This window comes from Plasmodium vivax, genomic scaffold (genome assembly GCF_000002415.2).
Source record: "Plasmodium vivax scf_7167 genomic scaffold, whole genome shotgun sequence".
In the NCBI taxonomy this organism is placed as follows: domain Eukaryota; phylum Apicomplexa; class Aconoidasida; order Haemosporida; family Plasmodiidae; genus Plasmodium; species Plasmodium vivax.
Genome location: NW_001849948.1, coordinates 38,914 through 101,928, shown reverse-complemented (window position 1 = coordinate 101,928; position 63,015 = coordinate 38,914). Strand labels below are relative to the sequence as shown.

The 63,015-nt window shown below is 25.8% G+C and overlaps 11 protein-coding genes across 11 annotated transcripts, besides 6 other annotated features; 8 read left to right on the top strand and 3 right to left on the bottom strand.

Moving 5' to 3' along the window:
* Positions 1 to 2,972: 2,972 nt before the first annotated feature.
* Positions 2,973 to 4,706, bottom strand: PVX_112720 (variable surface protein Vir12-related; the record flags this gene model as incomplete). The annotated part of the gene is made up of 2 exons (XM_001612608.1): positions 2,973 to 4,472; positions 4,689 to 4,706. 2 exons carry the CDS (start codon positions 4,704 to 4,706, stop codon positions 2,973 to 2,975), a joined length of 1,518 nt encoding a protein of 505 aa, XP_001612658.1.
* Positions 4,707 to 6,844: 2,138 nt separating this feature from the next.
* PVX_112715 (Pv-fam-c protein) lies at positions 6,845 to 8,122 on the bottom strand (the record flags this gene model as incomplete). The annotated part of the gene is made up of 3 exons (XM_001612607.1): positions 6,845 to 7,018; positions 7,146 to 7,975; positions 8,098 to 8,122. 3 exons carry the CDS (start codon positions 8,120 to 8,122, stop codon positions 6,845 to 6,847), a joined length of 1,029 nt encoding a protein of 342 aa, XP_001612657.1.
* A 4,674-nt stretch (positions 8,123 to 12,796) lies between these two features.
* PVX_112710 (Pv-fam-d protein) lies at positions 12,797 to 14,027 on the top strand (the record flags this gene model as incomplete). The annotated part of the gene is made up of 2 exons (XM_001612606.1): positions 12,797 to 12,880; positions 13,074 to 14,027. 2 exons carry the CDS (start codon positions 12,797 to 12,799, stop codon positions 14,025 to 14,027), a joined length of 1,038 nt encoding a protein of 345 aa, XP_001612656.1.
* A 7,910-nt stretch (positions 14,028 to 21,937) lies between these two features.
* On the top strand, positions 21,938 to 22,822 carry PVX_112705 (tryptophan-rich antigen (Pv-fam-a); the record flags this gene model as incomplete). Its single annotated transcript, XM_001612605.1, has 1 exon — positions 21,938 to 22,822. One exon carries the CDS (start codon positions 21,938 to 21,940, stop codon positions 22,820 to 22,822), a length of 885 nt encoding a protein of 294 aa, XP_001612655.1.
* A 4,033-nt stretch (positions 22,823 to 26,855) lies between these two features.
* On the bottom strand, positions 26,856 to 28,067 carry PVX_112700 (PST-A protein; the record flags this gene model as incomplete). The annotated part of the gene is made up of 1 exon (XM_001612604.1): positions 26,856 to 28,067. The coding sequence occupies one exon, from the start codon at positions 28,065 to 28,067 to the stop codon at positions 26,856 to 26,858; it is 1,212 nt and encodes a 403-aa protein (XP_001612654.1).
* Positions 28,068 to 33,008: 4,941 nt separating this feature from the next.
* PVX_112695 (Pv-fam-d protein) lies at positions 33,009 to 34,148 on the top strand (the record flags this gene model as incomplete). Its single annotated transcript, XM_001612603.1, has 1 exon — positions 33,009 to 34,148. The coding sequence occupies one exon, from the start codon at positions 33,009 to 33,011 to the stop codon at positions 34,146 to 34,148; it is 1,140 nt and encodes a 379-aa protein (XP_001612653.1).
* Positions 34,149 to 38,876: 4,728 nt separating this feature from the next.
* PVX_112690 (tryptophan-rich antigen (Pv-fam-a)) lies at positions 38,877 to 40,942 on the top strand. Its single transcript, XM_001612602.1, has 3 exons — positions 38,877 to 39,089; positions 39,224 to 39,429; positions 39,593 to 40,942. The coding sequence occupies exons 2-3, from the start codon at positions 39,343 to 39,345 to the stop codon at positions 40,445 to 40,447; spliced, it is 942 nt and encodes a 313-aa protein (XP_001612652.1). The 5' UTR covers positions 38,877 to 39,089; positions 39,224 to 39,342; the 3' UTR covers positions 40,448 to 40,942.
* Positions 40,943 to 41,595: 653 nt separating this feature from the next.
* Positions 41,596 to 41,648: a microsatellite.
* A 505-nt stretch (positions 41,649 to 42,153) lies between these two features.
* Positions 42,154 to 42,196: a microsatellite.
* A 2,062-nt stretch (positions 42,197 to 44,258) lies between these two features.
* PVX_112685 (tryptophan-rich antigen (Pv-fam-a)) lies at positions 44,259 to 45,818 on the top strand (the record flags this gene model as incomplete). The annotated part of the gene is made up of 2 exons (XM_001612601.1): positions 44,259 to 44,833; positions 44,997 to 45,818. The coding sequence occupies exons 1-2, from the start codon at positions 44,747 to 44,749 to the stop codon at positions 45,816 to 45,818; spliced, it is 909 nt and encodes a 302-aa protein (XP_001612651.1). The 5' UTR covers positions 44,259 to 44,746.
* A 699-nt stretch (positions 45,819 to 46,517) lies between these two features.
* Positions 46,518 to 46,543: a microsatellite.
* A 3,137-nt stretch (positions 46,544 to 49,680) lies between these two features.
* Positions 49,681 to 51,947, top strand: PVX_112680 (tryptophan/threonine-rich antigen). Its single transcript, XM_001612600.1, has 2 exons — positions 49,681 to 50,292; positions 50,450 to 51,947. The coding sequence occupies exons 1-2, from the start codon at positions 50,206 to 50,208 to the stop codon at positions 51,302 to 51,304; spliced, it is 942 nt and encodes a 313-aa protein (XP_001612650.1). The 5' UTR covers positions 49,681 to 50,205; the 3' UTR covers positions 51,305 to 51,947.
* Positions 51,948 to 54,913: 2,966 nt separating this feature from the next.
* Positions 54,914 to 56,344, top strand: PVX_112675 (tryptophan-rich antigen (Pv-fam-a); the record flags this gene model as incomplete). The annotated part of the gene is made up of 2 exons (XM_001612599.1): positions 54,914 to 55,000; positions 55,143 to 56,344. The coding sequence occupies 2 exons, from the start codon at positions 54,914 to 54,916 to the stop codon at positions 55,992 to 55,994; spliced, it is 939 nt and encodes a 312-aa protein (XP_001612649.1). The 3' UTR covers positions 55,995 to 56,344.
* Positions 56,345 to 60,385: 4,041 nt separating this feature from the next.
* Positions 60,386 to 62,566, top strand: PVX_112670 (tryptophan-rich antigen (Pv-fam-a)). Its single transcript, XM_001612598.1, has 2 exons — positions 60,386 to 60,862; positions 61,072 to 62,566. The coding sequence occupies exons 1-2, from the start codon at positions 60,773 to 60,775 to the stop codon at positions 61,987 to 61,989; spliced, it is 1,008 nt and encodes a 335-aa protein (XP_001612648.1). The 5' UTR covers positions 60,386 to 60,772; the 3' UTR covers positions 61,990 to 62,566.
* Positions 60,585 to 60,634: a microsatellite.
* Positions 61,327 to 61,380: a microsatellite.
* Positions 62,068 to 62,093: a microsatellite.
* Positions 62,567 to 63,015: the final 449 nt, after the last annotated feature.

The window sequence follows — 63,015 nt, the reverse complement described above, 5'->3', positions numbered from 1 at the left end:
GGAAATTACTTCCTCATAAATAAACATATATTTACCCTAAAATTATACATTCTTTAGTGTTAATATATACAATTAAATTTTATACTATCAATTTTTTAATTATAATAACAAACAATACATCTTATACTGTTAGTTAAAGGTGCTTTTGAAAAAAAACTAAATTAAATATGTTAAAGAAGAACTATAATTTAAAAATATACATCAGGACGCCAAATAAATTCCTTTTCTTTATAAGTATAATATTTTTTCATAATAAAATCATAAAAGGCACTTTATTTACTTACATAAATGTCTTATTACAAAATTGAATTTTTATTATAATAATATTTTCTATAAATTGGCAAATCCATCTAGTGGATATCGAATCCTTTTCTCTATTTATTTCAATTTAAATAGAATAAAAAAGTATAAATACATCGCTTAAAATATATATATAATAAAATACAAATTCAAATGTAACTGCTACTTTATATGTGATTCTAAATAATTAAGTAAGTCTAAAATAATATAAATATAATAACACGGGTTCCCTTTAATTTGGAAAAATGTTTTTATATATTCTATTTTGTTATCGTTTTTTGGTGACAAATTATAAAAAATAATAATTTATTATGGATAAATTTGTAAATATATTTGAGATTTCATTAATATTATTAAATATTTATTCTATTAATTTTTAAAATAATTCTATTGATGGAGGAATATATATTCTATAAATATATCTATAACTACTAATAACTGCTGGAATTTCATATTATACAGTTTGCGATCAGTCACAAAATCTTTTAAAAATATACCTTACAATGTATATTACTTTTTTTTGGTTTCTTTAACATTTATTTTATTTTATTTTATTTTACAATTATTGTATTTTTTTTTTTTATAGGATTTTATAATATGTTCGTTATGCAATGATTGCTTTACGTTTATATGACTTTTATGTGCAATATAAATAGTATTAAAAATAATAATAATAACTGAAACAATTAAATTTATAATAATATATATACTTGGGAAAATGTCAATAAATTCTATCATTAAATATAATTTAATGTATAAATAAATAATATAATTAGGAAAATCTTCAAAACAATTCCATATATCATCACTGAAAATTCACCGTAGTAGTTTTACCAAATGTTTCACGCTTACCCAATACCTACCTCATTTATCTTAAAAATAAAATATTACTTTTAAATGTTATGTTTTTATATTGATGTGAATTCTTTATTTTACGATTCATCAAATCATTAATATATAAAAAGGGAGCCAGAATATGCCTATAGTGTTTGGCAAAGGATAAAAAAATTAAATCATTAACCATTAGTTGAAAATATGTATATATTACAATGAAAAGAACATATTCAATTTTACTGTGTATTTTTAGTACTATAACATATTTCTAATATTAACCCATAAAAAAAAATGTTAAATAATTTTTTACATATAACTAAAATATATTATGAATTTTATTACATATATTTTTCTATTTAAAATTTTATTAAAAATCAAAATTAAAATAATTGTTTGATTATTACAAGCCATGAACTTTTAATAATTCCAAATGGTAAAATTTATAGTAAAATGGTATTGGCAAAACACTTTAAAGAATTGAATAATTCAGTTAAATAAAACTAAATATCCTTAAAATTAATGATGGTTATTTATTTTAGAAAAATACATTTTAATTAAAAAACAAATTACGTAAAAAATGATATTAATATATATACAGTTATGGTAGGACCAAATATCTATTAAATAAAACATATTTATATTATATAGCCACGTTTTATTAACTTCAATTTTTTAAATATAGGGAAATCAAATTTAATGTAAGCACATTTATTGTTTAACGAAAGCCTAATTTTTTATAGTACTATATTTTTTATGTTATTATTAATGTCAAGTTATTCTCTACTTTCATAAATTTTGCATTTAATTTGAACAAAATATTTATAGTTGTTAAATAAGTGGACTACGATGGTTATTTTAATAACACTTAACAACGATTTATTCATGATTGTATAATAACTTATAAAAATAAGATGTATTAAAAATTATACATATGTTCAAAGGGAATTGTCAACATATATGTATATATTCTTGTGAAGAGAAATATTCATAGCAGTATTAATAATGTAAGAAAGAAATCCTTACAAAATTCATCGTAAACAAAATTTTTTTATACCGTAAATTTAATTAATGTTCCCCATATATGGGTGAAAAAGAGTGGACTTAATTATACCATAAAAAAACATAAAAATTAAAAATAATTCAATTTAAAAAAATATATATGTTTAAATAATAGAACAAAACAAAAGTATATGGTGATAAAGAAAAATCTAACTTGCATAGAGAAATATGCAAAGTGCTGGTACCAAAAATACGTATTTGAGTATATATAATTATTGATTTTATGAGCAAAATAAATTTTATTGATAAACAAAAAAAATGTGACAATACTATTAGAAGTAATATACTATGTATTTGGAATCATTGTAAAATATGGGAAATACTTAAAAATAAAAACACTAAAAAATTATACAAATAATGTTATCAATTTTGAAAGGAAAAATATTTTTAAACAAATTAGTTTCATTATCTAATTTATAGAACTGCAGATAACATTTTTCTTAGCCTTTTTATTATGCTTCTTATTCGTTATGCCTTATTAGATGATATTTTTGCTTTATCAATCTCATGAAGTTTGATAAGCAAGACGATATGGCCTGTTTCTTGGACATGTAGAAGTATTTCTATGTTGCTCCTTTGGCATTTGCTTCACGCGGTTGTGCGTATATTCCTGAACTCTTTTTCTTCTTAATAACTTCCTATGTATAATTGATCCAATTGGAGTATACTAACACAAAAATGAGAAATACATAAAATTGATAATACAATTTTTTTAAATTATAAAATTTGTAATCGAAATAAAATATAAATTGAAACATTAATTATTAGAACTTTAAAACTTAATCTTCATTTACCTTATAATAAGCGAAAAAAAGAAAAATTGATCCTAGGGTTAGAAATGCAACTAAACCAATACGTACAAGAATGTTGTAAAATATGTTATTTTCATCTTCTGACATATCTATATTATAGTCATCACTATCAGGAAATATGATACCTTCTGAATCTGTGTTTTCATCAGGATTGCTGTGAATAATGCTTCCATCACCATTTACTTGTGGTATAGTATTAGAAAATTTAGACATAATATCAGCTAATTCATGGCTTCCCTTATATTGTTCCTTTAATTTCCTTTGACTTTCCTTTAGATTTTTTACGTATTTGCAGAGTTCGTATTTATCTTTACTCGCATCATCATCCGTACAATTCAATTCTCCCTTACCAAACATCCATTTTATTGAGGGTTTCGTATTTTCCTCTAAGGGACTTGCATCTTTTTCTTCTATAGGACGATTAAACGTAAATACATACCTATATTTATTTTCTTTAGGTACAATTATAGTGTCACCATTAGATTGTGAAATGGTATAATCTTTACTTGGAAATTTAGGTATCGGTTTTTCTTTACTATCTGTTACAGGGGCTATAAATTCCGGAAGTTTATCAGGTTGTAGATGTATATCTGGAATAGACGTGCATGTTTTATCTTCGCAGTTAGCAATCTGGAAAGGTTTATAAATATTTTTGGGAGATTTAAAATTTATTGGAAGTATATTACATGTCATCATATCCTTAGTTATATTTTTACACCTAGCATAATGAAATTTATTCATAATATTATCTTCGGAATTTTGAGAATTCTTTTGTTCAGGAGGGTTCAATGATTTATCATCTTTTTTTATGTTATCACAGCTTTGAGTACCACGTTTTGTTAAAGAATTTAATAATTTTTTAGGGTTATAATCATCATGACAATTAAAATAGTTTATGCAATTATTCCACCATAAATTTTGACAACATTGTTTTTTATTTTTATATTTTTCATATAGTGCAGAAATATCACGAAGGTAAACCTCATATTTTGCTAGTTCAACCCTATTACAGGTATCATAAGTTTTAATAGACGAATAATTTTGAAAATAATCATACAAACGTTTCTCTTCTTGTTTCTCTTCCAATTCTTCTAAATCTTTAAAATGAAAATTAAAGTGACAACCATATTCTCCATACCATAATATAATATATTTTTGTGCATATATTAATTTATTAATAAAGTCTTGTATATCAGAACTTCCTTTTTTATCTTTTAAGAGATTATGTAATTCATCATAAACCCAATGTCTGTAATGAGTACAACGATATCTATATGCATCTGTAACACCCATTTTAGATAAATTCTCTGCATTTCTTGCAATTTTTTTACACAATTTAAAATTATCATTTTCTGCATTTTCATCAGTTTTGAACTCTTGGCAAAACCTATCGTAATCATTTTTATTTACATCCTGATTTAGTTCATCATAGATCTTTTTTGAAGATGTTCCAACTAAAATATCTTTCTAAAAATGGGAAGAAAGTAATGCGTTATGTTAATGATAAGATATTTATTATGAGGATGTAATTTTTTTTACATTTCAATACAAAAATGTTTGTACACTGTGTTATTAACCATTTTTTTGTTACACATGAATACATACCCAAATATCACTGCTTGATGTTGCCATTTTAATTTGTATTAAGTGGAATAAATAAAAATATCATCCATATAACAATACATATTTTTCTATGTGCATTTTTCAAATTACATAGATATCTAATAGTATGATATATTTTTTAATTATGAATCCATATTTAAATTTTTGCAGCTATAATAATATAGAATAAAAAAACACTTTTTGACCCTCATTACCAAAATGTAATAAAAGCATTACAGTTATTTAAAATGTAATTTCAATTCACAAAATGTTATTGTGCTAATTTTTTATTTTTAAATATAATATATGGTTCTATTAATTATACTTAAAAAATAAAAATTTTAAATATTTTCTTATTTTTGATCCACATCAGATGTTTAAGGGATCAAATAGTAATCATAGTTTTCCTTATAAAATGTGAATTATATTAATTATAACTTATTATGAAAATAAGAAATTTTCGAGCCTATTTATAACAATTTCTTTTTAACTTTTGATTTAACACTTCATATTTTAAATGAATCTAACTATTCCTCAGGTATTATTAACTTTCGTAAATTTTCTTCTATTATTAGCCAAATGAGTGTTATTAATTACATATTTATTTGAATGATTAATAAATACCTGCAGGAATGGTCAAGTTGAATCTTTTATGAAGTGAAATACATTTTCTATTTCATAATTCCTTTAATTATAATAAATGAAAGTGCAATTAAGGCAATACCTATTGATGTTCATATGAACACATAGATATTATTATTGGATTACATTTTTTCTATATAATGGAAAAAGCACATCATTTTATAATATTGCAATTAAAGTAGGTAGTTTTAGCATTTAAAATGTTTTTATTAATTTTATTTAATATATATACCAAAGAAAAGAATGTTATAATTTTTAAAATTAAAAACATGCCAATTTTTGTTATTTTAAAAATTTCACAAAAAAGGGAAGAAAAAATAATTGTCATGTACCAACATAGTAGTAAATTAGATGCAATGATACATGGAACTGTTAAATTAATGTAAGAGTTACATACAATGCATAGCATATTACACTTTTGCAATATATTTTTATTATCGGTAAATATAATAATTCCGGTGTAAAATTGTATGATCATATTTTTATAATTAAATATTTTCTATTATTTTTTATTTATTTAATACAAATGATGGAGATAACAAGTAATACAATACATATGTTATTACAGAGCATAAATACATTTAACTGAATAATGGTATCATCTTCTATACACAAGTTGATATAATTTAATATGCTAATAGGCTATATAAATTTCGTGTACTTTACAATTGTATTACCTTAATATTATTAAGTGGAAAATAAATTGAAACTCATAAAATGATAGAATCACAATGAATTGTTATTAGTTACAGGAAAAAAGCATCTCTTCCATTTATTCATCATGAATAATAAGAAGTTTTATTATTTTTTTTATTTTTTGGGCAAAAGTGAAAATAAGTAAGTGTATCTTTATAAGTGAATATTATTGAACTTCTTTTAGTATATATTTTGTTTGAATATTCATATACATGTTTAGTTTAATTACGATAAATGTTTAATTATAAAAAACTTTGACGAATGAATTCAGCTGCATAGAATCACCGTTTTTATAGCATATATTGGAAATTGCCTAATTCTTTTAACTATAATTGGCTTTAATTTACATTATTTAAGTATTCCATCATTTTTTTAGGTGTATATTATTCTCTTCAAATATTATTATATTATGCATCTATTCTGTACTTGCAACTAATACAGTTTCATATCGAAATACTATATATATTAAAATTTTACCTTATTATAATTCAACATCTCCCTAATTAATAATAATGCTTGATAAATATTTCGTGAGGAATTTTTGTATATCTATATTAGGTTATCTATACGGTTATGAATGTATACTTTTTTTTAATTCTTTTTTTCATATTTTATGAATTCTTAAAAACAGTACATTAATATTAACTTTCTGCACTATCACCGGTTATAATTTATAAAATTTTTAAAACTTTACCACATATTGGATATTTTATGTAGAACTTAGATCGAAAGATCTATATAGAAAAAGTTATTTTCCATTACCCTAATTGTGTAATTAATCTTTATGTTCATTTTAATGTTCTTATCTGTATTTGCTACATAGCTTCTTTTATAACTCGGTATTATTACATCATAAGGGCGTTCTTAAAACTAAGCTACAATTTCTTTACAAGAGCAGTTTAAGAATTCATTTCAGAACCATATGGTATATGATATTCAGAATTTGATAAACGCGCACTTCCAGGTTCAAAATCATTCAATAATGCGTCAAAATCTGTATTACCTGGATAAGAACTTACATATTGATTTCTTCTTGACGATCTTCGTTTAAACATAGAGTTTGCTGATCTAGCCTATTTTATAGAAGGAAAAATAATTATTTAAAAAAATATATAGATGTCATAACTATATATTTTACGAAAATGTATCATGATAATTATAAAGGATATTTATATCTATTTTTGGATGATTGTAATTTACTCTGTAAAAAAGTAAACAAACGAAAAATGTTCCGGCAGCTGAAAGAGCACCATATGTTTTAATGTCTTCTGGTATTTCAAATGCTGATGGTGAGTCTTCCAATACATGTGCATATTCATCCACTTCCTGTTCATCTTCTACTGGAGCCATTACAGCTTTATCAGCTTCGGTCTCTGCAAGATCCCCCGATTCTTGTAATTTTTCTGCTGCAGGAGACTCCTCAATTGTGCAATTGATTGTTTTAAGCATACTTTCTATACTTTCGCGTGTGCATTTTTCACAAAAACCAAAAATATCCTTATCTTGGATACCGTCATCAGCAATTTTTTTAAATATTTCATTTTTTTTATCTGTAATATACTTAAGAATAGAATCACATTTATCCTTTTTTATAAGTTTCGCCTTATTATCATTTAAATAATAAATATCTTCACATAAGTCATCCAGCTTTTTTGTAATATATTTATGGGGATTTTCGATATTATCAAGTTTCCTTATGCAATTAAAATCTTTATCTCTATTTAGTAAGGTAATGGCAGTTTCATTTAGTTTATGTGACAAAAAAAATAGGTCAAGTATACGTAAGTTTTCAGTTTTTTCTGATATAACATCTAACATATTATTTAAATCTCTACAGCGTTTCTCGCGGTTAATTTTGTCCCATACATTTTTTTTTTTTTTTAAATAATCAGATAACTTATTTTCGAAGTTTGACAACCACTTCTTAATAGCGTTTATTCTGCGTTCTTCGATAAGTTTAAGACCATTTCTATAATAGAAACTTGTTGATAAGTCAAAATTATATCTATATGAAAGTAGATCCTCCCTAACTGTAAAATAAATATAAAACAATAATATATATATCAGTATTCATTCCTTAATATGCATTAATAAAATTCGAGTATTAATATAAAATTATACGAGAGACAAATTTACTAATTAAAATATAAACGATTGCCTTTTTTAGAGTTATCCATTGATAGATAAAAATTTTATTCAAATTTAAAAGGGAAAATTACAACAATATATTTGCCAATGTAAAATGTATTAGAGGAAAGAATTATACGATATTATATATAAATAGTCTCTATTATTTTCCTAAAATTATAATAAAAGTACTATTAAAAAATATTTTATGGTCTTTTTTTAGGCAAGACTAACAGTTGTATATTTTTGTCTAATACATATATTATTACACTAATATACGCTTTAATTATATATTATTTTGTTTTTTTCAATTGAAAAATAAAATAAACACAACATAAAGTGCAAAGTTCCTGTTTTGTTTTAGCAAATTTTAAAGGTTAATAGTACATATAAATATCATGGGTTACAATATATTTTATGATTATTCCAAACGTGTATATTTGACATAAGTGGTTATTTACATGCATAAAAACAAATGCGTGTGTGTTATCTGGTTGGAGTATTATGGAATTGTTCTGTTATTTAAATGCTATTAGCAGTATTTATAATTTTTATTTTTATTTATCTTTAATGATACTAAATTAGCACTATAAATATGAGGTTGAATGAATATATTATTCCAAGTATGCACATGTAAATATAAGTTGCGTTAGTCGCTAAATGGTTTATTATATTAACATTGCACATTAGTTTACACTATTTTCTGATTACTTACCCACTGCAGTTTTGGTGTATTTTTTGTTCATCATTAATATACTCTAATTGTGTTGTAATAATAATGCACTTTTATAAATATATAAATGAGAAAAAAAAAAAAAACATGTATATCTTAGTAAAAATGTGAAGAGTAAACATAAATATAAAGATTTACATAGATGCACGTAAAAACTGAATAAATATTTTTAAAATTTTATATACTAATAATATGAATAAATATGTATTCTCCAAAAATTGTTAATGCAAAGAGTATAATACATGTTACTTACAGAAATATCTAAAAATGTCAAATAAATTAGTTATACATTTATTATATACTATAATATTGAAAAATCACACATTTTTGGTAAAGGGAAAATATATTTACATGCATCTAATATAAATATATATTTTTTTCAATTGCTGGAAATTCTTAGAATTGTTCTTGTTTATTTTAGAATTGTCAATAAAATGGTAAGTGCATTATGGAATTGATCTTTATAACAATTTTTTTTGTCGACACATTTTCAAATCATTTTTTTATGTAACTTGGCATGACAAATACTCTAATTTATAAAGTCACAAAATGGATTATTTCGTAACACTTATTGTTCATTATATGATACATAACACGAATTAACAATAATATAATTGTGATGACATTTGGAAAATTTTTTAAAACATTTTAATGATATTAAATAAAAATTTTTTTTGTTATTGTTTCCTTAAATATGATAACTTTTTCAGTTACACCATATTTTTAGACATTTAAATTTTATTATACAAATTTTTATTTTCTGCTTGAAGGGGCTGATTTTTTTTTACATTTTACTCCATCGTTATCAATAAATAATAATTTTTTTTAATTTTGCAATTGTTTAATAAGAATAAAAATAGTTATTTTGCTATTTTTAACATATTGCTAATAATATTTTATTTTTTATAAACATATTTATTATTGCACTTTTTCCTTTTTTTTATTAATGTGCCCAAGCGTTGTGTATCTTTGAATTTAACATTGGAAAATAAAAATACGCTGCTACTTTTTTAGCAGTATCATTGGGTACCCCAAAATATTTACCATGGTTACATAATAGGAGCTATTCATTTTACGTGTAGTGGTTTATATGCTATGTTTTGATGAATTAATAATACTAAAAAAATTGCAAATTAGTGATAAACAAAATGTTCTTTATATTTTTACACAAAATTGATATGTAATTATGCGTAAATAGCTCTGTTTCAGTTTTTTACCTATCAAATAGATTTGTACATTAAGAAAATGATTCCCTTATGGGTTAATGTGCAAGTTGTAAATAACGTTTTATTATATGTTACAAAATAGTTGCAATTGTCATGCATGGCAATAAGCAAACATTTAATCGCCTATCACAAGCATTTGTATTAGCACATCTGGAAAAGTTCCTTGGCCTCTTCTGCTTATGTTATTGATGAACATTCTGTTTAATTTTTTATTCCTTAATATCTCACTACTTTACGAGTTTCCGAACGGCGAATGGTAAATAGTAAAAAAAGTATATAAGACATAGCCAAATATATTTATTTTTTCATTTTTCTTTTCTATCTCTTTTGCTTCGCTATATCTACTTCTGAAATAACGTTACTCTAATTGTACGTAATTTATATTATGTGATAGAAAAGGAGAAATAATGAATAGTCTTACATTTTTTGTTATCAAATGAAATACTTTTTAGAATCATCACTAGGTACATTACTTTTCATACGTTATTACATTAAACGTAACAATAGTTCAAGCGTAGTTTTATAAAAATTACACAAAAATGGAAGGAGCAGTCGATTAATATTAATGCATTTGGGAAATATGTTTCGGTTTTTCAGGAATAATGCTTAAAAGAAATATAATTTTTTTTATTATTCGTTTTGTTCATTTATACTTTTTTTGTTTTAACGTTGCCACAACAATGATATACATAATTTTATTCATTTAAGCTATCAAAAATTAAAATTTTTTGAGTATTTAATTTTTTTAATTGCGTTATACTGTTTGAAATTATCTCCTCTATTTAATGTCAGAATTGAAAATGATATTAGGATGTAAATAATCTCAACAGGTGTTGTATGCACATTTTAAAATGAATAAGTTTTAATATTCTTATGACAGCTATGCATTAATCCGTTTAACTGTTTCAGTAGAATAAATGCAGAACAGTTGTCCTGTAGACACTAGTAGAAAGATAAAGGTTTCCTCTTACACTTTTTGCTTCTTTAGAGGTTGCTACTAACCGTAATATGTAAAATTTTTACAATCCATTTTTGGCTGTTGCAAGAGCGAAATTGTTGACTATATTTATTGAAATTGTTCTAAAGAAACTTTATTTTACAACATATGTAAAATGATTAATTATTTTAAGAATTAACTGAAAAAATATTATATTTTAAATTACTGTAAGAAATGCGATAAATATGTAACACTGTTATATTGGAACAGGAATGATATTATACATGCATCAACATAATTTGCCTTTAAATTGGTAATCATAAAATGTCTTTAAAAAAAAATTCTTCCATAGGATAGTTTTTATTGATGTATAAAAAATATAATTCATAAGAATTGAAATTTACAAAATAATTATTCCGATAAATATAACAAATTAATGATTTATTTGAGCAAACAATGTAAATAATTTATCGCTTTTCAAACATTAAAAAGGATTACTCGATTAAGCAGAACCAAAATTAATAACTTATTTTTGTATATAAAAAATCATGTCTTATATCATATTTACAGTGAATGCGTCAGGTATAATCATTTATCTTCATACGCCTAGTCAAATCAGCAAATTTCTGTATTATTTATATCTATTTGCTTTGATGAATAATGCAATATAAGATAATTCAGAAATTTGAAAATGCGCAAAAGTAAAAATTAAATATTTAAAAGCACCTTTTCCTTACAACTTTGTGAAATATATACATGTATACATGTATGTACGTATGTACAAATTATTTATATTTTCATTCATTTTTGTTCTATATTATTAATTGCATGTTAGCATAAATGTTAAAGATGAATCTTTAAGTTTGCTGAAAAAATGTTTTCTTCTTTCTTGAAGTATTTATATTAGAATTTTTCAGTTTGCAAAAATATTTACAATTCAGAAATACGAAAAAATAAACCGTTGTCTACTACAATTTTTGGAAATATAACACTTTAAAAATATTGATCTATGTAAAAAAACTATAATTAAAAAGTGAAACGTGAGATGAAAAAAATTCTTTACAACCCTTATTTTATTGTTTATTAATTATTTTGTTCTAAAAAAATAAATGCGCGTAGTAAATATAACGTTAAATATTGAAATAAATGTACATTCTTAGCTTGCGAAAAAATATTTCTCGCTTTATTTCTGTAAATGCATTTATTAAAACCGCTGCATATGGTAAAATTGTCAAAATTAATTTATGTAGAATTTTAGTATGAAAAAAATTTGGAAGTCCTTTTAAAATTCTTCACTTTTTAATTTTTGCCGTGAATAAAAATAATACTTATTTTTGCTATAATGTACATGTCAAATGATCAATTATATTTTTTACAATATTGCATACAAATTAAAGGAGTCGTCGATTTATAGTGCATAATATATATTTTTTACATATAAATAAATTTTTTTTTAAATGTTATTTTCAAGCAATGTTGTCTTAGAAATATAACGAACTGATATACGACTTTTTAGATCAAATATGATCACATTTTAGATCTATTATTTTTACATAATTCACGGCATATTAATTAGCGATAATGTTGCATAGAATACTTTATAAAATATTTTCTTTTAACATTTTATCTTTCATTTACTGTAATTTAATAATATACGTTTTGCATAACTTTAACTAAAGTTGAAATATTTTATATTATGAATAAATAAAAAATTAGGACGCAGAATTGTAATATGTCCGAAGAATTATTCTGTATCGCGGAACAATTCTAAAATAGATCAATATAGAATTACTAATCTGCCCTGTTCGTATCTTTAAATTTATCCCAGATGAACGTAAAAATAATTAATTTTTTTTTCACGAAAATTGCTGCGTTTGCCCTTGTATTAAGTGTTCGGAATTGTTCCTACGAGGTACGAAACCAACTGAATTTACGAATTTCGCGTAGTATAATATATATTTATATGTACATTTTAGTTTATACATATATATGTACATTTTAATTTGTATACTTATTATAATGTGCGTTTTTTAAAGAAAAATGCTAATTCTCTCTAAAAATAAGCCTTTTTCACAAATTTCTGAATCATTTATCCTTCATTTTAGGCATCTAGCTTCTGTGAACTACAGAATGGAAGAAACAGCCAAAACGGCACATTATTAGGTGTTAGAACGAGTAGACTGCTCTTTGGAGGAGTTAACGTAGGAGAAGAAACAAAAAATAATTCTTTAAAAGGAAGAATTATTAACGTATTAGAGAAAGATGGTAATGAATTTTCTAAACACTTAAATGCTTTAATGCATGATGAAAGTTTTCGAAACGAATTAAATTTTTTAACAGACGATAGAAATGCACAAAGGACCCTTAATACATTAATACGCGATGATAGTTCTGAAAGTGTATCTAGCCTTTCAAATTTTGAAGAAAATTATAAAAGGCCATTAAATGAATTAAAACGAAATGTCTCTGAAGATAGCATATTTGATGATTTAGGAGTATACGATTCTGAAGAAAGTATCAACTATATGTCGAATGACAGTCTTTACAACAGTGGACTTGATATATTGAAAAATGAAAAATACTCTACAATATCGGATGCTATAAATGAAGAAAAAGAATTCGATAAGTTAATACGAGAGCATAAATACAAAAAAGTTACCGAATTGGGAATATGTGGACTTTTAAAAAGAATTGATAAAACAGTCGAATCAGATATGTTAAATATCATGAAAAGTGATTTCATTCGTGGTTATGGTTATAGTAAAAAGTATAGCGCTAAATACAGAAGTGGATATAAAAAATTGCTTAACGATATAAAACAATATAGAATATTTTTACCTCTTATCATTTTTGGTACAATTGCTGTCGTAATAATGCCACAAATGTTATTTGGTTGTCTTTTTGGTATTACTGCTGCTTGTTCCGCTTCAGTTTTTAAAATGTATATTGTATCATTATTGTTATCTTTTTCTTTGGGCCTCTACTATCAGATTAAGTATGATAAATGCAAGAAAATTATAAAACATTATGTAAAATACAGGAAACGCCCTATATTATAAAAAAAATCGAATCCACATATATTGCTTTTATAGATCTCTAAACTTTTATGTCGCAATTTGAGCATATACTCGGAATAGTATATATTCAAGGGGACCAGTATGTTTATGCGTGTGTCTAATACAGCTATAGCATATATGATATATTTATTTAATTCACTTTATTCAAAAATGAAATTCGTTTGACAGTATTTTTTTTAGTTTCCTAAAGCATGTTTTGGATTATCATTTGAACGTGTTATTTAAATTAATATGCACAATTCATGTGTGAAAAATATGCTATAAAAAACAAATTCCTTTATGCTACTATATATTTGCATGAAACGAACTTAAAGATTCATGTGTTTGTTTTAGTATGTTGTACACCAAGTTTAAATTGTATTAATAATCTTTTTTTTTTTTTCATTAATACTTTAAGAAAACTTTTAAAGAAATAAGTACTATAAATTATACTATTTTGACTATTGCTTTTTTCATGAAGAATTCACGCATATACAAGAGCATTATCAGCATGAATGCCTTTATGGAAATATTTTTTAAATGTCTTTTTAACATAAGATGATTATATATATAAGGTGACTCATATTGGCATCACCATGTGCTATATTTGTAACGAAATTATCACATTTATTTTGTGCACAGAAAATGTGAACAACTTTAATAATGTGTTTACATTATCACTTTTGTTATCTATAGAAAAAAATCTGCACACCAAGATTAAATTATACAATATTACAAAGTGATCATATCCACATGTATAAATGTAACTATCCTATTTAAATCTTAATAATACAAATAAAAGGAAAAAACATCATGCACCATAGCCTCATATTCCCATGTTAATTGTTTTGAGTATTTGTTTAAAGTATTGAAACATGTCCTCGCAGAATAATTAATGATACATGCATTATAGAAAGTGATTGCGTTCCGCGATGTTTTATCCTGACATAATTATTTTTTCCATTTTTCCATTTTCTAAAATTTTTCTTATACGCGATTGTACAAGCAGTAGTATAGATAAAATGGATTATGGTGTTATTATATATTTACTTAGGTGACTACATAACTAGGTATAAGTATTTTAAAAAAATAAACATTATTTTCTATATCATCCTTTTAAGTAGACGAATTAGCATTCCTTTGACAATAATTCTTATGATACGTATATGTAGACAGAGTTGAAACTTTATTTTTAGACTAGTATATTAATAAATATAGAAAAAAAAATGCCAAAGTTTTCTTTTTTTTTTAAACTATTAAATTTCCGTTTCTATATTTTAATTCAAAAGCAATGAAAAAGGTAATTTCGCGTTTTATTTTGCAATACAATCTTTATTCCTTTTTCTTCTATTTTAAATGCGTGAATGAAAGAAAAATTCTATACAAAATAGGAAATAAAATGGAACAAAAAAAAAAAATAATTTAACAAAATTGAGTGTTTTCTAATTGAACAATTTATCATAAGTTATAAAAATAAACAGAAAATTGGACCATTGTGATTATTTAATTCTAACATTTTATTTTTTTTAATCTTTTAAAAAAATAGGAAACCCAAAATATGGTAAAAAAAAAATGTCTTGCGTCTGCAGAGTTATTATTTTTATTAAGATCTATTTATAAATTATATAAGACCGATTTCTTTTTATTTATTTTTAATAAACAAATTAAAAGACATTTTTGGAATATATTTTGATATATATGTAATACTGCTAACGTTTCATTTTCACCGTTTGAGAAATGGTGCAATTTAGCACGAGATAAAATAACTGCTACCAAAAATGGCAATATAGTTATATGGAAAAAAAAAATAAATGGAAACGTATGCAAATTTGCAGAATATTGCACTAAAGCGTTGAATATATTTAATTTATAATAAAAATTAAAATAAAAAGTTACAAAAGAGGAATAGAATTTTCATTATTTGTATTATAAATAAATTATCATAGATATTATTTAAATACTTCTACATATTTCTTAAAATTTTCCATTTCAAAAGTCCATTCTTTAACAACCAAAATAAAAGAAATGTACTAAATATCGCAAGTAAAGTCTACTAACAGATAAATTATAAAACTAAGTATTCTGCATAAATAAATACAATTTCTATGATGACTTTAACATAAATTTTAAGAGAATTATACTAAGGAATGTTCACAATCCTGTGGGACCTATTTTTAAATAACATCCCCACTTAGTTATATGTCAAAGCATGATATCGCATATACTTTATTCAAATGAAAAGACATACTTGTCCTTAATTGAGTACCACAATTAGTATTTTTCCTCTTCTCATTTACAAAAGAATTAGTTTCTCCTTTTTATAAAAATTTAGAAAATAGGGAAACATATCCAGGAGCACAAGACAATTATCCTAAAACACTACAGATTATTTTAAATTTCCGGCGGATTTACTTTTAATTTAAAAAATGAATTAATTTTTAATCTCCTTTCAAAGTAAAGAAAGAGTAAACCACATTAGAACTTATATTACCAAATGTGAAAACAGAATCTGCCTCTTCATGAGTACATTTATATATATATATATATATATATGTATATATATTTGCATGCCATTTTTAGCTTACTATTCTCTTACCACATAACCCATCGTGCATCTTCACGTTGGTAAGTATCACGCCTGCATGCAAGCACATTATGGGGCTTTTTAATTTGCCTTAAAATTTAAAAATGATCAAGCAAACTTTTGTTTTTGTTTCATTTTATTTATTTTTATTTCCTCCTCCCCTGCCTTTTTATATTTAAACGTAGAATTCTGAGTAACACCAAACTTTTAACTCTGTTATAGATATTCTTTTTTGTTCTAAGATACGACGTCCTAAAGGATGAGGGGAATTGAAGATATGAGCGATTTTGATATAGAAAAGTGGGCGAGATTGTTGGAAGACGACTGGAATAGCTTTGTAGAATTCAAGACACAAGAAATGGAAAAATTGGAAAGAGAATACAGACACGAATGGAATATTTGGTTAAGACGATTCGAACCGGAATGGATGGATTTCAAAGGATTTATGGTAAATAAAAAAAGAATATGGATTCAGAAAAAAGAATATGAGTGGAATAAATGGGTAAAGACGATGGAAAACAAATGGAGGGACGAAATAGAAAAAATGAATAAAAATAATTATCCCAATGATAATGGTAATGATAATCACAATGATGTTAATTCACAAATAAAAAATATGATGATAAATGATTTAAAAAAATGGATTAATACAAACGAATCGAATTTATACAGATGGATATTAAGAGATTGGGACATTTGGAAAAAAAACAGATTAGAGGAATGGACCAAGAGTGACTGGAAAGTTAAGGAAAATAAATACTGGACAGAGTGGGAAAAAAAGGACCCCTGGAAAGAGTATTTGTATATCATCAAAATGACCAAATGGTTGAAATGGAGAGAAAGACTCAAGAGAGAAAGAAGACATTGGATAGAATTGACAGAAAAGATTGAAAATATGTATATAATTCAAAACCACATGGATTGGGAAAAATGGAAAAACGATAAAATCACGTGGTTTAAGGAATGGATGCGATACTTTATAGAAGAATGTATGACTGAAGAATCGAGGAATTTATATCTCGATCAGTAGGCATATATTTAGTTTGTTAACTTGCGACGTGTAAAACGTACAAGAGTTTATGTAATATTAGGGACATATTTTCATTATTTTCCTTTTTATTACACTTATCGGGGGTTCTCCTCCGAATTGGTTGTGCAGGGTGACCCAGTAATGCCTACAGAACAGATAACGTTATAAAACATAAATGTTGAAATGATGTACGTTCTCTAGCATTTCAGTGGGCGCTCTACCTCACTTTATGAACAGAGCTGCTAATAAAATGAGAAAGAAAGAAGGAAAGAAAGAAGGGAAGAAATAAAGAAAGAACGAACGAACACCCTTAATAAGTAAAAGGAAGAAAATTCTTTCAAAAAATGAAAATAAAATTCTAAATATAATGTCTAAAGAGACAATCAGTGTTACAAAGTAAAACTGAAGAAATATGTTTTAAAATAGTTTATATTAAGCTATATTTGTTTTTAGTTGTGTAACTTTTTTTTTTGACACACCATAATTTATGATGCTTCTCATTTATTATTAGAGAAAATGAACATTTGAGCATTCTTTGTTTATTTGAATTTAATATGATAATTGTTATATATATATATTTAAATTCAGGATTTGTTTTAATGCTTATTTATTTGTTTTGTGAAAAATCATAATTTTTTTTTGTTTTTTGAAATAATAAATTTGATGTTAAATCATTAGACAAGACATATGGTTTATTAAAAAAAAAAAAAGGGAAAATATCTTACGATAACAATTTTGTATATTCAACTGTATTGTCATACAATGTAGTTGAATGTTAATTTAGTAAGGTGAAGACCAGGCACCACCAGATTGGTTTTATTCATTAATTTGTAGAAACGGCCATAAAATTAGAGTTCATTTGCTCGCAAGGGCGATCTTTTATTTGATATAATTACACATATATGAGAATATAAATTACTTCTCCTTTGCAGTAATAACTGCATAAAAGTGTAGCATATTCCATCTGTCCATATTTAGGAATAAAATGACGTATATTTTTTTAGTGTCCCGTTTTTATTATATTATCATTATTAGGCTTAGGTAAACGATTTCAGCAAATTTTTCGTTTTTTTCCACGAATCACGTCTGAGTAGGACCCTAAATTTTATTATCGAATTTTTGATTATATTACCTTTATTGCGTCAATGTAACAATTTTTCGTGCGCGTAGATTTACCTGAACATGTTAGAAGTTATTTATAATGTATCATTTTGGTACATATATTACTTCAAAAAATTGATTCTTGATTTTTAGTCGCATTAAGTTGTTAAACAGGTTGCACGGATGAGATACGACGCACTCTTCAAATAGTAAACATCTTTTTATTTTCTCATAATTTGGTTAATCACATAATTTTTCATTACCTTTGAGAAATTTATATTATCGGTTCTTTTCATAGTTTAATAAGCCATTCTTTATAAAGCATAGAAAATTTAAAGTTCTACCACAGGTGTGTGATCAATAACAATTTTTGACGTTACATTTTAATGATGCATATTTGATTGGAATTATAAAAATGTTACACAGGAAGGATGTTACATCGTTTGCTTAATTAAATTTTTATTTAGAGGGTTTACCAATAATTGAATTAATTTGTTTTATTTGTTTCCCCCATTTGTTAGAAAATGGTGTAAAAGGTTTTTTAAGGAAAAACGAGAATAGATGATATAGCGCACACTTGAAGTTGTTCCACATATGCAATGACTGCATAAAAAGTTGCAATTTTCAGACCGTATATTCACAATCATTGCAAATTACAGCAGTAAAATAAAATCATTTTTTTATGTAAAAAATACGTTTAACTATCATCTCACACATTCGATTATATTTTATTCCATTATTAATGTTTAATAATTGTGTTATACTGCTCGAAATTTTTATAACATTCAGCTATTGTAATGAGCTATGTTTTAATTCAAATAGGTACATATAAAAAGTGCATGAAGTTTTTTTTGTTAAGCTTTGCGCTGTGAGAAAAGTGTTTGGTAATTTCCTAACTGCAAGACCAATTTGTTTATGATTAAAAAGCGTCGCATCAAAATATGTTTTTATTAAATGCGCAATTTTTAAATGGAGCGCTCTAATTTTGCTTACCTTCCCTTTGTGAGTATTAAAACGCAACATCGTCATACTATGATTAATTCATAAACAAAAAGAGAAAGTGCGTCGTACAAAATTATTTAATTAGTACGTTATACAAATTACGTGTAGTAATTAATTTTTCTATTTAACATATTTTTCTTGCCATTTAGCCAGTCATATATTTTATAATCTGCACAATTTTGCAAACCACTCCTATGTGCTCTTTCTATGAAATTTTTTTCCTGCCGCTTTTCATTCAGAATATTATTTCTTTTGTCTTATTTTTTCCATTTTTTGCAGTTTGATAAGGAGCTATATTATTCATAATAAGTACGCAAAAAGTTACCGTATATATTTTTTTTATCTATCATATTTGAAGAAGAAAATTTTCACATTTCGTACGATCCTTTTAAACAGAACAATTAACATTTCAACAACATTTACATGCAATTTTTTTAACCAATTAATTAATGTATATTGATATTTTGCCCTTTGGGGATTTATTTTTTACCGTTATAGTAATGTTGTACGATTTAAATAAGAACCTTAAAAAAAATCATAATAATTAAATAATTCAAAAAAATTTTAACCTTAGGTAAAATGTGCTAAAAGTTTTAGCCAAAGTTTCAGCAGCTTATTTATACGAAAAATTCATCATTCATTTTTATTTTTTAAACGTAAGAAAATTTCTGAATAAATATATATTATATACATAATGTTGAGCAATTTTTTAAGTTGTGGTTTGTGTTACCTTGTTTTAAATTAATTCTATTTTTTAAAAGAAGCTTGTAAAAAATCATAAATTTAAACTCTTCCCCCACATGATGTTGTTGATGTTAATTTATTTTGTGCACACATTAATATAGCGCAAAAAAAAAATAGGTTAGAAATTTTTTTTGAAGGAATTAAATAAATTATTTATATTTTGAATATAAATATAATATAGTAATTTTTTTTTTTTTACTATTAGCTTTTATAAATTTTTATAATTTGATTTGTTGTTAATTTTTAACTTGTGTATATAATATATAAATTAAAAAGATTTGTACTTTGCGTTTTTATATATGTTCTTATTTGTGTTTTATTATATCTATATATGAGATTTAAGTTTATTATATACATAGCGTGGTTGTGCCGCGATGTAATTGTAATTGCTAAAAGATTATTTTGTACTTATTTGAAATATTCCTTTTATCACTCTCACAACATAAATATATTTTTTTAAAATTTTTAAAAAATAGCAAATAAGCGTAACGCTTGGTTGCTAGGCGATATAACCTAAAGTTTGTACGAATGAACAATGTAGAACTTAAAAATGTATATATTATCATAGGGCTCATTTTTCATTTCTGCAACAACCAATTTAAAAAAAAAAAAAAAAAAAAAATCAAATCCGTGAACCTATGAACATATGAATTAAACATTTGCTGAATTTTGTATAGATGTATAACAGTAATTCATATATAATTAAGTGCTGTTTCTATAAACATTTTTGGTCACGTTCTCCATAGAATCAATTCTAGCAGAACAAAATCGCCACCGAATTTGAATTAAATATTTGTTAATTAATTTCATTTTCACATTAATTACCACGTTTTTGATCAGATAACAACAACAACAATAATAATAGTAAACCTGTTTGTGATTTGTTTTTAATTTTTTGGTATTTTAGTTTTTACTTGTACTATTTTTTTTAGTCCGTGATAATTAATGATTAGTTTTTTCTTATAATATCAATTAAAATATACGTGTAAATATGAAATGTACACAGACTAATGTGCGGTACATGATTAGATACACTCATATTTACAGATAGTTCTTTTTAGTGTAAAATAGTTATTTATTTGTCTTTAAAATATATGCAAGGACACGAACGGAGAAGGCGAATATATATGTATATATAGAAGAATTCGTTTTTTTACTGATAATTTATCATAACAGTTAGAATTAAATTCAAGGTATACGTTATCGAAAATGAAAATTATGTTCCTTCTTTCGTATATACCATGCACCCTGAGTATTTTATCGTCCGCTTCAGAGGTCGTACCTGCTTTGAATGAGGTAAGCTAAAAAATGGCATAAAGATTTGGTACCGTAAAAGTTATCCATTCTGCTTAGATATCAAAATTTGAATGGAAAAAATGTGCATGTATATTTACATATTTGTGTGCTTTTTTTTTCTACCCTTTGTAGTACTTTCAGAAATATAAAACAAAAATGAAAACGAGGGGCTATCAAGAAAGCACCTCTTTACAGAACTCTGAATTCAGGGATAGGCCAGAAAAATGGAAAGAGGATCAGTGGAATGATTTTATGAAGGAAACGGAGAGAGACTGGGAAAAATTCAACACGAGTATGGAAAATCTGACTTCTTCATGGTTTGAAAAAAAAGAACTGGAATGGGAAGGATGGATAAAAGCAATGCAAAATAGATGGGCATATTACAACAAAAATATGGATGATTGTGTACTTAATGTCATAAAAAATTCTTTAAACTGGACAGATTTTCAGTGGCAAAAGTGGATTAGATTAATGAAAAATAAAGCGATGAAACACTTTGAAAGTTCGGGAGATGAATACATACTTGATGTTTTTAGAAGGAATACAAGTTGGACAACTGAGCAATGGAAAGAGTGGATTAAGACACCAATAAGAGAATCTATGGAAAAGGATTGGGAATATTGGATTGCCGAAGATCAATACAAATTAGATAATTGGATGTTGGAAAATTTTGATAAATGGAAAACTAAAAGAATAACTGAATGGAAAGAGAAAAAGTGGAAAGCTGAAGAAGATGAATATTGGGCTAATTGGGAAGCTAAAGGATCAAAGGATAAATCGAAAGTATTGATTGATAGAAAAAATTGGAATCTATGGAAAGAAAGAACATATAGAGAAGAGAGACAATGGGAGATGTATACCGAAAGGAAAAAAAAGGAATTTTTTAGCAAAGATGTTGTGGAATGGATGAAATGGAAATCTGAAAAGACCGAAATGTTTGAAAATTGGAAGGAAAACACACTTAGCACATGGATAAAGGAGAAGCAGTGGAATGTGTGGCTTCATAAGGACAAAGAAGTAGGTAGAAGAAAATTATACTAACAAAAAACGTCTAATCCAAAAAATTGAGGAAATGAAATGGATGAGAAGGGTTATGTTATATTTTAATACGACTACGGAAGCATAATTGGAACAAGTGGTGCAGCACTCAAAAGGAAGAAGCAGGGGAAGATGCATGGGAAGGAGCAAGGGAAGAAGCACGGGAAGGAGCAAGGGAAGAAGCATTGGAAGAAGCATAGAAAAACCGCCTAACAAAATAAAAGTTCTCATGTATTGGGAATTTTTTCAAATAAATATTAGCTTCTGCCATAAATAGAACGAGGATAAACAGAAAAAAGTATAACCGACTGGTCTTTAAAAAATTGGCACAATAATTTATGTGTTAATGTAGATCTAAACTGAAAATGTAATTTCCAAGGTGGTGATCCGTAATTGTCACATAAAATTGAAGTACCGTTTTTTAAAGTTGCTATATGAAACACCAACTCTATTTTTTTTGTTCAAACAAGACGTTTTTTATGCGCCTTTTTTTTTAGGGGATTCTTCCTTATTATGTGGGAAAAAAAAGTATATTTTTTATATAAATATAAAATTTTTTTTGGTTGTTGTGCATAATGTTCATACACGTATATACGAGTACATATGTGTATATGCATTTATACGCCTTGATAAAATTCATATAGCATTTTTTTGTTTGTTCCTTATAAATTTGCTTCTCATTATTTACCCATAATGTTTGTATACGCATCACATTTTGTTGCTTCAGCATTATTACAATCAAAATTAAGTTTTTAAAGCAGTCTTTAAAAGTACATAATTGAACCATTATATCCCATGTGTTTTTCTTATGACAATTTCTTGCATTGTGTTAGTGTCTTTTTACATATTTAATTATGCGTTACTTATATGTAAAAAGCACAAGCATATTAGCACACTAAAAAATTGCGCCTTTTTTTTTGTTAAATTTTTGAAAATAGCCTTAATTTTATCATTACATAATGAGAAATACACATATTTGTTTCGTATATGCTATTTATTTGCTTCATTTAATTCCATACATAATATTTATCACAAAGGAATTATAAATATACGTTAAATGATATAAATTAAATTTCAGTTTTGTTTCATTCAATGTTGAATTAACTGTTCACAAAAAAAAAAATTTTTTTTTTTTTTAATGACGTATTAATTTGATATTATTTTGTTACTAATATAGTTAACTCTTTCTTTTTAATATTATTTGACCTTTTATATCTTATGATCCCCATTTCAGCCCAAAATTTGTCATTCTGCAGTAGTTCATTATTGCGAAAAATAATTGTTTGTAACATGGATTCCCGCTAATATTTTTTTTCTTAGGAACATTCCTACGAACAATGCTGCATTGTTACTTTAAAAAAATTTTTTTAATTTTTTTTTTTTTTTCTGATATTAAATCTTGTAACATATTACAATATAAGAAAATTCTAATGGTGGAGGTTCCTATTTAACTGAAGTGGTACTATTCTGTTGTGGTTATCTTGACATCCATTTTTATAAAAATTACATGAACTATGGGAAACATGTTCAATCATATCTTTTCTTACTACCTTTATTTTTTCTTTTGTTAATATATGTAGGCAAATATTGCACACCTTGTACTCACCATTAATTTTCTTTATTTCTATTATGAGTATAATGCTGGTGATGAGGTAAGTGCTTTATGCCTTTCAAAAAGGTTTGTCTATTCGGCTTTAACATTTTTATTAGAAAAATAGGCACAATTAACGAGTGATAAGTGTATCCCTAAAAAAGGACATTAGTGTCACCAAATTTGTTAACTAGCTGATTGAGTAACCGTTTATGTCTCGTGGGATACATTTACCTCAAAGAGAATTTTACAAATGGTGAAATTCGAATGTATAAAGATTGGTAATAATCAAGCTTCACAATTTTGTGGAAAGTAGCTGTACATAATGTTAAATTGTATTACTATATCATATCTATTTTTTTAAGGTTACAGATATGTATAAATGTGTATATATAATTTTTTGGTCACAATTCGCGTTTTTTTCTTTAATTTCAAGTTTAGGGATTGAGCTGACTTTGGATAGCTTATTTTATATGTACCTAGTAAGTATCGCACGTCCTTTTATTGAGCAGCTTTTAGCCACACATCTGATGCGTTATAATGTGAGAGAATGCTTGACTACTTGAAGTTACAGTTATTTTTCTCACAGTTCTAATTAGGCTATATTTCCTCCAGTTATTTATGTAAAAGGTGTCAATTAATTCTTAGGCTTATTCTAGGGACAGTTGTAACTACTGGATTATGATATGTAATAATAATAATAATAAGATAGATATATGTTTTTAATTACATATAATATATAATGTAAGTTTAATGGTTTCTTACAAATGTGGCTAGGTGGCGTTACGCGTGCTGTCCAAAAAAAATAAATTTTTTTATATTGATAAAGCAGCGGAACACACCTTTTCTTTTCTTAATTTGCTTTACCTTTGTGCATTTTTGTGTATTCATTAAGCATATCTAATTTAAGATGACAAAAAATTAACATACATTTATTAGAGGAAAATATTATAGAGCTTCATTTATAACGCCATTTAACAATGTTTCGAAATGGAAACAGTATTAATTTATTTGTTTTATTTTTGGACAACGTTATTGAGTCATATGATGCACGATTAATGACCGTGTAATATCAAAAAAACGATTCTTTAATTGAAGCATTTGACAGAGATACATGTATATCATCTGACGTTTGCGTAATTAAAAAAATCTACATGAAATATGCGTTAAAAAATTATAATTCTTACTGCATAAAAAAGATTTAGTATTACGAATACTTAATTATTAGAGTTAAAAGACATATTTGAAAAAAAATAACAATCAAAAGAAAAAAAAAACATTATTACAAAATGATAAATGAAAACCAAAAAATTAAAAAATTACAATTCTTGCATATAGCCACCAAATTAGTTTACTGCATATGATACTTCTGACGAATGATCGCATTTTATTACATTTAATTATAAGTGCAGTATAGGTTTATTCCGTTTCGACTACTATAATTACTATGTTTGTCAGTTTTGTGCAAGACGATCGGCTACTTTGGCCATTGTAGTTTTGGATTCATTTCATTTTTTGACCTCTTTTTTTTTTTCATTTGTTTTAAGTGATATTTGTTCTATTATTGAGTTACATTTTGATGGTTCTTCAGAAAAGTGAAGACATATTTAAAGTAAACACAATGAATATGCTTATTTGCGAATGTAAAACTCGAGTTAGTTAAAATGTTCACCCTCTTTTTATTTATGCCTTTTACTTCAATTTATCACATTTTCACCTTTATTAGTGAAGGAAAATTTGCCTATATTTTTTCTTACATGCACATTTGCTCGCTCTTCCCTTAGATATATGCTGAATATAAGAAAAGTTTTACTTTAATAATGGCAATTTTATTATTTTTTGTGTTCTACACAGAACATCGCGCTTCTTATTTCACATTGTTCTTGCAACACACATCGAGAGATCAATTCGGACGGAATATTTTCAACCGATTTGTAATTGCAACTATTTTATTTTCTTCTCCTATATCTTCCCCTTTCCAATGATCGACAAATGAAAAGCATCATTAATACATAATATTAATCCGTAGTTAATTATTTCATGTTAATAAAAATATAAATCAATACGAATAGTTTACTTGTTTATGATTTTGTATTTTAGGTAGAATTTAAAAATGAATAAAGCATATGGCATGCTCTAATATGGCATTTTATGATACAATATAACACATTAATTTGATGTTCGGGGATTATAACATGCAGAGTAAAAAAAATGAACTTTTTTCAGGATAACAAAAAAACAAAAAAAAACAGATGCCATGGTAGTCACATCCCATATTACAAATTAAACAAATCCCAACACATATGCGTAAAACTATATATATGCATATACATACATATATACATACATGTTTGTGCACACACACAGGATTGAAGTAACTGTCTACACTCTTTTCATTATAAGGAAGATACTTCTCCGCATAAATGACATTTTTTAATTATTCTTTTAAGCAGTGATTCTTTGCGGCCTTGACATGTTGTAAAGCCAATTCATAATTTTACTTAAGACCCTTTCATTTCCTGGTTCCATAGTTAGCATGTGCTCCATATAATTTAACATGTGCAGTTCTTTATTACGAATATTTAGTCTATTATAAAATGAAACAACGCCTCCAGGATAGCACAATTTGTCCTTCGATGAATGAATAAACAATACCGGGATATCTCTGGGCATGAATCTCATATCATGGTCTAAATTATCCATTGCTTTTAAAAGTTCATATGCAAATCTGCATGTTATACCTCTTCTATAACGCATTGTATCAAATCGACCTATATCACGAATATATTGAAACCTTTTATAAGGCATTTCGCATAAAAGCCTTAATGTTGGTAAGAAATCGGACAAGAATCTTGACAAGGGCATAAAGAAACTTTTATATATATATGAGCTTGGTAATCCTAATGCTTCTACAGCAATCATACCAGATAATGATACACAACCTCTTATATTTAGTCTTCGATTAAGTCCCCTGTATTTTCCGACTATCTGTAATGCTCTTAGAGCAACGTTTCCTCCCATAGATTGGCCAATTAGATATACTGGAAGGGGTGCTATCATTCGGTTGGCCGAATTATCATTACGAGGCGACTCACCGCCTCTGCTGTTACTATTACTGTTACTGTTACTATTGCTGCCACTATTGCTGCTACTATTGCTGCTACTATTACTTCTACTGCTGCTGCTACTATAACTGCTACTACTATAATTCATATATCGTGCGTTATCATCTTGAACTTTTTGAATATATTCAAGCACATCATATACTAAGTCATCAAATTCTTTTACATTAAGACTTAAATTTTCCCACCCTTCTGATTCGCCATGGCTTTGTAAATCTATTCCGAAGACAGAATATCCATTTTTATTAAAATGTTCTATCCAGCTATTTTTATAAATGTAATAATTATCTGCGTCCATTAATATTGCTCTATTATTAAACACATGGACGTTATGCCTCAAAAATGAAAACCTTGTGTGTGAATTTAATCCATGAATTAATACTATAAGGCCTACCGCATTTCTTACTATCCAACCATATGTTTTTAATAGCAAACCATCCTTATTAAAAAATGAACGAAGCGTTGGCCTTCCATCTAGCCGTTCCCTGCTACGCACTATTCTCATATCCCGGTTATATACTTCATTTTCAACCATTATAATAACACCAAAAAAAAAATATTAAATTGAATTAATTCATAATATTAAAAAAAAAAAAATACATATTGTATTGTATTGTATTGTTATTTACGTATAATGTATAAATTTATTCATATAGCGAATTTTTAAACTGTTGAAAAATGTTCTTCTATAAAAATGCGAAATGTTTATACAGCATATTTTGTAGAATAATACAAATGATAAATTAAACCAAAAAAATGCTCATCATAAAATAAAAAAAATTTCTGAAAAATTAAAACAAGATGAACAAATTATAAAATAAATTTAATCCTGCCACGTATGCGTGTAATACTTCTGTAAAAATCTTTTACAAAGTTGTAAAAATAAAAATATTTTTTTAACATGTAAATAAATCATTAAACATATTTTAAAAAAATTCAAATCTTGTAAAAAAAAAATTTACTTTCTTACTTTTTATATATGTTAAATAAATTTTTAAGGCGTTGATTTCACACAAAAATGATTATATTATATATCCAATTGATAAAAAAAATATTACTATAATTTTTTTTTTAATAAAACGTGGCTTATATATTTTGTGCTCTTATGAGAATTATATTAGCAATATTAATTATAATAATGCTCAATATTTTTTCAGTAAATGCTGTTATATAATTTTTTTTATGCATATAATTATTTACGTCTTGAACCGCAATTAATTTTGCGTATTCCATCAAAGCAAGGGATTAACATAACTGCAATTCTAAGAATTATTTATTTTCATGTATTATGCATATATGAACGGATATAAATAAATACCTATGAATTATGGACATATAATTAACAGATTGTACCTAATATATGAAAAGTTTTCTCATTAAGATTCGCAAATACTGCACCATTAAAAAAAAAAAAAAAGGCAAATGTTTATAATAATAAAACTGGATGTTTTTTAAGTTTTTCTTTATATGTTCAAAATTCTGCATAAAAAAAAGGCCTTTATTTTATTTTTATAGGTTACCTTGATCATTTTTTCTCATGTTTTTACGTATTTTTTTTATTCTTTCCCTTACATAATTTTAAAACATAAAATATTTTTTCATGAACATTTATACTAAATCTATGGAAAACGATCAATTTATTATTTTTTCAGATTTATTGCTATTTTGTCATTAGCATAATAAAATAAAAAGGAAAAAAAAGGATTTTTTGTCTTTATGCATGCCAATAAAGAAATATTCACGTGCTGTAACCGATTTATCTTTTATATTGTAAAATAATTTATATGGGAGAGTTCATTTTTTACCAATTTATAATTACTGAAACGAATTGGGAATACAACATTTTGAAATGTTCGTATGTAAACAGAAAAATACGCATTTTAATTTTACTTAAGTGCGAAAAAAAACAAAAGATGCCATTTATTTATATGCAGAATAAGACGAATTATTGTTTTTCATTAAAATGTAAGTATATACAGTTACTCCAACATAAAGAATTAAGGGCTGAAATAAAACCACGTAGGGTATTTATATTATATATTGTATTTATAATGTATATAATTTCTGCTGTTTAAAATTTGTTTTTCCACCTATTTCGTGTTTAATGTTATGCCGTTATTCCGTTGGTATTCATCTCGTTAGAGGCAAGGCATATTTTTATCCTATTTTTAACATGTACAGCCATGTTACTATCTGTAAATGTAAAAGAAAAGCGTCTTTCCATTAATTGATCAAAAATGATTCTTCTTTTTTACAAAAAAAAAGAAAAATATGTACCCGATATCGCACAATTTTTAATTATACATATTTGTAACGAATTTATGTAATAACATACTAACGACAGAGCAAATAAAGTTCACTGCTGTTATAACTTCCTGTCGCTCTGTTATATTTAAATTGTTAAAAGGGTTATTCACTGTCTACTTTTTTCATGTAGTCTTATACACTTCACAAATTGGGTATATTCGCTATATGAGAAATAAGACTAGGTTATATAAGGCAATAGTTTTTTTAAGAGAATTTGCTCATTCAAGTAATTTAAGATCCTTTTTGTAAAGAGGATGAAAATATATTATTCAAATTAACACAAAATGTACGGAAGGATTTAGCGCCTCATTTGCATCGCGCAGTCCTTCCTGCATCAATGTAATTTTAGTGTGCTGAATTAATTTATAATTTCTTATAAGCTTAAAAAAAGTTGCAAGTATTTTTATGCAAGGATATTCAGATCGATTTTTAAGAAAGGACTATTACATAAATGAGTGTGTATTTGTATATATATAAATATACATCTTAACACCTTATGATCCCAAGCCGGCATAGGTATCTACTTTTGTTGACAATACGCTTCTTTTTAAGAACATGTATAGGTCAAAACGCGTAAATAGATATGCGAATTAAATTAGGTTTAATGTTTGCCCTTTTCCTGATGAATTATTGCATCGATGCACAATTTACATTTGGAATAATCATAAAGATGCGAACCCTTTGAAATGATATGTTCGTTGTAAGCGACTTAGATTAAGAATAGGGTTGTAGTATTTGATCTAATTTTTTTAGAATATACTATTCGGTATTTTCAAATACATAAACAATAGCATATTTGCAATTACATAAATCATCATTTTTCATAGCTAATAATCCAGCTATTTTAACATTTGGTAAAATGTGCTATATATATTAATGGAGTTTACAAATTTGTAGAAAGAACATAATTTTACAAACGTAGGGGAAAGGTAATATGCTGATCGTGTGTATGATGGATTCATAAAAATTGGTAAAATTTGTAGGGAAGTTATTGAAAAAATATATTTTACTAATTTTTGTATCTATGTATATCTTTAATGTTTTTTAAAGATTTAGCTACAAATCACCATGTGTTACTCCAAATCATAGTTTTGTGTCAATAATTCTTCATCATTATTACATTTAGTTCTACATTTTAGTAAATATTATCAATAAATTAGAGGAAAAATATTTAAAAATAATGCAGAAAAAAAGTACATAACATAGATGTTTTGTTTCAGATATGTATAAAGCTAATGCGCAAATGTTTACAAAACAGTTTATTATGTAAATTACTAACGGATTGTATTATGCTTTAGAGTGTTTATTTATTCTATCAAAATGGCAAAATTAATCGAAATTAATATGTATTACAAAAGTAGTAATAATAATAATAGTAACAAGACAGTTGATCTTAAAAAATGAATTGGGTTATTTTAGATAAATATTTTCACACAATTTTACTTAAAATACGATATCATAAATATGGAAATGATGCATATTTATTATTTTACTGCATTTTTACAGTAGCAAACATTTTTTAGCCCGAAAAAAAACTGGGCTAAGTGATATCCTCAAGTAAAATTTAATGAAACATGTTTATCTTAGAACGCTAGATGTGTTGAATTATATGCAACTATGAAAATTGTCTTTCGGGGTTATATTTTTATATATAGCGGGAATATAGGAAATTTCACATAAACAAATGTTATAAATATATATAATATATAATGTGTAAGGTAGTGCATTTTTACTTTCCCATTTTAATGTTTTTCATCATTTTCCATTTGGTAAAGGATTACTTATAAACAGAAATGTTATAAGTGCTTCCAGGTGCACGTGGATTTTTTGTTAAGATTTGTTTTCAACACTTTGTGGTAATCGGTCTATTTATATGATATACAAAAGATGTTTCAACAACCATAAGGTTTCTCCATATTACGAAATTAAAAAAAAAATGTTAAATTTATGTGCATGAAAAAAAAGAAAAAATAAAAATAGCACCATTAAAAGTGTCCCTCGAACATATTATCATTTTGTTAACCGGGTTATATACCAAAATATGCCAACATGGACATTTGGGTATTTGTTTGTAAGTATAATTTTATCAAATCATTTCGATGTTAATTTTTTTTTTATTCTTGGTTTATGTATCACTTTTCTGGTTGCGCATATAACTATGCAAGGGTTATTTTTAATTAGATAACACGGTGGGGTAATTTTTCTAAATGGTTCAATCATTATAAAGAACGAAAATAACATATTTTAGATTAATCCAGTTTTTTATGTAATATTTGCATATTAGCAAGGGGTTATTTATTATTTTATATGCATGACGTATCTACATTATTTCAAGATAAAATTGAAGTATTTCATTAATATATTTATATGTTTTATTTTTACTTATAAAATTTGCTTTTTAGAACACCACCAAATTTGCAAATATTAAATTATGTAGGCAATTAAATTTCGCACTAGAACCTAAATAAATAATTTTATTTTAATTAACAATATTGTTATTAGTATTAAGGTAAAGTGGTTCATTAATATTTTTTTATTATTTTGAAAATATGTTTTATTATTCTATTATTTTATCATTTCTTATTGTAAAAAATTAAAGTAGCATATTATGAATTTTGGAAAACATATCATACGCGGGGGGCGTAAGAAACATTTTAGAGGATATTTTTGTATATTATCGAAAAAGAAAAAGGAATAATATAAACAAAGACATCTAATAGGTCTAATAGATCTAATTCATCTAATAATTTTTCTATAATTTTAAGTAATTTAATAACCTTAAAGTAAAGAAAATATGGAAAGAAAAACAAATAAGATTGTTCCCTTTATTAGAACCTTTGTCTTCAATGTTCTAATATTATCTTGCGCTTTCTTCTATGAAGTACAATATATAAATAACAATATAAAATAATTTCTTCATTTATTTGGCTAATTATGTTTCCTTAAAACAATAATTTTATTATTAAAAAAAAAATAAAAGGTATAATATTTTTATATTTTCAATTTTTGTTCTTAATTTTAGTCAAGCAATTGTACAAAACCATGGCGTAGAGATGAAAACAGTGTCAATAATGTATTGGGCATAAGACAAAACAGGCTGTTAAGGGGGGATGCATTTCCAAATGTAAGAATTGAAGAAGGATATTATCGTGATTATGAAAATAAAGAAATGTTAAAAAAAAAAGACAGTTTAGAAGACTATTATTACTCAAGGTCAGAAGGAGAAAGCAATAGAGGGGAAATGTCACAAAATACACATGATAATCATTTTGAAAACAGATATGTCTCTGAAAAAGACTATTACGATTATGAAAAGGGTAATTATGGACACAATTATAAGAAGCGTGATTATGGAAACGAATATGATACAAATGTCGATTATTATGAACCAGTATACGGCAGAATCAATAATAATAGTAATAAGCGAGAAAATTTTGATCAATTAAAAAACGATCATTATTCTTATAATAATCCGAGTAATGACAGAAACAGAAACGAGTTTGCAAACCACTATGATACAGAAAAGGATTATTATTATAACTATAATAGTAAGTATGGTGATGAGTACTATAAAGCTGGTAACTATCAAGCTGGTAACTATAACGATAATTACTATAAAGCTGGTAACAATAACGATAATTACTACAACGGTGGTTACCATAACGATAATTACTATAACGGTGGTAGCTATAACGATAATTACTATAGAGATGGTTACCATAACGATAATTACTATAGCGGTGGTTACCATAACGATAATTACTATAGCGGTGGTTACCATAACGATAATTACTATAGCGATGGTTACTATGGGAAATATGACTACAACAGAGATTACCATCAAAGGGAAGGATTTCCTTTGCAACAAAAGAGTAAAATGCCATTACATAAACTGCTGTTATGTGGAAATTTTCCTGGTAGTGAGAAGTACAATAAGGTAAAGGAAAATAAATCCTCGAGTTTTCCGATATTTAACATTTTCAAAAAAATTGACGCAAAATTGGAATCGAAAATAATGAAAATTTTCCTATCCAACAAAGATCTTACAGGAGTAGGAAGTGAACTAGGAGTCCCCCAAAAAAAGCAAAATAAAATTGGAGGAATGAAAAAATTAGTGTGTCCAATTATTATGCTAGGCATATCGATTGTTGTAATGGCTATGATTCATAGATTTGAGATGGTTTCTGTATTGTCTCTAGTACTTATTATAGCACTAATATACATTTCTACTAAATTAAATAAATTTCAACATTTATATAGGCAATATATAAAATCCATTGGACCTAATTACAGATATCCATCATATTAGTGTGCTGAAAGATCATTTGGTATAAGCAAAATTTCATGGAGTATATTTAAATGAATAAAACTAATTCTATATAGAAATAGGCCTACATATGGTTTATTAACCAACCTAAAAGTATCTGAATGACAATTTTGTCACCATTCCACCATTTCATCATTTCACCACTCCATCATTTCACCTTTTCATTCACATTTGCATATTAAAGATTTGCCTTTCATAGTATTTAATATTTGTTCTCACATAAGTGAGATGTGTTTGTCTAAATTTTCCTTATTATTTGTAAATTTTATGCCATTTTTATACAGATATATGTATGCTTTTAGGCAACTTACTATTTTGTGATATGCACAAATTTTTTTTCGTTAGTAAAGGAAAATAGATATTTCCTAATACTTAATACACGACATGTGCATATATCACTTATTCGAATTACATGATAAAAGTTTTATTCAGAGCATACTTTTTTTTTTCTTGTATTATAACTTTTATTTGATATTCAAGCTTTTAATATAACTTTGCTAATTACCGCTGTATACAAAATAACTATAATTAAATATGTGACTAATGCTCACTAACACCGAATTATTCTGAATTTTTTTCTTTATTCCTTTTTAAGTATAAATGGTATGAGCAAAATATCCCTTGTAAATCAATTGACAAACCTCTATAAGCTATTCATTTAGATTTTTTCTGCATAACAAAATTTAAAATATGTTAGGAAATTCCGCTTGAATTCATTTTGTTTTTTTTCTTCCATTCCGATGCATTCCTTTAATCGTGATAGGAGCCTTTCTGCCGGAATATTGCCCACCTGTGTATCCGTTTTAGGCAGGTATGTAATATAAGAATATGGGTATACATATCAACGGTCTGAAGGCAAAACAATGCAAATAAGATAACCGGAAATAGAGCATTGTATATGTTTATATATATGCTTAGTGTTTTTTTCTTTCCTTATATGTCGTACCACTGCAGGCAGATATGAAATTATGAGAAATATGACAAATGGGCACTTTGTAATTATCAACATAGCATATATTACACCAGTATAATCACAATATTTCTAGTACTTGATCGTAACATTTTGATAATATATATAGCTATCTGGAAGCACAAATTTTAGTGTATATAGGGTCAAAGAAAATTCCTATTCGTGTATTTATGCGCATCCTTTTAACTCCAATTTTTTGTGAAAATTGAAAATTAAGTGCATCCTCAGTGTGTGTATAATGATGCAAATAAAATGTTAAAACGTCATAAAACATTATCATGTCTTATTATGAATATATTTTGTCCTTCATCCTGTGCTGTTCTAAATGGAATATATTATTTTTACGTATACCAATTTTCAAAGTAAAACATGTAAGTATTATGAATTTTAATCCCATTATAAATGTGCTATAAATAAAAATTGACATATCTTAATGCAAGTATAAAATTACTTCCTTAAACGTTGTAGACATTTGGGCGAAACCCTGAATCTATATCCGTCGTTGGGATTTACTGAATCGTAAAAGCAGAAACGTTAGAAATGATATAAAAAAATGGAACAAATTAATCATCTATGAGGCTTTCATATACTAAATTTTTTTCTGTGCCATAAGAGAAATTCGAATAACTATTGATGGCGTACAAAATGGGCGTTTTTTTTTAGCTGCATAAAAAGGTGCTATTCCAAATCGTATGTATTTATATACCTTAAAACGTATGATTTCGATAATTGTATGATTTCCCCTATATTTATTTCATCTACATTTTCGAAGTAATTACTCTTGCGCATAATAAAATTTAACCTGGCTGTTATGGCAATATCAGTGCTTTTTAATTATTAGCATAATTATTAGCAATTATCAAGGGAGAAATGACATATAAATTGTTTTTTTGGGGTCGAAAGGTGATTCTGAATGAAGACGAAACAATGTGGACAAATATCACTGAAAAGAAAATGTATTATTCGAAGCACTGAACACATGTTTAAAGTAATAATACATAAGTGGGTGTTACACAAAATGAGAAGACAAGTTACACAATACGTACTATAAAGAATGAACGAAAATACTTAGATACAACGGGACTAATATTTCTTTCAGCTTATTATAACTTATACATTTTTCACAGGATAGAATTATTAAAAATAAATGCTTGCTTTATTTAAGCCCTTTCAATACAACACATATATCGTGTGTATTGGGGGAACAAATTAGATGCAACGCGTTACAAAAATAAGTAAAGAAAAATAATGTAAAATAAGTGATTTACCATTGAACTTTGTAGTTGCCCGCGTGTTTTATAAAATAGTCAACTATTTTGTTTATTGTTTTTTCAAAAAGGTAGAAAATTAAAAAAAAAATGTAATACTTTTTGTAAATACCACGAATTAAGATCGAGCATAGAATCCAAATTTTATAGGTGTCTACTTTGTTAAAAAAAAGGTACCCAAGAGAGTGAGGTAAGACAATATTATTTCACTTCTGTGTATAACATACTATCTTATTTATGAATTTTAATCTGCGTTGTGGTTGCAAAAACAACGGCTATAACTCGCATATAATGCAATAGATTAACCTATTTCAAAATGGTCGCATATTAATTTTAATTCCAAACGAATTAGTGAAATGTAATTTATGAGAAGGATAAATTATATACTTCATATTCCTCTTTATGTACTTGTTCATATATTTTTCATCTGCTGCACAATTGGGGGCAGCAGAGATTATCTATTACAGGGGAGACTTCCCAAATTGCACTTTCATCCTTCTCATGGAGAATATTAATCCAAATTAACATCCTTTAAATAAAGAAATAGCATTCATGGAAATGGTTCGCGCAGTTTTATTATGTAGCGGTTTGAAAAAATGCTTATTCAATTTTGCGTTCTAAACAGAGCCGCACTTTATTTTACATTTATCGTTCAAAAAAAATGTGAACAGATTTGTTATCGTAAGTGATTTTAATGTTACTACTTTTAGTCAGTAATTTACTCATTTGGGGAAGATTTAATATGACAATATGTCATTATTATTACGTGGATGGATAGATGTATGTATTTCTTAACTTTTAATTGGTTAATAATTACATATGTGTAAGAACACAAACCATTTAATATTTTAAAAAAAGAACTGCACATCTACTCTTTCTAATATATAATATATGTGGTCTGTTACGCATTATCAGATCCGAAAAGCAGACTCATAATTGTCATTAAAAGGAAAACATGGCCTGCATTTTAACATTTACCATTGCGAGTAACTAAAATAAATACCGTTTATCCTAATGTCGTAAGATGTCATGGGGCGACATGAGCATTTACGTGAAGAACCACTAATACTACAATTACACGTGTATGTGAGAAAAACAAAATTGCATATGCTTAATTTTACTGCTTTATCCTTTTTGCAATTATATGAAAAATGCCCTGTTAGAAAATTTCACCATCTTTTGATTGTAGTTATTTGATTTTTAATAGGCATAATTAAAAAAATAATAATAAAATACATGCCAATTCGTTTTTCTTTTGTTTTTTTTTTCATTTACGATGCTCTATAAACTTTATATACTCTCAGATTATTCTACAGTATATACAAGTTTGCTTTCCACGAAAACATATTGTTGAACAATGTTGTGCAAATAATTACCTATTTATAAGGATATTTTCGTAGAATATGTAATAAGTAATAAATAAATGAATGAATTACTTTCATTATAAATTTCTTATATAAAATGTTTTGCTTTAAAAATAAACGCTAAGAATAGGAAGCTTTGCATAATACGAAATGCATTAAGGCAAAGTGATTAAAAAAAAGGAAGTCATTTTATTTCAACATTCTGCATTTTGAATAATTTAAATATTCATCAAAAGGAAAAAAAGTGTATACAACACATATTTTCAGGCACATTTGTCACATCATCGTCAAAATTTTTTAAATGTATTTAATCCCCCCCAAAAAAAAGCATAAAAAAGAAGTAATTAAATTTTTGAAGCCAAAAAACTATTAATTTTATAACTAAATGAAATATTCTTTTATGAATATATATTTTTATCATTAGAATGAATATCTATCTATATATATACAAGTGTATATTATTGACAATGTGAAAAGCAACTTGGAGAGTATAGAAAAAAAAAAAAATAGAGATGGAATAAAAAATATCATACAACGTTAAAGATGAGGAAAGCGCTATAAAAAAAAAAAAAGCAAAAAAGAGAAAAAGCAGAAGACAAAGCTTATAAAAAAAATAAAAAATACATATTGGAATTCTATTATGAAGCATATTTTGATTAAATTTGTTGAAGATACAGGATTTTTGCAAAATTTAATAAATACATAAATTTCTATAATTTAGTGTGCTTCTTAAATGGTCTTCCTTTAAGATTTTTTTTTTTTTTACGTTGTTGCAAGTAATTTATATATTTTTGCAATAATACGCGCACATAATTATTAAAATGTCGTAAGAACGAGATATGTCAAAATGTATAACTTTAACCACCTTTTAACAGTACATGAACAAATAGAGGTGCTGTGAATTTAGAGCGATTTAAATATGCTCAATAGCATTAGCCTCACGTATTTTTAAGGTTATGTGTAAAAAAAATTCTAAAATAAATAGCATACAAAGAGGTGTAATATTTTTTTAAAAGAAATATGTGCACTAATAATAAGATATTATAAGAACGGTTAAAAAAAAGAAAAAAAATTAGCTACATTTATATGTATAAAACTGCAATTTTTTAAAATCGTTTACGAAAAATTATTCACTCTTATAAAATATTCTTGTAGAAAGAGCGTTGTTATTCAGAATATCTCAAATAATTTTTTATATAATTATTATCTAATATTTACATTTATTGTTCATAATATAAAAAATTATTATAATAATTTTTTATAGATAATATATTTTCATTTTTGAGCATAGCTTCATAAATTTATAATTCCAAAATTATAGGTATAATATTTTTTTAAAAAATCGCGAAATAACGATTTTTATCAAAATGTTTACACTAATATATTACAAATTAGATTAGTATATAAAGTTTATTTTAATTCATATCTGAAATTGTATTTTTTCCTTTTGTGTAGAACACGAACGCAAAGAAATAAATAATTTTGCACATTTTAATATAAAAACTATCGTTATAACAAAGTACAGAAAATACATAAACATATTACAATCAGAAGAGAACGCCTTTTTAGCAAAAATGAGAATATTATCAGCGGCTGTGTATATATCGGGAACCCTGTGCATTTTATGCTCTAATTTCTTAGTGGATTTTGCTTCTGCTACGGTAATGCACAAAATTAAACATATATGTATGGAGGTGTGTGTGTGTGTGTATGTATGTACAGTGTAGAATACCTGTGCAGTTCTTTATATAAAATTATTTTTCATTTAATAAAGTATATGCAAATATATTTGTATTTTTTTTTTTAATATGATTCACCTTTTAGGAAGCTATGCCCAAATTTCCTCAGAACAATCTTAAAGGTGGTTTAAAAGATTCACCCTTGAAACAGCCCAAAAGTCCTTTAATAAATGGCCCCCCCAAACCAGTTAATGACAAACTTAAGGATGATAGTAATAAAACCGAGACGAAGGATGCTAAAAACGGGTTAAATAAACCACCAAAAAACATCAATGATAAGGTTAAGGATGGAGAAAATAAAACCCCTTCACAAGATCTAAATGAACCTTCATTTAAATTGCCAATGAGACAAAAAGAATCCAGTTGGTATACGTGGCTTAAGGGCACTAAGAAAGACTATGAAACTTTAAAGTGTTTTGCCAAAGGTAATTTATACGACTGGCTTTGTAACGTAAGAGAATCTTTCGATTTGTACCTTCAAAGTTTGGAAAAAAAATGGACAACTTGTTCAGATAGTGCTACTACACTGTTCTTATGTGAATGTTTTGCAGAATCATCTGGATGGAACGACTCTCAATGGGGAAATTGGATGAACAATCAATTAAAGGAACAGTTGAAAACGGAAGCTGAGGCATGGATTTCTACAAAAAAAAAAGATTTCGATGGTTTAACAAGTAAATATTTTTCGTTATGGAAAGATCATAGAAGGAAAGAGTTGGATGCAGATGAGTGGAAAAATAAAGTATCATCTGGTGGTTTATCAGAGTGGGAAGAACTGACAAATAAGATGAATACACGCTACAGGAATAATTTGGATAATATGTGGAGCCATTTTAGTCGTGATTTATTTTTTAACTTTGATGAATGGGCTCCACAAGTGCTTGAAAAATGGATAGAAAATAAGCAATGGAATCGATGGGTCAAAAAAGTTAGAAAGTAAAAATAAAAAAAAAAATAAAGAAGGCTTACAAAAATGTTATGTCTTAAAAAAGGAATTCTAAAAAAATCTTCAAATGAGTTCACCACATAATACGTGTGTATATATTTTATTAGAGAGAATAAATTTAGAGTAAACCTTATATAAGACGTAACAACATGTACAATTAGAGGTATTTCGTGTAAATTTAATTTTTTTTCTTATTCTCACCCAATTATTTATTTTTTTTTTTTTATGAGTGATATATTTTTAAATAAAACTGTTGTTCGTACGCTCTGTAAATAATATATTTTTTGTAAGAAACGCACATTTTTGGAATGTAATTTATATGTAATAAATACATGTACTTAAATTTTTGTTAGTGTTTTCTAATTACAAATTATTTTTTTATTCATATAAATTACATCGATACGTCTTCATAATTTCTGTTGTTCTCAAACATTCAACTTATTTGAGAGGTGCAATAAAGAAATTTATTATATCTGAAACATGAAGCAGAAGAATTCTTTGCAATAAAACTTGGTTTTATTAAATAATATGACCCTGAATGTATGTGTACATATAATGGCACGATGACACGTTACGGTAACTCAGATTTTATTTTCCTAGTATGTAGGAATATTGGCACCTCATTCAACGTTAAATTATGGTTGCATTCATGGTCATATTTTCTTTAGGCTTTTTACGGCACATCAGAATTGTTCTGAAAATATACGCACATACAACCATACATATATATATACACATTTATATGCATGCGTATCCCATGTTGTCAAACAATATAGTGCACACTTATTAGCCTATGATAAACTGTGTGCTAGGAACAGTGCTTTTTTTAATGTAAAATAATCCTTTTAACACCAAGGTTGCATATTCACTTTGTGGATATTTCATGCGGCTTCTATTTTGGACACGTCTACCTTCACAATAATTTGCCTCTTGTACTTATTCAAGAATGTAGAATAGCATTATTCACGTTTTTTGCAAGATGTACGAATTTGACTGTACCTTTAACTATTCTCCATTTTAACATTTTTTTACACAGAAATGGCTTTAAAAATGTGTCCACATTATATCACCTTTGGAAAAGAGAACAAAATATATCATACTGTGACAAATATGCTTGACGTATCTGTTATACACACCGTTTTGCATAAATCGTTAGCACAGAATTGACCTATTTTAACGTTACATTTTGGTGACAATCATTTTTCTATGATTAGTACTTATATAAGAAAACAATTGGGTATATGTTGTTAATTTTTTATTAATTATCTTTTTCCTCATAACACACGTTTTTACATAAAGCGTCCACATGACTTATTCTTTTATTCTTTTATTATTTTATTTGAAATGTATTAGAAAAATCAGGAGAGAAAATATATATGGTGAAATGAATAATCCACAGTGGGATAACATTTTTAACAAAACTTATTTCACCGGAGTTATAAGTACATTTCATTTCGTTTCGTTTCCTTTTTTTTTTTTTTATTTTGTTCCATTTATTTTTTAAATAGATAATTTTATACACAGATGCGCACATGTATCCTATTTGAATAACGCTACTTAGGACATATTTTAACAGCATTGGAAGCACGTCGACAAAGTGTTATTTCGCTTTATGTATAAAATGGAATATTTCCTTATATAATGGAAGAAGGGTTGGCTTATTTATCTCACTTTGTTACAGATACAATAAATATTCTTTCGTACACTGGCAACACTGTCAATAATATTAGTGTTCACACGATTATTTAATAAATAAATAAATAAAAACAGCAGTTATCAATTTGTAGTCCATTAGAAACTTTTCACAACACCATTTTTAATGTAACTGGCAATATATGTGCGTAAAATAATAACCATTTTTAATTTATAGAACATAAAATATTTTAACAACATAAATTTTCATGTTTAGGCGCAAAAACACTGTTGCTATATTTTTTTTACTCAAATAGACCTTTAGAATGAACCGTTGTTAGAAAGCTGATTTATTTTTTTTTTTCTAGGTTAATAATTTTATGCGTTAATGAATTGGTCACGTTTAACCTATTAAATAATAAAAATTCTTTTTTCTTATGTTACATTAATATAAGTTAAATTTAATAGACTAAAGGTTGTATCAGAAAATCATATTTTTAACTGAAAAGAGAAACAAAAAGTATACGGTTTTGTCCAAATATTAAAAGATATAGTTCGAAAATAAAGTAAAAGTATTTGCACATAGAGCAAAATAACGTCCACCATTATCTGTAGAGATGCTGCTTATAATAAAAAATATCACATATTTGAACTTTCCAATAATAACACTTCAATAAATATATAAAAAAAATGTTGTTCTACATATTCATTATATTTATATGGCTCTTTTTGACTTTTAATAGGTATGATTTAAAATATATATATATATACCCATTCGCTTTTCTTATGATTTTTCTTTGTTCTGTTCTAGCATTTTCTATTAATTTTATATAATATTTTACATTTTTATTATACATATGCCGTTATTTTTTACGTACTAATACAAAATTGTGCTTATTATATAGAATAATGAACGAAATAATTTTACTGCTTCATAATGATGATAATAACAATAAAATAAAAAAAAAGTTACATATAAAAGTATACAATTCCTTTTGAGAGGTTTGTATAGAAAAAAATAAAAAATCATATATAAAATATCCTATTCCTATGATTTTATAAACGCGCACTCACTTAAATTGGACAATTTATATATAATAGGAATAATTACAAATAAACGATGCCCTCACGAAATAAATTCAGTCCTTTTATGCCATGCTCTGCACTGTAAATGATCATATAGCCTTAAAATAAAAGGAAGATATAAACTGTTCTTTATGCATTCTTTTATGCCATAAATACTAAATATTCAAGAATTATCATTTTATAAAATAAATGCATAAAAATAATAAATAGATAAATATTATGAACTAAGAAAAAGCTGTTATTTTTATGTATAAATTAGAACGCTCATGAGGTTTTATGTTGTTATTAAGAAAAAATGATCACCCTAAGGACAACAATCCTATTGTTCGTTCGCATAATTAATTAAAATTAAGAAAGCATTAAAGAAGCAATAAAGAAGAGAAAAACTGCTAAAAAAAAGATAACAGGTCATATTAGCGAAGAAAAGAAATAAAAAAAAAATGAATAAAATAAATCAGAAGACAACAGCTATATGAATAAAAAAGAATACATTTTAAGCTAATTTATTATGCGCTCATTTTCATTAATATATGTTATTCCTAATATATAAATATGTATATCATTTTTGCTTAATTTTTTAAACGAATAAATGGTTAGGTATGTATTTCATGCAATTGTCTGTGATGGCTATGGATACTTTCCTTCATCCAAAACTGCGACTTCTTTAATATCATTGTTCATGTAGTTTTTCACTAGGAGATTATGTCAATAAATAGCTAAAATGGCATAATCAAATATATGTAGTAATAAATGTATAAAAATATGGCATTTTAAAGTAATGCACAGATAAATAAATACCTGTTATAATCTCGCTTTAATAGTGACTATTAAAATGAAATGACTGATTATCTTCTATAATTTTCAGGCCCGTTTAATGAAAAACTAGCCTTTACAAAATTGTAGCAAGCTGATAAGCTGCTTGCTTTTGCTTTATTAAAATTGAACGATTTTTAAGAAAGTGCATGCAAAAAATATTATGAAAGGTGTTAAAATAATGTTTAATTAGGACGAAAGTATGCATATAAACTTAAAAGCATAAAGTTTCTTTAACGAAAATACAATAACTCGTTCACAGAAATATTCTAGTGTGATAAAAGGGTTGTTAGAGCTCACGTATTCACTATTTAATATTATTTAGCTATTCTAGTTAAAAAAAAAATATCTTTCTGAATAAATATTTTTTTTTGTTTTTTTTGTTATCAAATCATAAAAAAAATAAAATTAAAAAATTTTAAATATTTTATTTTTTTATTTTATTATATTTTTTTTTTTATTTTGTTATAATTTTAAAAAATTAGAACACAAAACATAAATATAACATTTTTCTGATATAAGATAAGTAATATTAAAAAAGCTTACTTTGATAAACACCATTTGCGTTAACGTAAATACTTACCATATTAACTTTTGTTTAAAAAAATACTTTTATTTATTGTTCTTTTTTTCATAAAGAATATAAATACAAGAATATACAAATAAAGCTGTATATACTTTTAACATACCAAAAAATCGTCGTCATCGTCAAACATATTTAACAAATAATTTTTTTTTTAATAATATCGCATTATTATCAAAATGAAAGTATTATCAGCAGTTATCTTTTTATCAGGATCCCTATGTATTTTGAACTCTAATTGTCCAACCAATTATGTTTCTGCTACGGTAAGTTAAAAAAAAGCATAAACCGTGTATATATGCATGCATATGTGTCAGTCACATGCCATTTGGTATGTGCGTACGATTCTCTATGTGAATGTATTTTTTCTTTAATCGAGCATAAAAAAATATATAACTTTCGTATTTTTTGTGATAATTCACTATGCAGGAAGCTGGCAAGAAACCTGCGCTGAAGAAACCTCAGACGGCTACAACTGGTACTAAAACTCCTGCTGCAAAAACTACTGCTAAAACTACCGCTAAAACTACCGATAAAACTACCGAAAAAACTACCGAAAAAACTACCGAAAAAACTGCCGATAAAGCTACCGACAAAGCTACCGATAAACCTACCGATAAGACTACTGAGAAGAAAATACCTACACCTGCTGATGCGGCAAAGAAATTATCAGGTATACCACAAACGGCAACAGAAAATAACTGGGATGATTGGCTGAAGAGTAACAAGAAAGACTATGCCAATTGCAAATGTGAGGTAAGAGTCAATTTGTATGACTGGTTTTGTAAGCAATCAGATGAATTAAATGATAGCATCTATAAAAATTTAGAAGAAAAATGGTCAGGCTTTTCAAAAGATAAGGAATTATCTGCTGGCTTGTCAGGATCTTCCAGTTGGACTAATGAACAGTGGGCCGAATGGATGAGAAATAATTTAAAGGGTAAGTTGGAAGATGAAGTGAAAAGCTGGCTTGCAGGAAAACAAAAAGGGTACGATGCTGTGAGGGATACTTGTTTCAATCAATGGAAAGAAGGAAGAAAAGGTGCTTTGGCTCCAGACGTATGGAGTAAAAGCCAATCAGATGGAAAAGGAAGTTCATGGGATAAACTTGTTGACGATTTGAGGAAACGTCATACCAATAAAACGGACTTTCTATGGAAGGCTTATCAAAAAGATACATTATTTGGAACGGGAGAATGGGCAGAAGAATTATTTAACAAATGGATAGAAAACAAGCAATGGACTAAATAAATCAATAATTGAATCTAAGATGAAAAATTTAATATAAGTAGAATTTCTTAAAATAGATAATTTTTATAGAAGAAATTCTTCTTTTTTATCGTTCTCTTTAGTCTCAACATTTGACACCTTTCATTTTATTGCAGAATCAAAATGAGTAAAAAAAAAGGATAATTTATTATTATAAATGATGAACCATCCAATATTTATTTTTAACTATAACATCATTGCTTCATATTATATTTAAATAGAATATAAACATAAAAAAAGTAAAACAAAAAAAGACATTGCATAGAAAAGTACAAATAGTTAATACCCAGGAAAATGTATAAATAAAAGCATACTATATTTTATAATGAGAAAGACACCATCCATTGTAACATAAAAATGGAAGATTTTTTTTTAAATTGAATTTTTTTGTATTTTACCTTATAGTGTTTTTTTTCACAGATAATATTGTCATTTTATATATCGCTTTACATGATATTTTCTCCAAATGACATATTTGTTAAAAGAAATACACTAATTCATTTATTCGTCCATAATTTATTAAATAAAATATACTTTATAGATTAACACATTTTTTGAGCAATGACTTTTTCTCTATAAAGCCACTTCCCTAGATATTCTTTATTTATGTATATCGTTCGTACGTTATTATAATGTTTTAGCTTTTGTTTTATGAAAATTGATTCGTATGTACTTTTTAAATCTTAAACTTGATAATTATATCGCAAGCTTTAAAGTGATTAGAAAAATATAATAGAAAGCGTTATACTTTATAAGAAAAAATGCTTCGTACGAAACAGCATTTTTTAGTTTTAAGCATATACGATGGTATGAAATTCTGCTGTCCACAAAGGGTGGGGGGAAAAGAGATGTTTATTTTTTTTTTTTTTTTCAACTATACGTGCAGAATAGGAATGGTGCCAACCCATTTGTCATTAAAATGGATCCTATAAGCATAATTACGTTTTCTTTATTTTGTCACTGAACATTTGAATTATTTTAGAAACATATATATATTGTATTACCCCCCGACAGGATCTTATGGCATGTTTTAAAATGCATGCATGCATCTAGATACTTTCCTATTTTGTCTAATATGGAATATGTTTGACGGCAAAATTGTATATCCTCAGATTTAGATTATTGCTTAATTTTTCGATTATTTATATATACTATTCCTTGCGCAGTACTTATGACAGTATAATTATTTGATGAGTGAAAATAATTCTCTGCTTTTTGCATCTATGTTTATAATTTATACAAATTTTCACTATTCTCATTTTTTGTAGAAATAAATTCTTTAAAAAAAAACCAATATTTTCTTATACATTTAGAATATAACCATATATTTTGTAATTTAGCAAAAGTCATGATATATACATAAGATATATATAATATTACATTTCCCCATAGGGCGGACAGTTATATACATTTACATTTTTATAATAATTATTCAAGTATTACCAATTTTTCTCATATAATAAACAAGTGAAGCGCATGTCATTATTCATTTCTCACTTGTTTTTAATAATAGCATGTATTTTTTACCGTATGCTATGCATGTATGTTATTATTATTTTTTTTTATTCAATATGGTATATGTTAAAGATCAGTAGTAATTTAAAATTAGTGCTAGAACATAGTACACCACCATTTCTATAACTTTTTATTTAATATAAGATAATCATTGGCACAAGGAGAATTTCATTATTTTTGTTAAATTTCATAATAATAAATAATACATAGCAAAATTAAAGTGACACAGAATATTCCTTGGTGTTGTAGGTAATGAAACAATTGCTTAATTAAGCACCCAAGATGATTCTATTTGTTCTATTACGTTTTATTTAAATAGGGGAAATATTTTTTGCCTCATAGTACACTATTACTAAATGTACGAATTATTATAAATGTTAGTAATAATATAATGACTAATTTGTTAGATCATTAAACAATATTTATAGCTATAGTTTAAGGATAACGGTAGAACCCTCCGTATAACAATCATACTTTACAGTCCCCTACTAGTAAGTAATTTTTCAGTAGGAAAAACAAATAGTAACAACAAAAATGTTTGATTTTTATTTTTTTCTGCATTATTTCTATCAAATAAGCCTTAAAAATCGGACAGCTAGAATTGTATTTGCCCATTTATTTTTATTTATTTAACATTTATTTCTTAATAGATTATATTATAATGCGTAAGAATCATTTGATATTTTAAAAAATACACATATTTTCATTTTTTCGATTTAGATTATATATATGAAATATTATAAAATCGAAAAATTCCATTTGTCAACGTAAAAAAGGAAAACGAAATATAAAACAATATAGAAAATTATATAATTTATCATAATGTAATATAGGTTTTAGCCCAAAATAACGTTATCTACGATCGCAGTATTTATTAGTAATTACATTACACAAGAAGGTATAGAATAACAACAAATCGCATATTTCAGTTTCACGACATTATTTTCTTTTTTTTATGCGTATTATAAATGCTTTAACTGCCCAAATTTCACTATCCTTAGATAATCGTTATTTTGTTGATAATAAATAACATTTGGAGAAAACTGTATGTAAACACTGTTTCATTATTGGTAAACTATTTTTCACAATTTTAATATTAATTTATCGCAATTTTCATAGTCTTATATTTTTTTATGACACATGAAATTATTTTTCTGAAAATAAATTTTACACTTTGCTTGTAATGTTTATTGCTTTTATGCTAATCTCGCACAATGCGTAAAGAAAAAATTATAAATTAGTTAACTTTTACACATTACTATTACGTTTTTAAAAAAACAAATTTAAATATATTCGATAAACATTTAAAAAAAAAAAAAATGTTTTTTTTAAAGAAAAATCATTAGATTTATAAATAGAAATGATGTTAATTCAAGGGGAAGCATTCCAAATAAATTAATTCCTACAGATAATACACTAAAGCCTTTAATGAATCATAATATAATTCAGCCAGAAGAGGGGCTATAAATTTGTTCTTTATGAATATTTTTTACACTTCCATAAAACCTTTCATTCCGCATTAGTGTTTTTCTTGAAATATATTATAGCAGATATAGTGAAAAAAAATCATGATAAATTCTGATAATTATTGTGAATTTATCAATCTGTTAATTTTATGAATAAATAAAAAAATTCATGCTAACTGGTAAACATCATAAAAGTACTTGTACACTAGTATAATTAATGAGGTGTAAAAGGGTCCTATGTAGGTAAAAAAATAGCTAATGGCACTTTAGAGAAGAAAAGATATATATAAAAAATCTATAAAAATTCTAGCATAACAATCATGTGATACACAAAATGTACTGTAGATAAACAATAATTATTTTTCGTAAATCAAAGTCAGTGAGATATGTAAGTATATATAACTGCAGTTAGCCAATATATCATATAGCCTTCCCGGCTAATTTACGGGATTCCTAAATTTTTGCATTATGTGCATTCTTTGCTTGATACATTTCTTCACACTGATTATGATTTATACTAATGCATCAGATGCACTTCCATGAGGCGATTACATTAGTACATATAATTAAAACCTAGTAAGAACAAAATGAATAAACTAACGTATTCTATAACTATAAAAATGGAATCGTAACCGTACACTCAAAAATACTAGTATTCTCGTATTATAGTATTGACTGTTAAAATGTAAAGCAGATTATTCCCTCTCTTATAACTTAAAAAATTAGTCATATGTGTAACTACTATTTTTAAAACTATGCATATTAATAGCATGTAGATAGCGTTCGTTTTTACTTTTTTTTTATAAAATAAAGTGTAAAAGGAAGAAAAGTTGAACGAACGAAGGAATTGTTTCATAAAAGTTGCCAAATAATAGAGCACAATGTAATAGTTGATTTGTGTCGAAGAACTCGATGTTGTGCACTTCTAGATTGCTCGTATTCACATTTCTATAGAAGATGCGTTGTTGTTCACATTTTAGAAGTCGTTTTTTACATAATTATTATCATTTGAAATTATTAGCTTATTTATTTATTTATTTTTACTTCTATTATAATAAAATTAAATTATTTTAAGTAATTTTATTTTTACATCTTTATAAATTTATAAATTTATAACACATTAAAAATATCATAATTTTCTAAGAAATCTATAACTAGGTAATGTTAAAAATGTTTATGCTAATATATTACTACTCAGATTACTAAGTACACAGTACATATAATTCTTTGCGTAAAGTAGAAAAATATTTTTTTTTATTATTCCTCAAATAATACAAATATAGGAGTTTACGTAAGCTCGAATATTTTACTTTAAAAAATACCGTCATCAAAAAGTGTAACTAATACAAAGCTGTAATAATCCAAAGAGAGTCATAATAACGTAAAAAATGAAAATACTATCAGCGGCTGTTTTTATTTCGGGATCCCTTTGTATTCTGTGCTCTAATTTCTTAGTGGATTTTGCTTCTGCTACGGTAATACACAAAATTAAATATATATGTATGGAGGTGCATGTATATATGTACAGTGTAGAATAAATGTGCTCTTTTTCGTGTAAAATTATTTCTCATTTAATAAAGTATATACGAATATATATATATATTTTTTTTTGTAATATTATTCACCTTTTAGCAAGCTGTACCCAAACCTGATCAGAAGAATCTTAAAGGTGGCGTAAAAAATGCTCCCTTGCAACAGCGGAAAGGTTCGGTACCAATTAATCCTCCCAAACCAGTTAATGACAAACTTAAGGATGGTAGTAATAAAACTGAAACGAAGAATGCTAAGAATACGTTAAGCAAGCCACCAATGCAAGTTACTGACAAGTCTAAGGATGAAGCGAAAAAGACTCCTTTGCAAAGTACTCCAAAACTTACACCTAAAACAAAGGAAGTACCAAAAGAATCTAACATGGAAATGTGGTTGAAGGACACTAAAGATGAATATGAAAATTTAAAATGTCAGTACCGTACTTGTTTATACGACTGGTTTCGTAAAATAAATGATGAATACAATGAATTACTGAATAAGCTGGAAGAAAAGTGGGCAAAATTTCCAAATGACCCGAAAAATAAAGATGTGTTTGATAATCTGAAAACATCAAGTCTAAAAAATGACGAGAAAAAAGCTCAATGGATGAGAAAAAATTTAAAGGATTTAATGCGTGAACAAGTAGATGAATGGCTTGAAGGTAAAAAGAAAATCTACGAAGGTATGTCACCTACATACTGGGATGCTTGGGAAAAAAAAATAGCGAAAGGATTAATGGGAGCTGCATGGTATAAAATGAATTCATCTGGAAGAACAAAAGAATGGGACAAGTTGAGAAATGAGTTAGAGACTCGTTATAACAAAAAAATCAAATCTCTTTGGGGCGGTTTTCATCGTGATGTATACTTTCGATTTAAAGAATGGATAGAAGAAGTATTCAACAAATGGATAGAAAATAAGCAAATAGATACATGGATGAATAGTGGTAAGAAATAAATATAGGATGTAAAGCTAATACCAAAGTATTATTTCCTAAAAGAAGGTGACTAATGAAAAAATTATTTTACTTGGGCTGTTCATTCCTTAATATGTGACAACATATGCCTTATTTCAAAAAAATCAACAAAAGTTTAAAAAAAAAAAAAAACATCATAATAAGCGATATAAAAGTTTAAAATTTATTTACACGTACTATGTTACTCTTATGCTTATGTTTCATAACTTATATACCTATCTATGGAATGACAAAAACGAAACAAGGTTAAAAACTACCCAATAGGAGTGATTTATATTCAAGAGAGTGAACAAACTGCATTCGTAATATTTATAGGTATAAGACACTAATCATTATATATGAATGGAAATTTTTTACTTAAAATATACATTTTTTTTTTCCATGTTTACTTTATTAATCATCTTTTATTTAGAATATCCTATTTTTATGTCACTATAGAATATTTTTTTAGCAAATGATATATATTTTTTTCTATTAAGAAGCATTTATTCTTTCATCTATGATTAATTATTTCAAGTGAAAATTAATATAGCGTGTTACATTTAATTCATCATTCTTATATAATACTATATATTACCTTTCCATTTTATATATGATGCTCTTATATCGATATGTGTAGTTTATGAAAACGGATTTCACATTTACATTTTCAACCTTAGAGTTATTTAAAAACTAGACTAAAAGTACTGACTTTTTTAGAAATATATATAAATGAATACTTTATAAGAAAAATTATTTGAATTAAAGAGTATTTTTTTTTTATTTTAAGTATAAAATGATACCAAATTTTACCATTCACGTAGGGGTTAATGTTTGTTTTTTCTAGTATGCATGCAGTATGGGAGCATAGCAAAATCGCTTGACTTTCACTAGCTTCTCCAACCATAGTAACTTTTTCTTTATTTTGTCATTCAGCATTTGAATTGTTCTAAGAACATTTTTTCTACAATGTCCGAATATAATAAAGTTTTTTTAGTCCATGTTAAAATACATGTGAATAGCTGCTTCCACACTTTAGCTAATTTGAAAATTTTGTACAATCTTACTTATATGTACTAATTTTTAGATAATTATGTAAATATTCGCATTATTTATAACTATATTTATGTGTGTAATAAAAATGTACATTATATTTGTTCTATAACGTAAGATAAGTCATTGTTTTCGTTTCTATGTTTATAATTTATCCATATTTTTTTTATTATCCCTTTTTGCAGAAACAAATATGTAATAATAACAGTGGTAATATTATATTATATTTAAACAAACTAATATGTTTGATTATTTATGAAAAGATCACAGCATATATTTTGTATTGCCTTTTTGCTATCGGATGACAATTTCCTTACCATATATATTTACAATAATTATATACTTTTTACTGCTTTTATAGTTTAATAAACGGGGTGAGATATACATTTATGTACATTTCTTATTTGTTTTTAATACTAGCATATATTTTTACAATGTACGATTTACATAATTTATACATTTATTTGTTTTCTTTATACGGTATTATTAAAAATCAGTAATTATTTTAAATAAATGTTAAAACAGAACATATCCCTATTTCGATATGTTTTATATAATACAATACATTTATTGGCATATAAGAAGCATTCAATTATTTTTGTCTAAATTTTATAGCAATAAATAATTCATAACAAAAGTAAAACACGGAATAACCCCTTTTTGTGTTGTACATAATACAGTAGTTAATTAGTTTAGCATCTTAACGGTATTATTATTTATTATAATTCGTTATATATGGTATAGATATTAATAAGAATTAAACATTTTAGTAAAAGCAGCAAAAAACAACATAGATTAGTGATTATATATGTTTCTAAAATGGTAGTTCATTATATGATATTTATGTCACTGTTTCTAATTTAAGGACAGTGCGCTCCTAAAAATAAATGTTTCATAATAATTCGAATAAGTAAATTTATAGCAGCAAAAAGGTACATTAATAGCAAAAATAATGATTTATTTTTTTCTATATTTTTTTCAATATTTTTTCTTTCAAATGGAGTTTAATATTATGACAGTCATAATTGTATTTACTTATTTTTAATTATTTATTTCTTAGTAGAATATATAATAATGCATAAGGAACATATAACTATTCAGAACATAACCATATTTTCTCTTCTTTCGGTGTGTGCTATCTATGTGATGTATTGTAAAACAGATAAATCCGATTATTCAACGTAAAAAATGAAAACATATAATTTATCATAATGCAACGAGAGGTTACCCAAAAATAACTATATTGGTATATCGCAGTGTTGTTAATAATTGTATCACATGAAATAATTTGAAATAGTCATTTATCGCATATTTAAAATTTTTAACATAATATTTTTGTAACTTGAATCATAGATACTCTGTATACAAAATTTTTGCTACCGTTAGATAGTTGTTATTTTATTAATAGATATAATTTTGAAAAAAAAAAGTATATAAAAAAGTTCTATAAAAACAAGCAGGCAACATTTTTAATGTACGAAAAATGTAATTTAAATAAAAAAAAATTATTTTCAATAATTAATGCTAGTGAAATATTTAATTATGCTTATGGTTGACAATATATATAACTTTTCTAATTAATTTAAAAAATACCTAAATTTTTGCATTCGAGGCGTTCTTTAGTCGACTCCTAACACTATATATAAATTAATGCTTCAAATGGAGCTTCAGAAGGTGATTATATTATTACGTATAACTAAAACCAAGTAAGAATAAAGCTAACTTATTTTATAACTATAAATATGTAATACTGATAATACGCTCAAAAATGCAAATATGCAAAACTCACCGATTATATTATTAGTTATTAAAATGTAAAGAACAATCCTCTCTCTTATATAACTTCCTAAATTAGTTGTATGAGTAACTAATATTCTTAAAACTATATATATACATGTAGCGTTGTGCGTATAGCGTTCGTTTTTACTTTTCTGTTTATAATATCAAATACCGTGAGCATAGATAAACATGTTAAATGCATGTTTTAGAAAAGTAACCATATAATAAAAGCCAAATTAATAATAGATTTATGTAGAAAAGCTCGATGTAGTGCATTGAAAACTTAGCAGAATTAATATTTTTATAGAGAGGAGAGGAGCATTGTTGTTTTTAATATTTTAAATATTTTTAATATTTTAAATATCAATTTTTACATAGTTAATTTTTTAAAATTCCATTTTTTATTTTGTAACTTTTATATTCCATTATAATAGAATTAAAATATTTTAAATAAAATTTTCATCATATTTTCATGAATAAATAGCACAAATTAAAAAATCATTAATTTTCTGAGAAGTATATAACAAATAAGTATAAAATATTTGAAGTTATTCTATTACTGATTAGGATAGTAGATATACAATAAAGACAATTTTTCATTTAACAAGATAAATATATATTTATATATGTATATACATTTTTTTTACCTATTTTAAATTCATACATAAAATAGTAATACTCATAGGCGTACATATTTTAGTCTACTAAAATATTGTTATACCCCAATATAGCTAACACAAAATAATAATAATCGAAAGATAGACACATTAATATAAAAAATGAAAATATCATCAGCGGTTATATATATATCTGGATCTCTTTGTATTTTATGCTCTAATTTTTTAGTGCAGTTCGCCTCCAGCACGGTATGTTAAGAACATAAACGCGTATACATATATATGTCATTAATAGTACAACGTTCACAATTTATTATATTAATTTATTTCTCATATAACGTAGTATATTTTAATCTATATATATACACTTTTAATGATATTCTCTATTTAGCAAGCTTTGCCAAAACCTGCTCAGAACCTTAAAGGTGGTGTGAAGAAACCTTCTTTGCAACAGACAAAAAGCCCATTACCATCTAAACCTCCCAAACCAGTTAATGACAAACTTAAGGATGATAGTAATAAAACCGAGACGAAGGATGCTAAAAACGGGTTAAATAAACCACCAAAAAACATCAATGATAAGGTTAAGGATGGAGAAAATAAAACCCCTTCACAAGATCTAAATGAACCTTCATTTAAATTGCCAATGAGACAAAAAGCATCCAGTTGGGATGCGTGGCTTAAGGGCACTAAGAAAGACTATGAAAATTTAAAGTGTTTTGCCAAAGGTAATTTATACGACTGGCTTTGTAGTGTAAGAGATTCGTTCGAATTGTATCTTCAAAGTTTGGAATCAAAATGGACATCTTGTTCAGATAATACGACTACAGTGTTCTTATGTGAATGCTTGGCAGAATCATCTGGATGGGGCGACCCTCAATGGGAAAGTTGGGTAAAGAAGGAATTAAAGGAACAGTTGAAAACGGAAGCTCAAGCGTGGATTTCTACAAAAAAAAAGGATTTCGATGGTTTAACAAGTAAATATTTTTCGTTATGGAAAGATCATAGAAGGAAAGAGTTGGAAGAAGAAGCGTGGAAAACAAAAGCATCATCTGGTGGTTTATCAGAGTGGGAAGAACTGACAGATAAGATGAATACACGTTACACGAATAATTTGGATAATATGTGGAGTAATTATAGTGGTGATTTATTATTTAGATTTGATGAATGGTCTCCAGAAGTGCTTGAAAAATGGATAGAAAGTAAGCAATGGAATCAATGGGTCAAAAAAGTTAGAAAGTAAAAATAAAAAAAAAAATAAAGAAGGCTTACAAAAATGTTATGTCTTAAGAAAGGACTAATGAAGGAATTATATTATTTTCATCTATTTTTTCTCAACTTATCTGGCACTACAGAAACTATATCAAAAATGTATAAACATTTTTAATAGAGGACACATTTTCATGATATTATTGAGAGCACTATGTTACTATTTTATATTTGTTTTAAATAAAAAAAGTATAATGAAATGGTAAAATGACCCCCCTACATAATTCATGAATATATAATTTATATGTAGAGTGTGAATAAATTTAAACTACATCTTAAAAAAGGATAAGATCTACGGTTTTAGTCTTTTTGAGATGTTTTATGTGAATTTTATTATTATCTTATGTTTTCTTTATTATATATATTTTTTATATGATTATATAATTTTTTTATAAAACTACTGTAGTATTTTTTGTAAACATTCTTTTTTTTTTTAAGAAACCCTTATTTATTGAACATAATTTATATGTAACATATATATATTCAAGCGAAATAAGGGTTATTGTTTGTTCATTATAAATTGTTCTTCTTCATTTATATAAATTGTATTCGTGTTTTCATAATTTTTACGAAAGTTATTTTCTTTTTAGCATTAAACTTATTTATGAGTTTTAACAAAGACACTGCGTATATAAGGAAAACAAACAAAGTTGAATCTGGCAAAATAGAACTAGGTTTTATTAAATAATATGACCCTGAATATATGTGTACATGTAATGGTACGATAACACATTACGGTAATTCAGGTTTTATATTTTTACTATGTAGAAATATAGGCATCTCATCCAACATAAAATTATGGTTGCATTCATGGTCATATTTTCTTTAGGTTTTTTACGGCACATCAGAACTGTTTGAAAAAGACGCATACATACAGCCATACATATACATACACATTTATGTGTATGCGTATCCCGTATTGTAAAACAACAGTGCATTCTTATTAGCCTATGATAAACTGTGTGTTAGTAGCAGTGCTTTTTTTTAGGTAAAATAAACACTTGGATACTAGGGTAGGATCTCCACTTTTGGGGTATTTCAAAAGTTTTTATTTTATACGAACTTAACTGTACAACGATTTGGTGGCCATAGTGACTAGAAATTATAGAATAGGTTATTCACTGTTATATATACTCGTCGTTAGTATTTAATCGAACGTCTTATTACTTCTTCTTTTTTTTTTTTAAAATGAATTTAAAAATTCGTTCTCAGCTTATCAATTTAGAAGCACACTATATATATATCACTTTTTTATTTTAACACATATATTATACACAAGGCTTTATATTTAGATAAACAGAACTATCAGTTAGTTGTGTATCCACCTTATAGTTTTATTAAAGTTACATTTTGTTTTCTGCCTTTTCTTATAGCAACAATTATGCAGTTTTAGTGATTTATCTTATACTTTTTTTCTATTCCAAAATAGGAATTTACTGTAAATTGTGCGTATGCTTCATTTTTTCCTTTTTCTGTCTGAAATGGTATATCTGAAAAATTGAGGATTATGTTAAATTAGAAGGAGTCTATGAATCGATCTCTATTTCAACTCCTTTTTTTTAATATAACAAGTATGTGATTGACTATCAGAGGTGCAAAACTCTGTTTGTGATCATTTGTTATGTGATTCTGCTATACTAAGGGCGTTATTACTTTTTACCTAATTTCGTTACATGCTTTTTTTACATTTTAGCCTTATAGTATGGTAATATTAAACGTACTTTTAGAATCTAAGATAGGAAAAGGAATGGTGTAAGTATTTTGGGTAATGCGAAATCAGGAAAACATATTTTTACTGGAACATGTTAAACGTTACATTATTCATATGAGAGTCTTATTTTGCGAAAGGCAAAATGTAAAATTCGCTTTCTTACTAAATGTCTTTTTAAGAGTAAATAGAAAGAAGTAGAAAAGTATACCAAAGAAAAAAAAAAAAAAAGAATGTTATTATCCGTTTTTTAAAAGAAATAAATAATTGGTACAACTCCTTTTACGTGCTTTTCTACATTAGTTATACGAAAGAGTTGTTACATTTTCAACGATAAAGTTATATTAAGGAAAAAAAAGAATACAATTTTATCATACTAAGCTAACCGGAATGACTTAAGAAGGGGCGTGAGTCCATGTAATAATTTCAGCCTTTTTTTTATTTTCGTTTTTCCTTATAAGGAAATTTAAAGACACCCTAAAAGCGTTATCTAACCTAGGTATTTTATTCATTACCATTTTTTCTAGGTTGATTAATTTCAACTTAAGAAATGGTAAAATTTGTGTGTATATTCGTCATAATCATTCTTTAGTAATACTTCTAGTTTCGTTTTAAACATATATGCCAGTAGTACATACGTGCTTTTAGGGTGAAAATTTTAATCTAATAAGAGCTATGCACAGATTTGAATGCTGCATTTTTTCATTTACCTTTACTAATTTTTGAAAAACATACTTATGGATAATACTATGAAGAGTATTATGAAGAAACACAATTTTTACACATTAGAAATAATCACTGCTACAAGTTATGCGAATGCGTAGTATATGCAAAATGAAAATGTGTACACCATTTGTAAAATTAGACTGTGGTTTTATTATTTTATTAAAATGTTCATAAAAATGGAACAACACATTTTTGGTTTTGTCGACACAACGATATAATAAACATAACAAACGTTGCACATTATAATTTGATCATACTTTAAAAACGCTACCGCTTTACAGTTTTTAGAAAAAAAGTGTAAATGTTTTATGAAGAACTTTTTGTTAATTTTCCCATTTCACACAAATTTTTTTTTCAACTTTAGTTAAATTTTGTGTAATTTTTAATTTTTTCAATTTTCATTTTTTTACATAGTTTTACGCAAAAACATATTTTTATGCAAGCGAATGGAAATTTTTAATTTTAAAAAATTCCTTTGCATAATTCAACTGATAAAAAAAAAAATTTCAAAAAATGATTCCGTTATCCTTTCATATTTTATGTTAGCATTTAACTAAAAATATGTTAATAAAATTGTATATACAATTAGATGGATAAACGTTTTTTTCCATTTTCCAGGAAAATTCATAATTTTGATTGGGGTAAATCATAATTGACAAATAGTGATAAAACAATACAAATAGAAAAATAAATCAACTAAAAAACAATAAGGAGAAAATTGATCAAAAATCATAAACATTTTGAATTATTTTTTTTAAAATAAATCATATAAAAAGGGCAATTAATTCAGATGAAAGAAATTATCTTGTATTAATTTTTGATTGTGAAAAATTCTTTTTTTTCTCCTTTTTTTATATTTATATTTCAAGCAAATTTGTTCTCCATTTTTTTTCATTTTTCATGCAGTTTTGAATTTTTATTTTGCTCCTGCAATTTCGTTTTAATTCTATTTCCACCCTTTTACAAATTCTTCCGTTTGAATGTGGAAAATTCAATTTTTTTCGAAGAAACCATGGAAGATACATGAAAATGTATTTATTAATAAAATATGGTCATTCAAACAACCATAACAATTTTGGAAATGAAAAAAACATTAGATCAAAAGATTCACATCGCTGAAAATTTTTTTCTAATGATATTTCATTATTTATATAAAAAAACAATAGAGATGGTGAAAAAAGAGTATACAGAAAAAAATATATCATAAAACTGTGAAACGTTATTATACTTATCCCTTTGCTAGCTTTTTACATATTTACATTAACAACAACTAATCATCGTCCCATCACTCATTTTTTCTATTTTAAATAAACATTAAACGCTATATTTGCCGTGCAAAATTGCTATATTTTTCATTTGACTTTTGTACATATGAAAAGGCTATTTTTTTACATAGTGAACTAACATATTTACATATAGTAGCCAACAGTAATTTAAAAGGCCGTAAAAAGAAATTAATTGCGATAGCATATAAAATAATATATTTTACCTGTATATGTATATATATATATTGCAAATAACATAATAGTATATACAGATTAAAAAAAGTCATTTAACAAGGGGACGATTGCATATTTTATTGGATTTTCTAACTGAATTTTACGTACAAATAAAATATATTTTTAAAACACTGCTTTACGTAAAAATTTATTTCTATTTTCTAGAATGCAATTTTTCTATTTTTTAAGGCTAAAAAGATGCGTTGATGAAACGTAAAATATATGAGAGATTAGAAAAAAATAATTTACATAAAAAATTTACATTAATTTATTTATATTGCATAAATTTTAATAAGTATCCGTTAAAAAATTTTATTATAGGAAATAATGTTGTAATTTTGCGTACAATCTACATAATATTTAGTTAATTATTATCCTCTTTTATTTTTTGTTATCTTTTTTTTTTTTTTTTTTTTTTATTTACTGCATGTCACATTAAAAAAATTAAAATTTAAAAATTAATTTTGAATTAATTTTTTTTTTTTAATTTTTACGTAATATTATATTTTGTAAAAGCTAATTCTAAAAAATTATTTAAATAATTTCTTAAAAAGCTATAAAATATGCGAAATATTTTATAAAACTAATATTGTTTAATTTTTAATTATAATTAGAATTTACAAAATTTATATTATTTTTGTTCAAAAAGATTGATTTTTTTCATTTTTATTAAAAACTATTACTTAGAAAATACCGGAAAAACGCATAAAGGAAGAAAAAAATATTATATATTTGAATTGCTTCTGAGGGTTTTCTTTCCGCTAAATTATAACAATATAAATATATAAATAACCTTTTAACTTTATAATTTTCTTCAAAATGAGATTGTTACCTGCCGTTTTATTTTTATCTGGATCCTTATATATTTTATCCCCAAGTTTTAATATAAACTTCTATGCTTCTGCTGCAGTACGATAAAAAAAGAATTATATATAAAAATTTACATATATATGTACATATGTATATATATATATACATATGCGTAAATATGTACTGAATGAAATTTCGTGAACGGACTGATCGCGTAAATTTTGTTCAACACATATTTGCGTTTATTGCTTTTTGAACTTGTAACGCACTAATAATATATATTTTTTTTTTTTTAATCATGCTTTTAGGAAGCTGAAGTAACCGAAGGTGGTGATAATTTGGATGATGACTTGGGAGGAGATTTAGAAGGCTTATTAGGTGATGATGCAGAAGGAGGAGCAGCAGGAGGAGAAGGTGCAGCAGCAGCAGCTAGCGCTGAAGGATTAAGTGGTGAAGTAGAAAATGAACTTTTATACGTTAAGGAGGATGATGATGATGCACCTGCAGCTACACCTGATGAAAAACCATCAACCTCTGGAGAAGAAACTCCTGCTGCTTTCGTTGATTTGGTAAATGAAACTGTACCACCACCTGCCAAAGCACCTTTGCCATTGCAAACAAAAGCTCCTCAAGGACCAAAAATAAAGGACTGGAACCAATGGATGAAGCAAGCTAAGAAAGATTTTTCAGGATACAAAGGTACCATGCATACTCAAAGACACGAATGGACCAAAGAGAAAGAAGATGAACTTCAAAAATTCTGTAAATACTTGGAAAAGAGATGGATGAATTATACAGGAAATATCGATAGAGAATGCAGATCCGATTTCTTGAAATCCACTCAAAACTGGAATGAGAGCCAATGGAATAAATGGGTCAAAAGTGAAGGAAAGCACCACATGAATAAACAATTCCAAAAATGGCTAGACTACAATAAGTACAAGTTACAAGACTGGACCAATACTGAATGGAACAAATGGAAAACAACTGTTAAGGAACAACTTGATGATGAAGAATGGAAAAAAAAAGAGGCAGCTGGAAAAACTAAAGAATGGATCAAATGTACCGACAAAATGGAAAAGAAATGTTTAAAGAAAACAAAGAAACACTGCAAAAACTGGGAAAAGAAAGCAAACAGCTCATTTAAAAAATGGGAAGGAGATTTCACCAAAAAATGGACTTCCAACAAACAATGGAATTCATGGTGTAAAGAATTAGAAAAATAAATGTAAGAAGAAAAATTTATAAAGAAAAAAATAAAATAATTATTTGAAATTTGTATCCTCATTAATGAGAAGATATTTTATTTTTGTCTTAACAAAATGTCTTCTCTTTGGAATTATTGTCAATAGTCGAAGTACACTTTATTTAAATTATACAATTGGAAAAAGAGAAATTGCGAAATATCTATAATTTGGATGCTAATCAAACAGAAAGAAGATTGAAGATTTTACTTTTTTTTTTACAGAAATCTTTTATTGGTTCATTCTGTTTAGTTTGTAGATAAACAGTTGGGTATATATTGAAAAAGCCCAAAACATGAAGAACAAGGAAAACTCTAGTATAATGCGAAAAATTATTTGTATGTGCAAGAAGGGAAAAAAACTGAAATATAATAAATAATGCTCACGTAAAATGAAAAAATGGATTACTCGATATAATCGGAACAAACACAATTTATAAAAATTTGCATTTAAAATTATAACTTTTGCATCGCATATACCTTATAATATCAATTTAGAATGTGCTTTACATACCATATTTTGATATGTATATATATATGTATGTTTATATGTATGTATATATATATTTTTTTTTCAATTGGTAAAAACAACATATTAAAAAAAATTTATACGTTTGTCCTTGATTTATATATAATCAACATATATTAAATTGAAATTTTGTTCAGTGTTTCTTCATTATAAAGCTTATTCCCTAGATTTTTTTTTTTTTTTTTACATAGATTATGTTCGTATGTTATTATAATACATTATATATAGCATGGGTTTTATGAAAATTAATTCACTTTTTTTTTTTTTAAACCATAAACATATTTGAGAACTATATATAAAACAAGTATTGCCTTTATTAGAAAATAAATCTAACAAAAGTGTACTTTAAAAAATATATTCGTTTCATTAACTATATTATTATTTGTGCTACTATGCATAAAAGAGGCATGAAAAATTTCGGTGTCACCAGTTTTTATATTCCCGGTACAATGGGGATAGCATATGATAGGTTCAACTGAT

Coding starts and splice junctions, on each gene's coding strand:
- PVX_112680 (XM_001612600.1), top strand. CDS start 50,206: ATGAAAATACTATCAGCGGCTGTTTTTATTTCGGGATCCCTTTGTATT. Junction 50,293..50,449: donor TGGATTTTGCTTCTGCTACG/GTAATACACAAA, acceptor TTCACCTTTTAG/CAAGCTGTACCCAAACCTGA.
- PVX_112670 (XM_001612598.1), top strand. CDS start 60,773: ATGAGATTGTTACCTGCCGTTTTATTTTTATCTGGATCCTTATATATT. Junction 60,863..61,071: donor ACTTCTATGCTTCTGCTGCA/GTACGATAAAAA, acceptor TCATGCTTTTAG/GAAGCTGAAGTAACCGAAGG.
- PVX_112690 (XM_001612602.1), top strand. CDS start 39,343: ATGAGAATATTATCAGCGGCTGTGTATATATCGGGAACCCTGTGCATT. Junction 39,430..39,592: donor TGGATTTTGCTTCTGCTACG/GTAATGCACAAA, acceptor TTCACCTTTTAG/GAAGCTATGCCCAAATTTCC.